The 72089-nt window shown below is 42.9% G+C and overlaps 1 protein-coding gene across 1 annotated transcript; it reads right to left on the bottom strand.

Annotated features, from left to right (window-relative positions):
• Nucleotides 1–13128: 13128 nt before the first annotated feature.
• On the bottom strand, nucleotides 13129–69679 carry LOC131223842 (uncharacterized). The gene is made up of 5 exons (XM_058219367.1): nucleotides 69145–69679; nucleotides 21784–22074; nucleotides 20401–20481; nucleotides 15981–16082; nucleotides 13129–13394 (listed from the first exon to the last, which is right to left on the bottom strand). Exons 1-5 carry the CDS (start codon nucleotides 69499–69501, stop codon nucleotides 13290–13292), a joined length of 936 nt encoding a protein of 311 aa, XP_058075350.1. The 5' UTR covers nucleotides 69502–69679; the 3' UTR covers nucleotides 13129–13289.
• Nucleotides 69680–72089: the final 2410 nt, after the last annotated feature.

Here is a 72089-nt window from a genome sequence, read left to right as displayed (position 1 = left end):
ATACGATCGTATTGGATAATGGGAAGCAGGTCGATAACGATTTATTCCAAGGCATGCGTGGGAATCTCATAATTCGAAACACTTATTCATCACCTCAGCATCCTCAAGCTAATGGCCACGTAGTGTCATGCCCCAAACTCAGAAACTGGGCTCACAAAATTCTCGATCACCGAATCCGTCTCCGATAGCCTCCGTAGTACCCCATTCTTGGCTCCCAGGACCCATATGCTAGATTCAAATCATGGGATCCTACAAGGAGAATTTTTAGTATGAGTTATTTTTTTGTAATGGAGCATAACCACAAGCATAACCAAGTCACAAAAACATCATCACCACATATCCACTAACAAAATCATTCGAGTACAATGTTAAAAGAGAAATACATATATAAAACAAGAACTCCAAGGCTCTAGCACATGCTCCTGCATCAATGCTGCTACGACCTATCGTCACCTGTATGCAACAGTCGTGTATAAGCTTACAAGAAGCTTAGAGGGTGGTGTATGTGTGTGCAATGCACATGCCAAGCATATAAATATCAGAGTAAGCGAAAAATATTGGCAAGTCCATAATCGTTTGAGTATAAGGACATAGTAAACCAAATGTCATATGCTGAGGATGCAATACAGTATGCAATGAAAAAGAAATGACAAAAATGGAGTGTGTAATCGGGATGATAGTACGTGGTATCGCAAGTTGTGGGGTTCATCACAAGGGACTTCTATCCAAACAAGTCTCATACCTAAATTTGGATAGCTATACTCAATGTGGTAAACTCCTGATCTCAGGTTTGTCGCGTACCCAACCGAAATCATGGCCATTGCAAAGGTACACATAATGATTTAGTTGCGCACCACCAGCCCAAGTGGATAGTGAATGAATGAATGAATGAGTCAAATGTTGATTACGCAACTCCTACTCAGTAAGTCCACATATCAGTACCGTACATCTTTGGGATATCACCGGGGTCTAGTACACTCCATACCAGATTGCCGCGCCATCGCACGTAACTAGGTAAATGGAAGAGACCTCACTACCCACCTGGCCAGTAGTCTATCAATATCTACCTGACACATCAATAGCAGACACATTTATGAGCTGGTCAAACTCAACCTAACCTTACCCCCTATCCTCAGGCGGATAAGGCCACACCCCCTTCCGACCGACCATGACACAGTGGGAGACGCGGTCTACTGGTATTCGGCACTTGGGCACTCATGTATCCACTCAGTCTAGACGTTGGAGCATTCCCTAGCCATGGGGGTTTAGGGACTTTCACCCATGGACATCCAAAAGTGCCCATATCCTGAGTCTCAAATATTTTCAGTGTCCCATTTGATCATCCACGATATGCCTGTGAAGGCCACAGCCCTGATGTCGCTATGGCTTACAGTGATCATGTGACACAAAATGTGAGATGCATGATTCATACCATCCAGTCATACATCAACCTGCGCATACCGCGTGATCATGTGGGGCAACTCCATCTCACAAGGAGTCTCACAAACATCTCAGCCCAATGGTGTATGCTATAATCAATCATTCCTCATAACAGGCATACAAATGATGCATATGGGCATATGCCATGACATTATACTAACCATGCTCTCAATGTGACCTACTAAACAAGGTATGCTAGCATGTTATCAAATATAAATAGCAGACAACAATGGACCACAATTGGCCTAAACTAATATATCACATATCAAGAGTAGGAGCTAAATGACATACTCCTTCTACAACTATAGGAGTACATGCGGTATGTCCCATGTTAGGCTAACGTTAGCTTCTCGAGACACTAATATAATGAATATCCCAAGGCGGGGTCCACTGGGGGAAAACGACGGATCTAACCCATACATCAAGATAGGCTCTATACAGTGGATATCACATATTCTTCCATCTACGGTGAGAGGTTATGACATATTCTCCTACAAACAACGGATGGCCTAGATGGCATACCTTCATCAAGGATGGGCCTCATGGGGTGAGTCTAATGGGTATACAATAGGGTGAGTTAAGAGGGTGAAACTACGTACAATGAGTGGCTTCCTCACCCTCTCTATCATGAAATAAACTTGGCTTTCTTATGGGGGCCCGGTATAAATACAAGGTGGCTTTGGTGGGGTCCATGTATCTAGGACTACGTGTCCTTACAAACGCATCGGGTAGTCCGCTCATCATTTAAGTGGACCTTGGGTTTAGTCACTAAGCTTGGGCAAACACATGTATCTAGATTGACCATATTTCCTATGGAAGGCTCGGTATGAACACAGGATGGGCTCCAAGGTTTGGGTGGTCCTACAGGGTATGGTGGAAAGCGTCATTATCAATGGGGGCCCAATGGTTTGGGTTAGCCCAATGGGTATCGCTATCATCAATGGGGGCCCAACAATTTGGGTTATCCTAATAAGGTAAGGGTGGAAGTGGGCTTGACAATGGGCCCTAGGGAAGCTTACAACGGTGGACATTTAACCACTATTGTCCTATGGTGCGGTCCATTTGGGATTGGAATCGGAATCATAACAGGGCCCTCGACCTTCAAAATATCTAGAAAATGGATGGTTAAAGTATGCACCTCACTCATACGTGGTGGGCCTACTTAAGGTGGTGGGGCCCATGGCCAAAAAATGGATAAACGGTGTTTATTAACACATACATCATGATGGGCCTCACACATCACAATGGGCCTCTCATATTAAATGGGCCTCATCACATGGGCCTTACACATCACAATGGGCCTCACATATCAAATGGGCCTCATCACATGGGCTTCATATAGCAAGTGGGCCTCATACCATCACAATGGGCCTCATACAATTACAATGGGCCTCATACAATCACAATGGGCCTCGTACAATCACAAAGGGCCTCGTCACATCACAGCAAGTGGGCCCTACGCATACAGCAGGTGGGCCCTGCACATACAGCAGGTGGGCCCTGCATACAGCAGGTGGGCCTCACTAGATGGGCAATGCAGATATAATACATACATCACGATTGGGCCAGTCGGGCGTCCAACCAATGGACGGTCTGGATCAAACATAGACGCTCGGTGGGTCCCACCGTCCCAGCTGGACGGTGAGGATAAAACATATACATTAGGTGGATCCCACCGTCCTCGTGCTAGACGGTGAGGATATAACACATCAAGTGGGTCCCACCGTCCCAGCTTGCTGAACGGTGATGGATTCAGCACATAGATCACGTGGGTCCCACCGTCCCAGCTAGACAGTGCTGGATATAGCACATACATCATGTGGGTCCCACCGTTCACTTGTTGGACAGTGTGGATATCACACATACACACGTGGGTCCCACATCCAGCTACTGGATGGTGTGGATATCACGCATACATCAAGTGGGTCTCACGTGGGTGGGCCACCCCACTTCTATATCTATATATATATATATATATATATATATATATATATATATATATATATATATATATATATATATATATCAGTGATGTCAGGCTATTTCTTCATCTTTGAAATACCGATGGCCGTCTGGACAGTCAGTCCAGCAACAAGTGGGCCCGGTTTGTTGGACGGACGGTGTGGATGGGGTACACGCACGGTGGGGTCCATGGATCAAGCTGATATTTGTGTTTTCCCCCTTCGTCCAAGTCTACTCAAAAATGGGCAGCAAGGTGGACCCCTTTAGGTGGACGGTGATGAAGATTGAAGGGTTAGATGGTGAGATTTGGGGTAGAGAAGTAGGTCTTGATCTTGGGCTCTTTTCTCTCCTTAGAATTTTCTCTCTTCGTTGCTTGGGATTTGGGTAGAGAAATGAGATGGGATTGAGTGAAATGAGAAAGGAGTGGTGTTGTGTAAGAGGGATGGGATAAGAGGAATGAGTGTGTAAGAGGAGTGACATGAGAGGTACAGGTTGTGTTGATTTTTGGGGGCATAAAGTGGCATGGGGTACGGGTTGCCTTGTCTTGTTGGTAAGAGAGGGATGGGTTAGGTATGGGCTGTGATAGCTTGTACTTGATTGATTAATGTGATAGGTTAGGTAGAGATTCCTCTCTCGGGTTAGGTAACGCGCGACATTTCCTCAAAATATACGCAAGCCCACAACTCCTAGCCTGGGTATCGCATTGGTGTGCAAGACATAGTGTTGGAACCGCGGCGACGGCGCGGTCACTAGGGTATAGGTTTCAAGTTGAGTCGACTCAGATCTTTGGAATGTGACATAAGGTCGCACACAATTGCTGATTACAGGTCGCGGGTTATCGAAATTCGACGAGGAGGATCGCGGGAGTCGGTGGAACGATACGGTACTAGGATACAGGCCTTACAAGTAGAGGTAGTCTACAAAATCATCAAAAACTGCTTCAAAACCAAGCTCGAGAAAGCCAAAGGGGCATGGATAAAGAAGCTCTCTTTCGTGCTCTAGGCATACCGAACTACCACTCGGACATCCAAAGGATAAACCCCTTTCTCCCTAGCTTTCGAAGCCGAGGCGGTCATTCCAATCGAAATAGGGCTCTCCATGGCACGTGTTCGATCTTACGACGAAGGTCAGAATGTTGAACAAATAGCTCTAGACCTCGACCTGCTCAAAGAGATGAGGGAGCAAGCTCTACTTAGGGTTGTGACTCGATAACAACAGGTCACCTAGTTCTACAATTCCCGAGTAAATGTGAGAAGGTTCTGAGCAGGAAATTTGGTCCTCCTCATAACTTTCTAAAACACCCGAGAGCCCAGTTCGAGCCGAATTGGGAAGGACCCTACAAGGTGAGGGGCACAACCTAACCTAGGACCTATCGAATCAAAGATATGGAGGGACAATCCTTGCTACATTCATGGAAGGCCAAACACCTGAAGATCTATTATCCGTGAAGACCGACCAAACCTTAGGTCGGAATTTACATATCTACTGCTCAAAATCAACATGTCTACAATGATTGACTTACTGGGTCATAGCCTACATATCTATTATTCAGAATCTATAATAAAAATCCCAAGGTTGGGAAATTTCAAATTCTATTAAGTTATCTACAATGTTCGGTCTACATAGTCTACCAAGGAATTCCCTTAAGTACAAGAGAAAACAGCCCTCTCACCAATCATCCGACCCTTAGAAAAGAGGTCGGATCATTAATCGATTCTACTACACGATCTACCGAAGACTTCTCTTAGTGCAAGGGAAAAACAGTCCTCACCAGTCATCCGACCCTTAAAGAAGAGGTCAGACCACTAATTAGTAACGTTACTTGAATTGTGCGATCCATAATGAGGATCTCTTAGTGCAAGGGAAAACAATCTTCTTAAGTAAACTGTTTGGCCCTTAATAAATGAGTCACTGTAGCTAATCTGCCCATTTTACAAGGATGAAATTCCCTTAAACCAAAGGAAGAGCTCAAGAGCTTGCCCCAACGCTCCTACATGACTAATATGTTCGGCCTACCACTGTAACCAATGTGCGATTATCCGACCTGCTAAATCTACTTAAACACTCCATGCACGACAATTACTGCAAAAAATAAATTAATAAATTATCTTTTCATTGATATAAGAAAGCAATACAAAAATATTTACACAAGTATAAGTGGGTGGCGAAGCTCTGCCGACTTAAGGAGGAGGGGGTGCTTGGCTTCGGCTAGCGCAGAGTGCGCTGAGACAGAGTCTGTAGGTACCTCGTCGTCGAGGCTATCGAGGTTCAACTCAGGGTATAATCCCTTGACATCCTTTATGCAACGTTCGTAGCCACAATTGTAGATCACCTCCACCTCATTGGCTCGCTTCTTCGAGGATTTGTACTCCTCTACAGCTACAGCCTTAATTACTGGGATGGCCGACGTAGCCTCGAACAACTGAGCAACTGAAGTCGCCTCGACTTCAGCCAACTTGGTTGTTTAACTCTCCCTCTCCCTTGTCAGCTCAGCCTTTAGTTCCGCGACCTAGGCCTTCAGCACCGCAGCCTTAACTGCCACTTAAGATAGCTCCTTCTCGGTTGAAGAAACGCGTGACTTCGTCCCCTCCAACTCGGCCAACACCGAGCTCTCTTTCTGCTAGGCTTCGTTCAACTGGATCTTCAGAGCAGCACACTCCTCCCCAGTCAGCTCTAGAGCCCGTCGAAGGGCCTCAACCTTAGCAGTCTTGCCCTAGAGCTCTGCTTCTGCCAACTCACACTCATACGCCACTTGCTTCATTTCCTGGCAAGTAGAAAGAAGAGCAGGGACGAGCTGCAGCAAAAGAAAGCACGTTAGCAATCAGACGTAAAACGGACAAGGACAATGATGAGGGAAAAATGTACCTTATAGCAGAACGTTGTTCCGCCCCTTAGAAGAACCTCTGGATGAGCATTGATTAGGTCGGATCTGATCCTTTGGAGCATATATTTGGTCGCCTAGTTGGTTAAGCCACTCATATGGCGGCCAGGAGGGAGGGGGCCTGACTCCTCGACTTCGGCTACTCGAAGGCCCGAGGTATCACCTTCTTCGGCCTAGGCCTGGTCAGCTGCGGGTTGGGGTTCCTCAGCTCTCTGAAGCTCCCTAACTGGAGAAGTCCCTTCCAGATCAACCACCGCCACAGTCGCCTAGTGTGGGGGGATATCTAGGGTAGGAGCGCCCCATGCCCCTTCACCTGATGTGGTCGGAAGCGACCGCTCTACCGAGAACCTCTCGACGTCAGACTCCAGCCTCACCTCCGCCACAGCAGAGGCCCTGGCCAATACGGTCAGAGGGACTATCACCTTCCTCCTCATGGTCAACTTCCGTCAGACCATTTCGATGATAGGAGGGCGGACCCTTTTTCCCGATCTTGATGGCTCGGCCATGTCTGCATAGTAAAACACCTAGAGTTAGTTAAAAAAATTAATCTACTTCACCAAAGCATGTCCACAATTCGCGACCTACCATAAGGAGCAGCGGAAGGAGCGGGTCGGAAGAGCCCAAACTAATAGAGGAGGTCTAGGGTGATCAGCGTGCTCCAAAGGCGAAGCTCCTCCTTCAACACCTTCCCCTTGTTCACCTACCTGAGTTGCAAGTTGGAAAGAAAAGGCGGAGCCTTGGACAAACCTGCGAAGGTAACCAATGATTAGTGAATGTAACTACAAAATATATGAAGAAAATTCCTAAGTTCAACGCCTTGGTAATGTCCGAACTGGAGTGCCAAACTTGGTAGGAACTTGAGCTCGCAGTGGGGTCAGTTCAGCAGCAGGTGCCTCCCACTCTCCAAACGTCCAAAACCACTTATTCTTCCAATTTTTATGAAAGTTAGGTTGCTACTGACGAGGGTCTTACCGTTTTTCGCCCATGCCAAGAAGTAGTACCAACTCAACTTCTTCGGATGAGCCTTAGGCTGGTACAGGTACATGAACATCTCCCTGTTCCCGAGCTAGAACTAGAGTACGTAGGTCCCCAACAACGCCCTCTAGGCGTTCGGAATAATCTGGCCGGGGGCCAGTCTCAAGCGCGAGCTATCTTCCCTCATGATCTGATGCAGGGGGAGGCGGAGCCCGCATTGCAAGGTGACTAAGAAGATAGCCACGTCGCCCTCACGCAGGTCACCAAGGACTTCGCCAGGCATGGGGACTCTGAGTCCTACTGAGTCTAGAATCCGGTACTCAGACCTGATTCGAACCAGATTGGCCACTGTCAACATCGACCCAACAGGACCAATGTAGACCGAGCAGAGGTCCAAGCAGCTGTCCTTTCCGATGGAATGGATTCCGCCACTCGGCCATGATCAAGAGATACTGGAGATGGCAGGCCTTTCGACCCCTTAGCCGCGAATCTACACTTTCAGGGTCTGAATCACCCCAAAAAGCCATCAGTTTAGCATCCTCACCCAAAATATCAAACATTTCGGACAATACAGAGAAATGAAAGAAGAAAAAAAGGATAGAGAAGGGTGGTCGAAGGAAGAACTCAAACGTATCGAAAATCGCTCGATCCAGGAAGTTAAGATAGCAGCGACAGGAGACGAAGCAAATGGCCAGAGCGGCTAGGGCTCTCTCCCTTTTTATAAAAGTCCCGACCGTAGGCCTTAAGAGCAGGCATTAAATATCACAACCAAAAGAGCACTGCGGCACTGGCACTTAGCCACATGGAGACCCCTCACTCGCCCGATGACCTGACTTCCCAAGCAGTGTCATGCGTCTATGCCCTATAATTCGGGAAGCAAAAAGGCACCTTGCCAGCACACTCCTCCTCGAGTGCGCCATACCATCATTGTGAATCTCCCTTGATCTCCTCACCCGCCGCTTATCTCCGCATTAACTCTGAATCGACCTGACTTCCTACACGCTCGAGCTCATTACACTGTCTTACTTCATGAGCTCACCATGGTCAGATCGGAAGTAGGGGGACTACTGTTATAGGTGAAAATGAGCTGGTCATAAGTATGAGGTCAGCTTGGACATTTGTGCTCGTCGTGTGGTCAACCAGCGCCAGTCACGACCAAGGAGCTTCTCAACGGCCAGAAAGCAGTAATCCATTGCTGAGGAAAGTGCCTACTCCTCTAGCTCGGCCCCCAAAAGATAACATATCTCCGCTTCCATCAGATATCGAGCTCCTCCACGGTCCCATCCATTTCCAAGCATGAGGCAAGGCTCCGAGCTACAACCCAGCATGATGCAAGGCTCCGAGGTGCTACACTAAAAGAACCCTTGCACCATACAATAAAGATGAAGAGGATGGTCATCCCGGATTTTCGTCTTATATTCTACTAAGGAAGCTCAGCCACAATACTCAGACATGATACCCAGAGGTAGGTCAACAGGCCGACAATCTATTCATCAAGCCTAACCACGACACATAAGAGAATCCAATACGGCGGATTACTCTTCGGAATGGTTACGTGGACCACCTCGGCCTCCTACTATAATGTAACGCCCTGAAATTCGGGGGTCGAGCATAACTCAGCTCCCGAGTTCCAAAACATCACTTATGCAACATATTTAATGATGAATGTATGTTGACTGTATTAGTGCATAAAACATGGAATAGATTAAGCCAAAACACAGATATGATTCAGGGACAAGTGAATAAAGCAAGCGGAAGACTTATAGTAAAATGTGTACAAGTGTAAATCCCTGAATAACATATACAACCAGATCGTGTAAAAGTGTTATTTATCAAGATTTAAGTATCAAGTTACATCATTTCAGTCCCCAAAATATATCCCAGAAATCCCGCGCATCAGACCGAGGCTCGCTAGAACCCGTCTGAAAACTGCATATAGGAGAAGGTAGCCTCGTCGTCATCCGCCTCGCTCGCCTCGACGCCGCATCCACATCTCGCAACATCGGGCCTAAGACACGTCCTGGTGGGTGTGAAACACCGCCATAAACGTGGGAGTGAGTGATCAACTCTGGAACAATAAGGCATGGTTAACATGTTATCGCTCAATCAAACAAGAATGATAAAGCAGATAAGTAATTAAATCCTAAGTACTCTTGTTAATGCAAGTATGAATGCAATATGATGCGTGCCCTCACGCGTACACCCTCGCCTTCATCTTACGTTACTCATGACATCGCCTCAAAGTGCGCCACATCTACAAAGCACATGCAAATGCGGTGCATGGATATGATTACCAAGTTGTTATTAGTCCATTTCACACAGCAGGATTGGGAAGCTAAGATACCTTCCTCATATCACCATCCAAACAGTGATCCATACTAGGGTCGCCAATCCTAGATATCTCATACGATCATATAGTTGAGGTCGAAGCAAGGCTCGCCACCAATCAATGCACGCCTTTCATGCCTTTACTACCACAGATCGGCTCCACCTCAATGCGGTATCCGGTATGCTCGAGGTCACTACAAAGGGCTCGCCACCAATCAATGTAGGCCGACAAAGACGAATATAGTGTCCCATACCACCATAATCCTCACGAGTTAAGTTGCTCACCGGTCACTACGGGAGGCTCGTCACCCCAACGTAGGCCGGCCATGACCACGGTTCCCATACCACCATGTCCGGCTCATGAGTCTTAGCGGATCGTACCATGGTTATTAGGATTTCACGGTAAGTTCGGTACCCTAGATTCAAGCAAACGCCCATACATGGTTAACATACATCGGACAATCGGGTTACTTGACGAACTCGACTAGCACGAGCGCACGCCGAATTGAGCGACATAGAGTGCGCAAACACTCCGCGTGGCCAAACCACCGCCGACAACTCTAATACGACTGGGTTCGTCTAATCAGTCCCACGTGGCGAAAGCAATCTCAACCACGATTCATAGGGTCAATTTCGATTTCTGGACTAAGGCATAGTCCCAAACACCTTACACAACTAATATTCATATGAAATGTAAAACAGTAATGGATCAACAAATCAAATCATGGTACATACACATCCAAGAATATCAACTTAACATAAATGTAAGCATAGGAGATGCTTGAATTTAAATAACTTGGAATGTAACTGCATAAAGGAAAACATGCGCATCCATAGGAGTATTGAGAATCACTTCTCAACGCCCGCAACTAGTGTAATAAGTTACACTTAGATCATTCATGCATTTCTACAAACACTTAGCATACATGGAACAACATACATGACGCATGTTGAAATACATGCACTTAGACAATTCCTTTTATCAAGGAGTCGTCATACATGCATCTAGCATACATACATGACAAATAATCATGGCAAACACAAGTGCGTATTTTATACGTATACGGTACTTTATAAATACACTTAGAATACACAAATCTCAATATAGCACATGCATATCAGGAAAGCAATGTAAACACAACATTTGGCATGTGAAATCTCATCCATAGCAAGAATAAATCACTAACTGGGATTGAAAGCCTTGAAAACCATAACCTATACACTTAAAGTCCGCACCTTAAGCCAGAAAAGAAACACCGACTGATTTAGACGAGTTGTCTTCGTCAACGGCGATAGAATACCCTAAAACAAAGATAGAAATGAGATACAACAACACCAAGACTAGTCTAAGCTCTATCACAGGTTAGGGTTAGGTTAACTTACCCCAAAGGAACTCAGAATCGTCAGAAGAACGATTCAAAGGGAAGGTTCGAAGATGAAGAAGAACAAGGAAGAAATTCAGATGATTCACCAACTTATCTCTCTCACTTTCTCTCTCTTTTCCACTCTCTTTCCAAGCTAGGGTTAGAGAAAAATTCGTATGGAAATGAGAGCTAGGGTTTAAGGACTATATATAGGCCTTAAAATGATGAAAATAACCCCAGGGTCAAGGTATACTTAGGTTATAACCAAAGTAAGCCTTTCTCGATCCAACGAAGCACTTCTGGTGGGCCTATAACCACGAAAGGTCGGACTTAAGCTCATTGACCATGGATCTAGGTCAAGCTGAGATTTCATACCGACCGGCTCTTCAGATTAGCCGTGGCGGACCACACTCAATTCAACGGTCACGGAAACTCGATCAGGTCCACAAGCACTAGGATATGCCTGGGCCAACCATCCTGATCAGAGGGTGAAATTGGGTCAGAATCCAACGGTCAGAATGCTTAAAATCGTCACGCAAGCGACACGACTCAGATTTCATAAAAAGCTTATTAAATTCCAACCGTTCTCACACTCTTCACTCCGAACTCAAGCAAATCGACCCAGAATATCAGATCGACTTGATTTTCGAGGTAAAGATCAAGCCCAACTCGGTGACCGCAACAGCCTAAGATCATCGCCATCGGACTTTCGACGCGCGGTCCAGGTCCGATCCAGATCTTCCAAAAAATTCCCAGAACAACTGGATTTAGCGATGGATCCCAGATTTCAGAGTAACGTAGCGCTCACTAATCTACACGTTTTGAGCCATGCAGATACAATTTAAAGTGATTGAAGCGGATTTCACAAGCAATCGAGTAAAGCGCTAATTACCCCAAAACAACTACTTAAGGAAAGATTAGCACAAAAATTCCAAGGTCGTTACATATAAGTTTCTCCTAATTCCGACCACTCCGATCTCGTCGAGGAAGATTTGCCCAGGATCTCCGCCGAAGATCCCGGAAGATAATCGTGATATGTTCGAGATACGATTTCCTCTACAAAATGCACCTACTAAATAGGGAGATCACCATTTACACTACCACCCCTCTTCAACTATAAATAGGAGCACTCCCAACGGTGAAAGGTATATACAACTCTACCCAGTAAAACCCTACACTTTACCAAACCTAGATTCACTTAGGCATCGGAGGATCCCCTATTGTAGCCAAGATCTCCTTTATCTTCACCCCCTGTAGGTACTCGAAGGTCTAATATCATATTTCTGCATCAACAGTTAATGTCCTACCTTTGTGGGAAACTTTAGCTTCATCCCCAAAGTTTTTAGACACCACATGTGATGGACGATCATCAATCAGGACGGTTAAATTAATAATACTATTGGGATCAAGCCATGGTGCATGAAGGACACCAATCCAATGATCCTAACCCTTTGAATGGACCCAATTTGTTACAACTATGAATCATAAATTATACAAAATGAGATCTATTGAACAGATTTTTTAATATGATGGTTGGACTTCTTCTTTTTTTTTTCTCGGCTCAATCTGGATGGTCCAGTTTTCATGCTATTGATCAGATGTTTAGGATCACCTGATTGATGTGCGCACATGCACACATACATATGTACACATATAAATATGTGTGTACATATACATTATAGACCCACCCACAATACACACAGGAGTTAAGGGGCACACCATATTCATGATTCGCTGGATCCAGCCTAGCAAATCATCTAACCCATTTAATTTCGGGTTGACAAAACACAATACAAATACATGCATGGATGAAGAGAAATGTACAGGAATGTGTCAAAATGTTTGCCAACTTAATTTATTTAAATTTTGGGTTGACTAAACACAACTTGAACCCCATCCATGTAGAAAATGGGTCGACCTGACCCCAACTTTTCCTGGTTGGATCCAGGTCAGGTTGCCAAGTCCGGTCGATTTTTACCACCCCCAACAGTACATTACTTCAACCTTGAGTACCATTTGCTCGGGGACATGGATGAAGGGGGACAAGGCATGCGTGTGCAAGAATGTTTGCCAGAAATCTGGTGGGGCCCATTGGTTTAGTCCCGAATATAAGGAGGTCAATCTACTTATCAGGTGGGCCACACAAATGAAAAATGGATGATTAGGGGAAAAGAAATATAGACCAACCAACAGGTATCATCACTATGATTTTTGTTAACAGTTAAAAAGAAATGACCAACAGGTCTCGTCACTTTGATTTTTGTACATAGTGCGCCGTACCTGATGAACGGCTTGGATCTTGTCACGTTTATACTGATGATCACGATTACATGGAAAACTCAAGTTGCTAAATATGGGGCCACCAAGTGGGCCATCTCTTTCACCAAGCAGTGTACCGAAGACATGAAGATTGCTAGTGTCTTGGGGTCCCTAGGGTTTTCAAGCTGCCACAAATGGACAGAAACGCTTAATACGACATGATAAAAACATGGAAAATGGTTTGAAAGACTTTTGCTAAACCCACTTGCATGACTCAAGCCACTCATCGGGTGGGCCCCGCAGACTGATGCCTTAGAACCAAAGCTTAGGTTGGTTCACTCATTAGGTCGGTCACGCATTACATGGGCTCACTCATTAGGTCATCCATTCATGGGCCGGAATGGTTTGCACACTACAGCACCTGTTGTACTCAGCTGCGTGGCCCACCATGTTCCATATGTAAAAATCCACTCTATCCATCAGGTGAGAAACATTATTTGAACCGTACATCCAAAAGATCATCCCGTTAAAAATCTCTGATGGAGCATACCAATGAGAACAATGTAATACTTCTAAAACCTTAAGCTCACATGGTGCGGCCTGGCTTATAATTGGGTTAGGCTGATTTTTGGTATTTCACTGCATCATGCTATGTTACGCCTAATTCATGGGTTTGATGAAAGATAAACACTAAACCACGGTAGCCCTACCCACAATCCTATGGTTGGCATACCATCCCCATTGTTCCCTGTGCTGTGGCCAACCTAATCTGTATATTTTGCAGATATTTTGTTTCAGGTCCTAGAATTGAGGATAGAACCTGATGCATGATCAGATTTTACATATACAACATGGTGGGCCCCACAAGCTTGGGTGGTTTTACACCCCGTTGAAGCAGGTGCTGTGGAGGATTCCTGTCCGGTCCTCCATTCATGTACACAAGTATGTTGACCAATGGAATTTCTTTTAAGGGAATTTTACCAGAAACTACCTGCTTAATATAGAATTTAAGCTACTTTTGCCTAATGGTTTCCAATGACCAAATCCATTACTTAAGTAATTATTACCGTACCTTCCGTCAGCTTTCTCAACGTATGGTAAGACAAGCATAGGGTGGTTAGTGACTTCGGGTGGGGCCACCATGATGTAGCAGGTGCTTCAACCATGTTATGTACCATGGTTAAAAATCAGTCCCATCCGCAATTCAGGTGGTCAACAAGATTGGAAACAATGTATAGGGCAATGCTCAGTATCCAAACTTTAGTGCAGCCCACGCAAATCACAGGTAGACCTATTATTGAGCCTAAAGGCATAAGTTTTGGTGTGGCATTTAATGATTGGAATGAATTTTATATAATTATCATGGCGGGCCCTGTATAAATCAAGGGTGGACATCTCTCTCCCAACTATATATAAGGTCGACATCTCTCTCCCACCTTATTACTTTGATGTTGTCCGCCAGCATCACAGGTCACTAACGGAATCATCTATCTAACAAGCACATGACTTAGGCTCCTTAAAAAACTCTCCTTCTCCCAACTGGTTGGAGCCCACCTCTAATGTTTTGGAGGGGGCACCATGATATGTAGTGAGATCCACCCTGACTCTTAGACTCCGAGATGTGTAATCACTAGTTAGGCCTAGGGCGCAAATCAGAATAAGGATGACGTGTGATTCCGGTGGGCCAAGAACTGGGAGAGACGTCAATGAGAAGTCAATTCTTGAATTTTTCAGAGCCCACCACCATAAATATATGAAATCTACTCTAACCATCACAATTTAGGGCTAGAACGGTGTCAAATGAAGCAATCTAAAAGGTGAGTGTTGCTTTGTACAATCATGCGGTCCATCAAAATCATGGATTCTTGTCCCCGTCGGTGGATGATGCTGATCAAAGTGAATTTCACATAATACACATCACGATTCGGCCATGCCATTACACACCCTTTGCTCACGGGAAGCGGACTGCGTACTGAGTAACTCAGTACGCGAGTAAAGCCACTGTGATTTATGTATTTTATCCACTCCATCCATCCATTTTAATAGATAATTTTATTGTATGAGATAAAAAATGAAGCATATATAAATGCTAAAGTGGACCACACCATAGGAAACAGTATGAATTGAACGTCAACCATTGAAAAAATTTTAAAGGCCACGGAAATTTTGGAACAAGCCGATATTTTTGTTTTCCTTCCATTCATGTATTTGTGATCTTATGAACAGGTTGGTTGACAAATAAACATCACTGTAAGCCATCGGAAGGTTTCAACAGTGGAAATTATTATTCTCACTATTTCCTGTGATATGGTATGCTTGAGCTGCTTCAATTTTGGGCTCAAGCACTAAAAAATCTGGAAAAAGGGATGAACAGCGTAGATAAATCAAATACATTCACGGTGGGCCAACTGAGTTGACTCAATACGATAAGAGCCTACTGAGTAACTCAGTACGCAATCCGAATCCTTGCTCACGATACAACAATGACAATTACTTAAATTAATTACGTATTTACTGAGAAGTATTATAAAAAAGAAACCAGAATGTAAAATCTATATTATGTAATTTTATTTTTTATTTTTGTAAAATTTCTTTTTAAAACCTTAACCATTCATCGTGTCCGTGCATTCTTGAACACCCGGTGAGTGGAGAGGCGTGATTTGTGTATGTTGGCCCCTTGTGGCGTATGTTGACATGTGGGCCTACGGTGCGTGTGGACTTAATAGTGAAGTTCTTTTAAAAAGAAATGGTCTGCAGTTTGCATGGCTCACCACATGAAAGAAGGTTTGGCACGCAATAAGTAGGTTTGCCGTCCACGTCGGTGCCGCCTCTATTGCATGATTCCTACCTTTGGATGGCCCACCCCAATCTGACTGCAAATTAAAAACACTGTAAGTTACAGATACATGCATTTTGTTTAGGGTTGTGCTACGGTGGTACCTGCTCAAGTGGGGCCCAAGTGATGTATGCACAACATCCAACCCCTCAATCAGATGTGTCACCTCACGTAAACCCCAGGCCCCAAAACTCAGCCTAAATGAAAACCCAGGTGGGCCACAAAAAATGGGACAAGTTGAGAGGGGACCACTCACTCTTGGTTTGTGTGGGGACCCATCATATTGTTTATACGGAATCCAGACCGTCCGGACCCTTCATCTGCCATGGATGAAGAGTTGAAAATCAACTGTGGGCTTCTCCCATCTTGTTCCCTGTGTCAGAGTTTTGGATGGAGTTTATTTTCACGCCCTAGTAATAACATGATGAGATGCATCCAATGGATGGATCGGACGATATACACACCTCTTGATTTTATACATGATTAGAAATGCCCAGGTGGTGGGAGAAATTGTAAATGTGGGTGATTAGGGACCACCTACCAGTGATTCAAACTTCTCCAGATTGATCCTAATAGTTACTACCCAGGTTGGCCCCAGGTCCACCACAAATGGCCTACATATACAGATGACTAGTTCACCAAAACGTGTGTCCCACCTGAACCAATGCTGGACTGTCCATCATATCAGGATGATAACTGCAACTAAATGTATCAGAACTTATTAAGAGTTTTTTTTGTTTTTTTTTTTTTTTTTTTTTTGCTATTTATTTATTTTTTGGGGGGTGTTCCTATCATTCAACCACCCTTTATTGACAATCTAAGTAGGGAATGGGCCAAAAACATTGATATGTGGATGAGAAAAAAGTCCACATTTGAAAAAACGATAAAGTAGGGAAAAGGAAGTTTCACCTAAAGTCCTTTCCACATATGCTTGTATCAGAATTTCCAATGAGAACAACATCCGCTCCTCTGGTATGGTTTGGAACGCTGAAAGCTTCTCTCATGCATTCATATCACAGTCAAGTACGAAAATTACAGGGCCCTCCACATCTACAACCATATTTAGATTGACGACGATCGGTGATCCAAACCGTTGATCTCAAAGAGCCCAGGCCCGATTGGGTGATCTACTGGAAATCTACGAAATTGGTGGTACCAATAGACAGGAATTGTGGCAGACCATGAGCTCATAGAAAAATTATAAATTTTCTTCTCAAGAAAAAAACTCAACTTGACCTCCAACTTAGCGTGGCTGGGAGATAATAGATGAAGCCCCCTATTCACGATTTGAATCGTATTCAATCCGTCGGATGAATCTACACTTGTCTATAATCATGTGTTGAATACTTTTATGTGGCCAAGATGATTAAAACGGTCGATCAGTTTAATAATGCCAGCTGTTGTTGAACATTTGGAGTGACTCAATATTTCAAAATAATATAAAATAAAATGTCAAAAACATCCCTCTAATTCTAAATTAGAGTAGGCCCTCTTCTAGTTAATATTCTAAAAGCTAATGTAACCTCTAGTGTTAAAATAGGCTTTTGCGGCGCCAACTTCATTCCACGGTGGATAATAAATACTGGCTAATATCAATTTATAATGATGAAGTTTTTGTATTCTAGTATTTTATTAAAAGAAAAAAAAGAGTCTTGAGTTCTCTGTTAATGACTAATAAGGAACTCATGAAGTTCTCATGTGGAGGGGCTGAAGTTGGCTTATCCAAGGCATTGATTGATGATGGCCGCATCCATGAATTGACCATACCCCCAAAATCTTCCAAATTTGAAGATCCTCGCCATCCAATCATTGGCCCTTTTTCTCTTGAAGGAGGATTGTTGCTTCTTAAACATGTTTGTTGCATACCAAGAAACTAAAGGCTATAGAGTTGTCTGATTGAGAGGAATTTTTGTGCATGATCCATTGATGATGAGAGACACGAGCTTAATAGTCTGGATCACCACACCATTGGTCCCACATGTACAAGCATAATAAGGAACTTCCTCACTAACAAGAACTGGGATTCTATTAAATATTAGAATGCAATTTGTATAATTACTTGTACATGAGATTTTATATGCAATCTCGGTTAGTTTTTAAAGTAGAGATATAGTATAAGTAGTAAACACTTTTGTTAAACAATGGGCACTCTCGTTAAAGAAATTAAAGCTTCCTAATCCATTAGGACAAGAACATGTCCCTGATTTGTTCATCTGATTAGTGACGAACATGGTCTGAATCACCAAACCATGGTCCCACGTATACAAATTCCCCAAACTGAAGGGAAGTTCCTTGCTAGTCACTGACAAAGAACTCAGACTCCAATATTAAAAAGTAATATAATATAATATAATTATATATGTAATCATTTGTACATGGGATTTAAGATACAACCTCAGTTAGTTGTAATTGTTTGTTAAAACAATGGACATTTTGTTGAAGAAATTATAAGTTCTAATGCATTAACACATGAACATTGTCCTCCATGGATTGTTGATCTAGAACCTTGAACTAATGGGAATATGAGTGAGGAATTCCAATGTATCTTCCAAATTGGAATATCTATGTATCTAATCTTGTCTCTTTTCTCCGGATAGCTATTGAAATTTATTCCTAACTCTCTAATTTTATGCCAATAATTGAATAGGGTTAAGATCCTTAGATTGGAAGAACTTTAGGGCATCCCCCATCTTCAGTGGGGCCCATCAAATCAATAACCTACTTTGCAAACCATGAGCTGATCATATAGTTTCTAGTGCAAAAGTCCATAGTTTCTCTTTTGGTCATCAATGGCCAAAATAGATCGTGCTCAAACATTCATTTTATAGGAATCATAAACTACAAAAGAACAAGGGTTTTTTTTTTTAAACTCTCTAAATGTAGTTGAAATGATTTTTATGCCCTAGCTTAAAAAGCTCAGAACATGAATTGAAAAGCTTTCACACAAGACATTACAATGACAAATGCTTTTATTTAAAAAAATAAAAAGAAAAAAGCTAATATCCAAAACTCTCTAATAACTTAAATTTCTCCCTAAAATGAGTATCAATTATTAGATGGCCCACTAGATCAATTATTTCGAATGAATAAGATTCTAGTTTATTCTCCAATGAAGACAAGTAGTTGTGCACTGGTTAATCTAGACACCTATTAACCCCCAGCTTAATAAGCTAAGAGTAACAGATATTAAGAAGCTTTTGCACAAAGAGATGCTTTTTCTAAGGGTTCCTTTCGTTACAACAAATATCATGAAATTCCAAAATATTTCATGATTAATTGGCCTAATTATATGACGAAATTCATGGAATTTGGTGCAGCCAAACACACCCTAAATAAACTGGAGAAAATTTAATATCCAGTATCAATTTTTAGAGAATCCACTTGACCCATTATTGTTATTATTGTTATTTTTATGAGGAAGTTTCAAGTTCCTTCTGCAATGCAATCATTGTTCCTTGCCTTGCAGTATAAGTCTTTGTACACTGGTTGATCTTTACACTTTTTAAGCTCTAGTTTAATAAGCTAAGAGAAACCAAAATGGGAAGTTTTTGTAATTACAAAGCTGAAAGTTTTATTTATTTATTTATTATTATTAAATAAAGAGAGAGATCTAATATCCAATACTCTCTAATACTTGTGGTTTCTCCCTACAATGAGTATCAATTATTGTGCTATGGAGTAAGTGTTCTGTTGCCTTGTAATAGTAGTCTAACACTGGTCATTATGTACCAATACTTTCCCACACTTGTAATTTCTCCCTTCAATGAGTAACAATTATTGTGCTATGGAGTCATATGTCTCTTGCCTTGTAATAAAAGTAGTCGTACACTGGTCATTATGGACCATCCATCTGGTGGGCCCTTCTGCTGACGGCCCTTGGTACAAAGATCAACACCCCATTTGAATATGATAAATAGATTTTTAGCTTTTCACTATGGTAAAGAAACCACTCTGACTTAAGAACACTAACCACTCCATACCTGCCATGATTCTTCCAACCGTAGGTCATGCACAGTGGGGACTCATCAGACGGACTGTCCATATTCGCCAACTGTACAACCATCTGTGTATTTAGAGTGGACACAAACCATAAATGGTTTTACACAGTCAAGCTCATTTCCAATGGCTATCGGCAAGTTCCTGACAACGGATACTTTTGGAAATTTGGCAACAAGCCCACCTTTCAGCAAATGGGTCATTGAAAGACATTGATCAAGGAGCTTAGAGCATCCATCATTGGGAATTTTGTCCATGAACCACCTATTCTGGGTCCCACCAGGTTGGGTGAGGTACCAATTTAAAGTAGTATGATACGATGGTAAATCCAAGCATTATATTTGAAGCAAAGGTCTTACCATATGCAGTAAAAAAGCCGAAATAACAAATCCAAGTAATTTGTTTCTTTCAATAGATAGTGAAATCCTTGAAATTATAACCTGAAAAAAAAAAAAAAACCATTATCACTTCTCCCATTAATCAATCAAAAGATGCCATACAAACATACAAACAGAAGATTTGGGAAATTCGTTTTCCAATTTGAGAAATCCACAAGATAGTGATTTCTCACTTTTCTTTACTGAAGTTATAATTGGCTTCATTTTCAAACATGGTGCAGAAGTCTACAACATCTAATTAAATCATCGGCAGGCTTTAACTTGGATGGGCCATGTCCTAAAAGTCACACAACCCAAAAAATCCTAAGTATTCCATTGGAGGACTTTGGGGAAATAATTTGTGGATGGTTACAAAAAGAATTTGTGGTGTGGCACATCCAAGGTAGGGCAAACCTGATTTCTGATTACAGTCACTTAAATTTTGGACACATTCATGAAAAGCAAATACTATCATTAGAATTTCTAGGTGACAAACATTAGCAAAATAATGAGCTAGACTAGTAAAGTAAAAACTACGTTTGGCATGATTCACTATGGGGGTCTTTGGTTTTCCAATTTCCCATGTAATGCAAAGTAAATGAGCCATCATTATAATTTCAAGGTGTTTGTTTAAACAACAATTACGGCTCATAAATCTAGAGTCAAATGCACTTGTAAAGTAAACAGATAAAGGAAATTGTAATCATTGATTTCTTCATTATAAACTAGCATTTTTACAGTGGTTTCTGAGTGAAAAACAATGGAAGCAAACTCATCATTGCAGTTAAATGTAGGTGATGTCACCATACAATTATAGAAGTAATCATTAAACAGGTAAAGGAAATTGTAATCATTGATTTTTTCATTATAAACTAGCATTTTTACAGTGGTTTCTGAGTGAAAAACAATGGAAGCAAACTCATCATTGCAGTTAAATGTAGGTGATGTCACCATACAATTATAGAAGTAATCATTACCCATTTCCACCCATTTACCATTGTAATTTGAAAACAAACACGCCCTAAGATTCTCTCAGCTCATCATGAGACATGGGGCATACATGCATACCAATCCAGGCTACCCAAATTGTGGGCCCACTATAGGGATCATACACCAAGAATGGAATCGGATGGAGTAACCCTAACCATGCAACTATTTGAAGACCCAAATTTGATATGGATGGTCAAATTATTCTAATTTTTGGGCTAATGCTCCGTCAACAATGTGCCCATCTAAGATTGAATTCGCATGCACATGCTACACGTGCTCCATTTTGATTAGTTGCAACATTTTAGTAAAATAGTGGTGAAGACACATTGTAGTATGTAGAGAACTTAAGTAATAGCAGAGTGGGAGATTACTAACCTGAGTAAGAACATATAAACACCCAAAAGAAATGAGTTGGTTCCATGCTTTCCAAACAGCCACTGAAACACGGCCTTTGTAATTCAAATAATTCAAAGAAAACCCGATTGATGAAGCGAAAGTTGCAAGCAAAGGCGCCAGAAAATGAATTTTTCTGGTTAAGAAGTTCTTGAATAATAAGATTAGGTACAGAAATATGGTAGAAGCATGGATGGTAATTCCTCCATAATTCATCTGGGACACTGAACTAGAAAGGAGGGCCAGATTTCCTGTTATCGCGGCCATCGGCTCCTGCAAACCATCCAATAGATTCTATTACAATAAGATAATTCTCCACAAATAACTAGAATGTGAATATTATCTATAAGTTAGTTATCAAGCATTGAATATCCATATGTGTGGTACACCAGTTGGATGAGATCTGGACCTTCCATCTCTGTTGGACCCTGTCATGGATAGGGGTAAAACCCTGTAATTTACTCCAGTTGGATGACCCTAGCTGATCATTGGTGGACTGCTGCAGATTAAGAAAAGCTAACCAGCTGTTGATGTAGAATGGGCAAAACTGGGGCGTTAAGGGTCCCTGGTTTAAGGTTTAGGGTTTATGGTCATTTGATTATTGTGATTTCTAAGTAAAATTGATCACCTGCAGCTAGATATATGCTAACTTAGCATGCAATGTCATCATTCTTGAAGATGTGTCACTTTTGCAGGACATCTGATCAATATAATGGTGGTTGTAACAAAGTAGATCGCCTCACAAAGAAAATCAGGCCAATCCAACCATCAGGCATATCAAACTGTCAAAATCATATGAATCGCTGATGGTTTGACTCAAAGTATAGTGGCCCAACTAGAGAGTGGAGCCCACTGCTTACGTGGCTCAAATGAAGGGAAAGGGCATGGTGATGCATGCTAAATTAAAATGCCAGCAAGCATACACAATTGAATCTCATTTCTGTGGTCAATCAATGCTGTGAAAATGGGTGGTTAAGAGAACAGTCTGACCAACAGTTGACTTTGAATGATAAAAAGGCTTCTAGACCTAGAAATCGACAGCTAGGATCATTGGACTGTTGTAATTTTAACATATGGCCTCTATGTCATGGGAATGGTCTACACGAACGAGGTCTGGCTATGAATTTGTCCTATCGGAAGTAGCCCAGATTGGTGGATAGAGGCCAGATTTGTAGGGAAAAACCCAAAATCCCTTGTGGTCATCCTGCACTTTTTGAAGTATGAAAATAAATAAATACAACGAAACTTTAGCATTTCTTTTTGTAAATAAACATTCTTTTAAACCGTGTTGAAAAAATAAAATAAAATTTGCTACATTAAGATATTAATGTTTTTTGCGATGGTTGAATGTGGCATGTTGTAGCCAACACCATGCTTTAAAAAAATATATATGTAAAAATAAAAATAATAAAAATAATAAATAAATAATATTAAATAAAACTCTCATTGGTCATGCCTGTGTAATAATGGTCCCAGAGGTGTCAATATGCAGTTGAATCACAAAGAGAGAAGAGAGACACTTTTAGCGAAATTGTGAATGTGTGATTAAATCAAAATTAGATGTCAATATTCAATATATTTTGAATTCATTTTTCTAAAAGGAAAAGCGTTCTTTCACTTAATAACAACAATTTTGGAAGTTCTGAGGAAAAAAAAAAAAAGAAGTAAACATTTGTCTAAAGTTGCGATTTAAATGTAAGAAAGCATCACTCTAGAGATGTGAATGGAGGATATGAGGCCCAAAATCGTTATTAGGCTTAAACCTAATTTTGCATAATCTCCCAGTAAATGGAGCCTTCATTATTGTTGGAGTATGAATCTCTTGTGAGGAACAAATTTCTTATTTTTTTCAGTAATTAGGAGTTTGTTTTGCATATCCCTTCTAGGAAGGGTTGCAAGCATTGGTGAGACTTCTAAAACACAAGTGAAATGGTGCCTTCTCGTTCAGGATGCGCTTGTTTGGGAAAGTGGATACTAACAATCTTTTGTCTATTTTTAAAAAACAATTTTGAAGTTAGTTATGTAATATATATATATATATATATATATATATATATATATATATATATATATATATATATATATATATATAGTTGAAGTTAGTTCTAGAGCTCCATTCTTAAGTCCAAATAAAAACTTGCCACACGTGTCAAATATAGTAGACAATTAGCATGTGGCCGCATGTTATGATGCAAAATTGGCTTGATATTTTTTTGTAAGTGTTTGTGGCAAAAAAAAAAAAAGCATGGTGCATGCTAATGTCAGCTTTGGCACATCTGATTTCGTTGTGATGGGATCACAACTGAGGAATGCTAATTCTAGAATCACATTCTATACGTGCCACTCAAAAACACTCCATACGTGCTGACATGTGGGACATCTAGGAAGTTCATAGGCAGTCTCAAAAATGCATGTCCTATTCCTGAACTTCAAGACAGCCCATTCATTAGGAGAGCAAACCATCTGCTTCCAAATGTAGATTGTTGGCTATCATTCTCCGTACATGTGTGACCTGAAATGTATGGAGAATTTATAGGCTAGGGAATGCTCACCACGGAGAGGGCATCTTAGGAACATTCACCAAATTTCGGATACTATGTCCTCCATGGAATACAGGAATTTGTCACCTGTGATTAGAAAAACACATGGAACTGAACAAATTTCCACTTTTAAGGGATTTTATTGATTTGTGGCAAATCACCACAAAATGTTATATTCATCTCCTGGGGGAAACCCTTGATTAAAAGGAAAACCCAAAGTAGATCCTATTTGTAAGAGGGTGTACAATGTCTAGTTGGCTAATGTATAATAACAAAAAATGTTACATATATCACACGGGAAAACCATTGATATTAAAATTAAAAACCAAAGTATTTACTATACTGGGAAGGTGAACAATGTGTAATCAGTTTAATTATGGTTGGATGAACAGATGATCATAGATGGATTAGAGCTCCTGCATGGGGCTTGTGTTCATGTTGTTGCATCACTGTGTGTTGGAACAGGTTGAGTGTAATGGATGGCACTCACAAAATTTACAAGTCTACGGGTGTGTAGGCTCAACAAACAAGAACAAAATGGCATTCCATCAAAGGGACATAAAATGTGAACAATGTGTAAATGTCTAAAGCTTTATGCATTTTGGTGTACTAGAAGAAAAATGTGTTGAGTGGGAATAGTGCATGATGAAGATTGTCCATACTGACACCATTAGAGTCTACAATCATGTAGAACTCAACAAGAACATGAAAGTACTTTGTAGTAGGCACGGGAGGAAGATTGGCCATATTGACACTCCGTTAGAGTCTACAAGCTTGTAGGACTCAAACAAAAACACAATAGTACTTTGTTGTAGGCATGGCCAGGGCTACTCAAACATCGACACAATAGTACTCTGTTGTAGGCATGGGCAAGGATACTTGGATCGTGGGTCACTTTGGCACATGGTATGGGAATGGGTACGCGGTATGCTACTTCCTCCAATACGCGGTATGCCTGGGGTAGCATTATGTGCATCACTCCAATACATACGCTCCAAATATGGTTTTTTCTTAAGCAAGCATATTACACCATATTGGACTTATATTAGTGCAATTTATACCAAAACATGTGAAAATATCAAAAGATGTAAAATGAGGAGCACAAGAATATATCATTTTTTGTACTTTTGACATTTGTTCGAAGGTGTATTGGTCCATTCTTTAGTAAGAATGTTGCTTATCACCCTGACCTTTATAAAGCTAAGTTTTTGGGTCTTTGGCCTCAAAATTTAGTATTAAACCATTCGGGGATTGAGCATTTATAATGCATAAACTATTATCTTCATGTATAAAGTTATGGACTCACTATTATGGTACTAAACACGTTGATTGAAATCAGCCTATGTTATAGACTACTAAATAGTGCTTGATTTAATCAACCTATGTAATATTCTATTATACTTCACATGTGTGAGCTTTTTTCTTTCATTCTCGGTCCCCAATTGGGATAAAGGAGCAGAGTTGCGTCAAGTTGGCAACTGTCTTATGCCACAACTTCCAATATGAAACCATACGGGGATTGAGCATTTATAATGCATAAACTATTATCTTCATATATAAAGTTATGGACTCACTATTATGGTACTAAACACGTTGATTGAAATCAGCCTATGTTATAGACTACTAAATAGTGCTTGATTTAATCAACCTATGTAATATTCTATTATACTTCACCTGTGTGAGCTTTTTTCTCTCATTCTCGGTCCCCAATTGGGATAAAGGAGCAGAGTTGCGTCAAGTTGGCAACTGTCTTATGCCACAACTTCCAATATGAAAGCAAACAATATGACTTTCCAAACTAATGCTAGGGCTTTCCCTGTAAGCAACGCACTGAATCAGAATCCGAGTGAAAAAATAAATGGGCAAGGGTTGGCTAGCGCATTCCCTACAAGCAACACGTCACAATAGCACCCCATTGTGAGAAGTAGGCAAGGTGTTCTTGTGCCAATCTGGAATATAGGAAAATTGACAGGTAAGAGTATGGAGTTCGTATATAAGATGAAACAACGGAGTGTTAACATAGCTAGCGTTAAGGAGACCAAGAGGAGAAGGGACAAAAGATTTTATTAATAAACCTTGTGTCAGGAAAGGAAACCAATGATCTTACTATAAACTCAAAACCAATGTTTGCAATATTGATAGTATCGACCGATACAGGTATTGCATGGGTCTTATATGAAATAAAGGGAGGAACTTTAAGATTCTCCTGTATGGAGCAGGCCGGATTAGTAGAGACACTTCTATAAAAACCCTAGCCTACCAAATCCTTAACCTTTTAGATAGGTTGCTAAATCGGGTGTTCTAAATGTTAAGGAATCAGGTGGCTAGGGTTTTTGTGAGAAGTCACCCTCCTAAATTTGTCATGATCGATTGCTCTACTGTTAGGTGGAGTGTACACAGTATTGTGTGATATATCATTGATAGCTCGATAGATCGCAAAATTTCTCATGACACGTTTATAAATATTCCTAATTTCATCAATACTTTGCTGACAGGGAGGCAACGCACCTATCTTTTTTGTGGATATTTGTGCCAAAAAATTTTTAAAATTCCAAAAACTCTACTCTTCTCCCCTTTATTTTTTAAAATCTCTTCATGGTAGGATCTAGATGACTCTTTTAAGTTGTTTAGAAAGAAATCAAGGCTTGGGTATTGCAATAGAAGAGCGAAAACAAGTTAGAACCATTTAGTAAGATTTTTTGTAACTTTTTTTTTTCCTTAATTCTTTTGCTTAGAATTGGTAGAAATTCATCACTATGCTCTTTTTTCATGCAAAGTCATGGATTTGAAGCTCCGATTTTCGAATTTGGGAAAATCTTCCATATTCGCCCATTTAATATGTAAGTGGAATGTCAAAAAATCAATGGACACTATATTGTATGCTGATTTATGAATTGCAAATGATTTCTTGAATGTAAAAAATATATATATTTTTTTAAATAAATTAATAGGGAAAAATTTAAAGATCATTGTTTTAAAAATAATCTACAAATTACCATACTCTTTTGTTTTTTCAAAATAAACTTTTTTATTAAAAATAAACTTATTTCTTTTTTAATTTTTTATTACAAAATGCAATCTTCTGTTTTGTTACTCGTACTATATAATTTATGAATCACATGAACTCCTTTTTGTTATAAGTGCGCTTTTGTCAAACAACATAGTTTAGAACTATATACAAGGGAAACTTATTATGCTTACTTGGTTTCTAATAATGTTTTAAGTGTGGAATCATGTCTCTTTTAATCTCTCATGAAGTTTCACTGAAAAATTCCATCATTTTCCCAACGTTTTCCCAAATTTTCCTTAAATAGTGATACTTTCCATGATACATGCGATATTTCCCTTATGATATGACTATGTTTCTATACCAGCAATACATGCATTGATAATGATACCACAGACATAACATAAGTTAACCTTAGCCTTAGAATTAAAAGACAATTGCATAAGTGAATCACTTTTTCATTACCTGTTAGTGGATTTTTGAAAGACAAAAGCATAAAAAAATTTTAAAAAATAATCCAGATTTAGAAATCTTACTATCACTGTCTAGATAATAACAAGTTCCAAAACTTAGGAAAAAACCAATGTTAGGATCTTACTCAGATTTGTAGCATGTGATTATTATTTTAGTTTGATGTTAATCTTCCAACTTTGGAAGTCTCTCCTCAATCTATCCCAGAAAAGAGATGCAAATGCCACATGCACACCTTCAGTAGGGCTCAGGACACACACTTGAGAGTAGTCCACTAGGTGGACCCCACATGTATGAAGTGTGTTAGAGGGAGATCTCATTTTCGCTTTTCTTCTTCTTTTCTTTCTTTCTCTGACACACAGACGTCCCTAGGGGATGGGGACATCTAGGCTCTCTCTAGCTCTAACCCCTTTAAGGTAGGATCTATTTATAAGGTGCTAGGGTTTCAAAGGGTGCACTTGTTATGATGCTCCTCACACCTACAAACTTTAGTGTGCCCTAAGTCATCAAAAGTCCATATACCGAAATTGACCAAAGCCCTCCACTATCTAGTGGCATCTACACTTAACCAAAATCTCATGCTAGCCTAAGAAGTGAACTATAAGATCTTAACCATCAGACATCCATTAAGCATGATAAAACACTTTTAATAGTTAGAAAGAAAATTTAAGCTTAAAAAACCTTCAATGAAACACGTAAAACTTTTAAGCGTTGTGTCCAATTAGAAAACCTCCGCCTGATGGATGATCCAATCACTAAGATCCAAGCCACAACTAAGTTCCTTGAGGTAACAATAGGATCCCTTGTTGGGACGTATGGACCATGACCACTCTTCATCTCTTCTCCTTTCTTCTTTTTGCCTTTCTTTCTCACACATCATATGTTCCTAGGGGGTGAGGACTTCTAAGGCTGTCTCTAGCTCTAAGCCCTTGAGATAGGATCAATTAATAAAAAGGAATAACATTTTAGAGGGTGCAACTGTTATGGCGCTCCTCACACCTATGGACTTTGGTAATGCCCTATCCCATCAGAAGTACATACAACCAAATTGACCTAATCTCTCTAGTATCCAGTGGCATCCACTCTCGACAAAAATCCCGTGCCGGCCTACAAGGTGGACTATATGATCTAAACCATTAGATGTCTAAAACTTTTAACGGTTAGAAAATATTAAGGTTTAGAAAACTTCAACGAAACATTTAAAAACTTTTAAGCGTTGGGTCCAATTAAAAAACCACCCAATGGACAGTCCAATCACTAAGATCTAAGCCACAAATAAGTTCCTTGAGAAACAATAAAATCCCATGTTGGAACATTCGGACCATGACTGCTCTTCTTCTCTTCTCCATTCTTCTTATTCTTTCTCTCTCACACATCAGGCGTCCTCTCTTCTTCTCCTTCTGTCTTCTTTTTTTCTCTCATACATCAGATGTTCCTAGGGGGTGTGAATAAGGTTTTAGAGGGTGCACCTATCATGGTGCTCCTCACACCTATAAGACATTGGTAATGCCCTATCCCATCAAAAGTACGTACACCCAAACTGACCCAATCTCTCCACTATCCAATGGCATCCACTCTTGAGCAAAATTCCATGCCAGCCTATAAGGTGGACTAACTATTAGATGTCTATCAATCACAGCAAAAAAGCTTTTAACAGTTGAAAGAAAGGGTCAATAGTTAAAAACCTTCTATTAAAAATTTAAACCTTTTAAGCACCGGGCCTAGCTAGAAAACCACTTGATGGATGCTTTGATCATTAAGATCTAAGCCACAAACTAACCTAATCTCTCCACTATCCAATGGCATCCATTCTTGATCAAAATTCCATGCCAACTTACAAGGTGGACTAACTATTAGATGTCTATCAATCACAACAAAAAAACTTTTAACAGTTGAAAGAAAGGATCAATAGTTAAAAACCTTCTATTAAAAATTTAAACCTTTTAAGCACTAGGCCTAGCTAGAAAACCACTTGATGTATGCTTTGATCATTAAGATCTAAGCCACAAATAAGTTCCTCAAGGTAGCAGTAAGATCTTATGTTGGAACATATGGACCATGACTGCATCCGTGTGCATGTGCCAAAACCACACTCATGTGTCCGCCACTAATGTAAACTTGCAAGGTGAGCCAAAGCACACACTAGGACCTCACATTCCGCATATGTCCTCAGGTCCAAGGACTAGTCAAAGTTAGTGCATGATCAAGTCAATCCAATTCGAGCATGATGGGTCTCCTAGATGAGAGACTTGATTTGATCCCTAAAGGCAAGTGCTCGGCTAGGCCTAAACACAAGAACCTAAATTTCGCAAACATTCACATTCCTATGTGTGGTAGGGCCATGGCACGGTTATCCCGACAGTGGAAACCTTCCATCCCAACATGCAGCTAGTTCCCTCAAAAGGATGAATAATTAACCTTTCACGGATTACTTAATCTCGTTACTATGGCCATTGAATTAGGGTATTGAGATCCATAAAACACAACTCTCCCTTGAAGGAGAAGAAGGAGAAATTGCTCATGACAGCTTAAAGCTAATTGCAATTACATGAAGATCCTTGCAGATGGATGAAGGTCCCTTGAAGTTGTATGAGGATCCTTATAGCTGGATAAAGGTCCTTTGAGATTGGATGAAGATTAGCAAGCCATTAAAGCTTAGCTTGTGGAAGATCAATTCATCTCAAATCAGTTTATTATAAGTTGGATTCTTGCAGATCTGCTTGTTGTAGATCTCATCAATGTTTTTGGTAGCGCTCATACGCTATGTAGTGTAGCGCGTAGCATACGCTATGTAGCGTGTAGAGTATACTTTAGAGCATGTAGCATAGAGTGTAGCGCAGGTAGCGTATACCACATCAAATTTCCTTTCTTCAAGTTTTTCTTTTAGTGCTAGCTCAACACCTATTATTAAAATGGTGGTGACTCATCCCCATCACACATGGCACTACATTAGATCAATCTAGACCATTCAAATTGTGGTCCATATCATGGATAGAGCACTTAGATCAATCCAGACCATCCAGATTGTGGTCCATTTTGTGAATTTATGATGTTTCAATAAATAAATAAATAAGAGGTCACACATAGAGAGAGATGTCTAAAGGCAAAGAGACGGAGAGATTTTGCATGGAAATATGTGGTCGATGATCCAAATTTGTAGTTAAGAACTCATAGAAATTATGCATTTTGCAAAGTGTATCATATTTTCTATTATTTTAATTAAAAAATATTAAGTATCTTGTAGATTACGCTACATGCTATAGAGGGCCATATGCAACGTTATACGCTACACGCTATTTAAAATGGATCTAATTATAAAAGTTCTAATTGTAGAATTGAAGTGGAAATCTCATATTTGAGATGGAAGAAGGGAAGGAAGAGGAAGAAAAGCAGGGGGGATCCCTATTTTTTGTAGCTTAAGTTGCACTCCATAAAGGGCCAAATGCTACGTTATATGCTACTCACTATTTAAAATGTTGGATCTGTTTATAAAAGTTCTTATTGTAGAATTGAAGTGGAAATCTCATATCTAAGATGGAAGAAGGTAGGGAAGAGGAAGAAAGGAGAGGGAGGGGGGAGGGGAGAAGAGGGGGAGAGAGAGAGAGAGAGAGAGAGAGAGAGAGAGAGAGAGAATCCCTGTTTTTTGTGTTGTTTAAAATGAAGATGTTGCTACTCCCCACGTGGCACAATTCAATTAGCTAAGTCAGATGGCCACTTGTTTCCAGCATCTTTTTTTGTTTTTCATTGAGCAACTCTAGGAAAAGTCATAACTCCCTGTTAGGTTCGTCGAACACTGCTTGGCCCTTCAAATGTGGCCCACAAGTTGATTGAGGCTCCTCAACTATCACCTACAGATCAACAACGTGTATCTTCAGTAATTGGGACTGATCTCTCTCAATACAGTTCGAAGCGAAGTGAAATAAATTTCAAATGAAAGCTTCTTCAATATACTTTTCAACGACTCAGGAATCACTTTGATCAGACATTGTTTACCCCTTCATATGTTGACTTGAAGTCAAACCAAGCAAGTTGTCTAGTTTTCAACAAAGTGCGCAATGTGTATCTTCAGTAATTGGGATGGATCTCTCTCAATATAGTTCGAAGCGAAGTGAAATAAATTTCAGATGAAAGCTTCTTCAATATACTTTTCAACGACTCAGGAATCACTTCAATCGAACATTGTTTACCCCTTCATATGTTGACTCGAAGTCAAACCAAGCAAGTTGTCTAGTTTTTAGCAAAGTGTGCAAAAGTAATTTTCCCAATGTTAGCAGATGGCCCCGTCTAGTCTCAATAGGCGATCACGGTAAGACCCAATTGCAACAAGCGATGCAATTGTCACTACTCCAAAAGCCCGCTATTTAGTGTAATGCACGAGGATTCGAACATATGTGATTATAGAACTCAAAGGAAACCAACGTGCATGCTCCATGCATGTCATATGATGTCTTCTATTAAACTGTAGTGCTATCAAGCCGAAGAGTCAGATCAACTATATTGGTGACCTAATATCAAATCATTTGTAATGATAAGAATGCGACGACAGTGTCAACTGTAGAAGTTCTTGTATAAATTCAAAGAGTCTCGGCCCGACTATAATGATAAGCATGCCCCATGCATGTCATATGAAGTCTTTTGTTAAACTGTACTACTATCAAGACAGAGAGTCAGGTCAAGTATACTGAGAGCGACCCAATATCAAACCATCTGTAATGATAAGAATGCGATAGCAGTGTCATCTATAGAAGTTCTTATATAAACTCAAAGAGTCAATGCATCTGAGTGATAATAATAATCATGACTTAGCCTTGTTGACTAGTCTTCAAATAAATAATAGTGATAAAGGAGAAATCTAATAAAATATTGTAGATAATGGCAATGAATGTCAACTGCGAAACGTTACAAATAACTAAAGAACCCGATCTAACACTTTCTTTGACAAAACCGGATGCGGAGGAGAGTAGTAGAATCTCTCAATTGTAGTTGTCGATCTGTCTTATGCAGTCGCACTTTTAACCAAATTAATATTTCATATGATGATGATAAGAAAGATGGCATTGCCCCTAGTAGATAGTCATATTGATAATATTTCTTCAACTGGTGTCAATCTAGAAGATAAAAAAGGCATACTTATAATCTCGGAAAGATGAAAATAAAGAGCTCATGACTTTGATCATAGAAGTCTCATGTATATACATATGTGTGTACATACATACATATATATAAATATATATAAATACATGTTTATATATATATATATGGGAAAAGGTACTATGCGCTCGACCTCACGATAAGCTCCCGTGAGGTCAAGCTGTGTGGGCCCCACCATGATGCGTGTCGACCATCAACACCATGCATTTGATGGGTCCCCTCTAAATTATGGGATATCCCAAAAATCAGCCGTATACAGAACTCAGGTGGACCATACCATCTAAAATCATGTGAAGACATGCCAAAAACATATAAAAGCACTTGGTGGGGCCCACATGAGTTTTGAATGCTGTTGAAACTTGGTCTGAACCCTCATCCAAGTGGGACACACATAATGGATGGGCTGGATTTGCAAACCACATCTCGGTGGGCCCAAAAAATGATTATGAATGTTTTAATGGTGCACGGCCCCTCCCCACTTCTATATGTGGTGTGGCCCACACAAGTCACAGATTGACTTGATTTTTGAGACCTAGGCTCACGATGGAATGGTGCATGTGACTGATGGGGTAGATGTTCGAAACGCATCACGGTGGGGCCCACACAGCTCGACCTCATGGGACAGTCCCATCAGCTCGAGCGCATAGTACCTTTTCCCTATATATATATATATATATATATATATATATATATATATATATCATACACGTGTGTGTGTGGGAAACGATACTATGAGGTCGATCTCACAAGAAGCTTCCCATGAGGTCGAGTTTTGTGGGCCCCACTGTGATGTGTGATGAACATCCACCCCATCAATCAGATGCACCCTTCCATGATGGGCCACATGTATAAAAATCAAGCCAATTCATGACTTAGGTGGGCCACACCATTGACAAAAGTCGAGAGTGGATATCCTACCCATTGAAATCTTCATGATCGTTTATAGGGCCCACTGAGATGTGGTTTAGAAATCCAACCCATCCATTGTGTGTGTCCCACTTGGATGAGGGGTCGAAAGAAGTTTCAGTTGTAGCCAAAACTCAGGTGGGCCCCAACAACTAATTTTAGATATTTTAGGCATGATTTCACAGTGCTTCAGATGGGGTGGCCTAGTTGAGTTTCGGATATGGCTGATTTTTGGGATATTCCACAACGTGGAGGGAGCCAGCAAATACAAGGTGTAGATATCCAGTACACATCATGGTGGGGCCCACACAACTCAACCTCATGGGAAGCTCCCATGAGGTTGACCTCATAGCACCATTTCCCTATATATGTATATATATACATATGTGTGTGTGTGTGTATGGGAAAAGGTACTATGCGCTCGAGCTGATGGTCCCATGAGGTCGAGCTGTGTGGGCCCCACCGTGATGCGTTTCAAACATCTACCCCATCAGTCAGATGCACCATTCCATCATGGGCCTAGGTCTCAAAAATCAAGTCAATCCGTGACTTGTGTGGGCCACACCACATACAGAAGTGGGGAGGGGCCATGCACCATTAAAACATTCATAATCATTTTTTGGGCCCACCAAGATGTGGTTTGCAAATCCAGCCCATCCATTATGTGTGTCCCACTTGGATGAGGGTTCAGACCAAGTTTCAGTAGCATTCAAAACTCAGGTGGGCCCCACCAAGTGCTTTTTTATGTTTTTGGCATGTTTTCACATGATTTTAGATGGTATGGCCCACCTGAGTTCCGTATACGGCTGATTTTTAGGATATCCCATAATTTAGAGGGGACCCATCAAATGCACAATGTTGATGGTCGACACGCATCACGGTGGGGCCCACACAGCTTGACCTCACGGGAGCTTATCGTGAGGTCAAGCGCATAGTACCTTTTCCCTATATATATATATATATGTATGTATGTATGTATGTACATATGTATATGTGTATATATGGTATTATGTATGTATATATGTATATATGTTCCAAAAAAATCACAAAAAATTTCAAGAGTCTATTTGTTCTCCATAGTTAAAGTCTAAAGTCTTTCTTCATAATAAAAAAATGGCAACAAAACATTTCGATGCTCTCTACTTCCATATCACCCAAGGTGAGTCTAGAGACACTGTGTCAAAGATTTCCACGACCATGACTTCTTTGGCCTAACCTTCTCTCGAATCCCTCAGTTTAGGTCGAAAGAAACATATGAAAAATAATAAGTAGAAGAAGCATTTCCAATGGAGTATTTCTTAAAATGGGGAGCCCGTTATATGAGTGTGGATTGTAGCGATCTATGTGTGTTATCTGAGCTTGCCTTCCAAGAAGACGGGAAAGTGAAAGCTTCCTTCTAAAAGATAAAAGAAACAAATGCTTAGTTTACTCGCTGGGAAATCCACAAAAAATTAAAGCAAGAAATCTTCCAAACATTCCCCAAATACGATGCACCAGATGAATTTCTTCCTTCAAAACTGAAAACATCTCTCTTCATAAACACCACCAAGAAAGCACAACATAAATCCAACCCTAAAGACAAGCAAGCTCCAACAAATGCTTCAAAAATAGTTGTGCATCTAGAACAAGAAAACTCTCTAGCTAAGGAACCATTGCCAATCATAAAGATGATGTAATCGGTACTCAGCAATGATGAGGAAGACAATCAATCCAAATGCGAAGCTAGTGAATGTCATCAACCTCCTCATCAAAAGCATCAGATAGCGGAGAAATCTTTTCTGATGAAGAATTGCCTCAAAACTGGCAATACCAACATTTAAAGGAGATTACAAAGTAGACTTCAAAAACATCTTTCAATCCATTTTGCAAATTAATCCTTCTCCTCCATAAATATCTTATTCACCCAATAAAGACTCTGCTCAAGTATGTATGATGTGTGCATATGATGGGAAAACCTATGTCATAGACAGAGATTGGCCACCGAAAGCAACATGCAACACAACAACACCAAAACAGTTGGAAGGTTACCCAGAAGGACCTCAGAAGAGAGAAGATGTGAGCTATTTATTAATTCACGATGCTAAGTCTCAATAACAGCAAAAGGATGTGATAAGATAGCTAACTCATCTTATCCATTGGACAACTTTTGTTGAACAACATATTTTAAGTATTAAAAGATATTTGAGGCAAATGCAGCACGGCCTCAACAAATTTACAGAAGTTCAAGAAAGCGAAAGAAAAGGATTGTCAAGTCTTTAGTCTTGATGAGTGTTGTTCTTGTGTGTGTAGAGTGGGTGGCAAGGTAGTCCTGAAGAGAGGGAATGAGGTGTCACGCCCCAGACTCAGTAATCGGACTCACAAGGAAGCCGATAGCCGGTTCTGGCCGCAACAGCCTCCGTAGTACCCCATTCTCGGCTCTTGAGGTAGGTTCCGATCCTGGGATCCCACAAGGAGGATTTCTATAACCGTATAGCCATTTCCAATACGAGCATACCCAAGATCACAGCAAGTAAATTTCAAAAATAACAAAGGGACACATCACAAAAATCCACTATAAATTTGAACTTTTACAAGTACATAGCAGAAAAGAAATACATCTGATAACGAAAGAAGTAGGAAGAAGATCTGCAACATTTGGGGAGGAGTCGGCTCAACTATAATCCAAGCTCTGCTGCTACGATGTCAGCCTAGGATCTAGCATCAATCATGCATAAGCTTATAAAAGCTTAGAGGGTCGTGAAGGTGTATGACAATGGTGCGCAGAAGAATAATAGGAGATATAGGAAGCGAAACATGATCAATGACGATATCACTAGCCTTACCGAGGCTTGTCATGAATCTCCTGCATGCATCAATCGTGCATAAGCTTATAAAAGCTTAGAGGGTGGTGAAGGTGTATGACAATGGTGCACAGAAGAATAATAGGAGATATAGGAAGGGAAACATTATCAATGACGATATCAATAGCCTTACCAAGGCTTGTCATGAATACAACGCAATGAGTACAGGGCGCCATACCAAGGTGATGCATAAGGGGGCTTATACAGCCGATGCGAATGTGATGCGAATGTAATGCGAAGTGATGCCAGTGCTCATATCCAAATCCACATATCAAGTACATTTCCAATCACAAGGAAATCACTGGGGTTCTAGTAACTGCTGGATGACTGCCTCTCTCCAGACCCGCATAGTCAAACGAGCGTAAGATACCTCACTACCCGCCTGTGGACAGCCAATCACCAATAAGGCTCGACGGCAATGGACCCATTTACGAGCTGGTCAGACTCAGCCTAGTAAAGCCTTCTTACACTAGGCGGGTAAGGCCATACCCCTACCCAACCGACTACATGACAATGGGAGTCGCGGCCTAATGGTATAAGGCACTCGTGCGCTCATAGTTTCCACTTGGTCACGGCGTTGGGGCAGACCCTTGGTACCATGAAAGTTTTATGAATTTCACTCATGGGCATCCTATGTACCCTGTATGCTCAAGTAATATTTCTGGTGTCCACAAACAGCCATCCACAATACCTTTGTGGAGGCAAGGCCCTGATGAAGCAAGGGCAACAATATCCATGAGATGCGATGCCATGAATCACGCATACCAATCATGCACTGGCTCCAAGCACACAATGTGCACAAGAGGGGAAAACTCCATCCCTCAATCATGTTAACCCAATGACCACACCCAAATGCAATCTAAACACTCCATGACGCATATGGGTCATGAGGGTGTGCCATATGGCGGTGATGACTTAGAACATACCCCTCCTTCCCAAGGAGGGAATAAGTTTAGGTACTTAGACAATTAAACCTTAGGAATAGACCTCTAGTGGGGGCCCAATACTTTGGGGTAGCCCACAAGCTAAGAAGGGCCATATATACACCTAAGGGAATAAGTGATCCTATCAAGGGTCCAAGGTGGGCCTTTGACCATCTATAACAACCCTATGGGCCTAACTTAGGGCCACCAAGGAGGACATCTAACCTCAACTAGGTCCCAAAAGGTTTGGCCCAATACATATGACCCAAGGCCCAAGGCCCAAACAACCCGTGGGCCTAGTGGGCAATACACATGGCCCAATACATAGGTAATATGGTGGGCCCTCAAGCAAGGTTTGGACCCAACCATAAAAGTCACAAATCCACATATTGTGGTGGGCTAATGGGTAGCCCGGTAACCCAATCATATGGGCAAGTTCTTATGTTTAAGACAAGTGAATTGGGCCTTACCTCTTAGCCCAAGTATGTAGTTAATTTAGTGGGCAATCAAGGGCCCAACCACTTGTGTATTTTAGCCCATCTACCCATCACAATGGTATGGTGAAAATGTAAGCCCAAAGGCCCAAAGGAAGCTAACTTGGAAGATCCAAGACGAGTGGGCCTACCAAGGCCAATCAATACTATACATATAGGTCCAAATAAGTTCTAATGGGGATGAGCCTCCAAGCATATATAAATGAGGCCCAAGGACATCTTAGAAGAAGGCAATCTCAAGTGCATAATCCACCCTTAATCTGGTAGACAATGCTACCCAAAACAAACCATTAGGGGCAGCCAGTTTGGGCCTTTTGCTGAAATTTCAGCCTACCCATAATCTGGGCTTGTTGGGGCCCAACGAAAATCATAAGGGGGTAAGTATAAATCCCCTGGTGGCCCACATGTGCCTCTATGGGTCCCACCTGATGAAGGCACTAAATTAAACACATAAATAGGTGGACCATGCTGTTGGGATGAAAGTCCAGCAGTGGTCCAATGGGCCTGGACGTCCCAAGGGTAGACAGTCCTATAAGCCTGGGTAATTGGCCCATAACTCATCCAATTGGGACCCCAAATGGATGCCACTGGGGGTGGGTAGGGGATGATCATGCTCCACATGGACCCCACTTGGATGAATGGTGAGACACAAAATACATCAAGGTGGGCCCACAAGGTGGCCTAGACGGCCAGCAAAGGCTGGATGCCCCAGCCTGGTGGACCACTCTAGGCCGCACCACGGATGGTACAGGGGCCCGTTGGCCCTGAAAATTTGCAGGATGGTCCCTCCATGGGTGGGTGACACCTCTACAAAATTTCATGAGTTTTGGATGATCAAAAGTATTTTAATTAAATTTAGGAATACAATCTGTCCAGAAATTCTGCTAAGTGCAGAATTCTGGATAGACCATGATTGAACACCCAATAGGGTGGGCCCTGGATGTCTAAAAATTGGGAAAATTAAATTTAAACCTTTCTACATATATGTAGTACAAGGTGGGGTCCACAAAGGTGGCCCACCTGATCAGAAACTATTTTATAATTTTAATTTTCCAAATTGCAACCTTGCTGGAATTACAGCAGAAAACTCAGCAAGTACCCATCTTGGCCCACCCTTTTGGGGACCCAAATGAGATCAATTGGGGCTGGAATTTTCCATGCTTATAGGTGGGATATACATCTTCAAAAATCATATTTCACTTGGTATAAAATTCCCCACAAAAGCCCCAAATCTTGGCATCAAGTTGGCCCAAAATCTATTCACACAGATTTGGACAGCAACATGTAATTGAAAGAAATTAAATATAGACATCATTTAAGATGGGATTCAACCCTCAAAAATTGTGTTGTGGACCACCCCAGTGAGCCCCACAAATATCCAGACCTTCCCCATCATCAAAAACCCCTTGCATGTGCCCCATTTAGGTGAATTTTGGGGCCACATGTCTAAGGATGGACCGCCATGGATGTCCAATCTCCATGGATGGTCTGGATCTTTGTTGGTCCACAAGGTGGACCACACATGCATGATCAGAATGATAACATAAAAAAAAAAAAAGGATCAGCCACAAGAGGAGGGGCTACGCCACATTGAGGCCCTCCCCTTCATCAATCACACCACACATTTCATTGATTTACATGATACAACATATATCAAACACATGCATGGCCTATAATCACAATGGATGGTTGGGATGCCATCCCAACGTGATGTTAAGGTCTAGATGACCTTAGAATGGTGTAGATCAAGAGATACATCATGATGGTGGTCCATGGAGAATGGTCCGATCATGGAACAATGCATGCATGTAAGATGGGCCAAAGGGCCACATCCATGAGATCAAATGGGATCCCCACCATGGGGTCCCATATGATCCATTCGTGAAGAAATAAAAAGATTAAGGGATAGAAAAGAAATCAGCAAAAATATAGTCACCCACTAGCAAACCAAGCTCTCAAACTTCCACACCATGTAGATCTTGGACCAATGAAGAGGTTTTGGTGGTTGAGATGTGTTTTTAATGGTGGGATTAGAGGGATTTTGGAGCTTTGAGGGCTGGAGAGATGGGGGATTTTGGGATGTTGGGAGAGGGATTTTTGCTAGCATGGAGAGAATAAGGAGGGCGAGAGATAAAAAGAGAGAAAGAGCAATGATTTCTTTATAAGAAGGAGTAATGATGCCTATGGGAGGAGAAACCAAAGTGATAGGGTTAGTGTGGGGTTGGGTGGTGTTTGCTATGGAATTTTTTTGGTGGTGTGTGTAGTGTTGCATTAGAACTTGTGCCAAGGGTGGGGGGTCCACATGCATTACACCTAAGTGGGCTACATGATTAAGGGTCATTCAATGAAATGTTCATAACTTTTGATCTATATATCGGATGAACACACAAGATACGTCGTCGGAACCGCAACGACGATGCGAACAAGATGGCATAGGTCTCGGGCCGATCCGAGTCGGGTCAACGTGACCAGACTTAAGGATGACCACAAACACTATCCGAGGGTTACAGGTTGCCGGGATTCAACCGGTAAGACCATGGGGGCAAAAGAAACGAAATGCATACCTACATACACACATACACACATAAGAACTCAGGTCGGGTCTTACAATCCTCCCCACCAACAAAGAAATTTTATCAAGGACAAAAGAAAAGCAAAACACTAATCAATCATCATATATATCTCAATCATCAATCACAAGAGAAGACAATACAAGCAATGCAAGTAATCAATCATCGAACAAATGGGGATAACGCTCTTTAATCTCGGCCTTGCGTTCCCAAGACGCCTCGGTCTCCGAATGATGACCCCATTGTACTCACCAAGGGAATGACCTTGGTCCAAAGGACCTACTCCTTTCGATCAAGAATATGAATCAGCTGCTCAATCTAGGAAGCATCCTCGCAGACCTTGAGTGGCTGCCAATCAATCACAGGGATAGTGTCCGACCCACACTTCCGCAACATAGAAACATGGAACACGTTGTAGATCGCAGACAACTTAAGAGGTAAGGCAAGCCTATAGGCCACAGCGCCCACGTGCTCGGTAATCTCAAAAGATCCAATGAATCCTAGGGCAAGCTTGCCCTTCACACCAAATCGCACCACGCCTTTCAAGGCGAGACCTTGAGATATACCATGTCCCCAACTGCAAACTCGAGGGGTCGATGCCAACGATCAGTAAAATTCTTCTGTGGGCTCGGCGACGAAGTGGAACACTGGCAAGCCGGGAATGTGAAACGTGACGGTTCTTGTGGCACAGTCCAAGATAGCACAATACTTCATAAGCCAGTCCATACCCAAAATAACATCAAAACCTGTCATCGACATCACGAACAGATCGGCAGGAAGGAATATCTCACCCACTAACACCGGGCAAGAAGGGCAACAATGGCTCAACATGACAGACTTCCCCATGGGAGTTAAAACGGCCAAGGCCTCAGGCACGGAGTCCGTCGGAATACCGGTCGATCGGCAAAATTGCTCGGCCACGAAAGAATGGGAGGCACCATAATCAAACAAAACATGGGCAATGCAAGCAGAAATAAGAAGAATACCCTCGACGACTTCGCCGGTCGATGACTACTGGTCCTGGCCTGGCGCCTGCTGCGAGAAATAAAATCAGCCCTGACCTGGTAAGGGGAGCAAACCGGAAGACTGCGGATCCTGAGTCTGCACCTGTTGAGCTGCGATACATACTCGACCCAGGGACTGAACATACGGATATCCACTCTACTGCTGCTATGGTCGCTAGGGAGGTCTACCTGGATACCTCTGCTGCTGAGGAGGAGCCCTAGGAGCCTTGGCTGGAAGCTGCGCTTGCTGCTGCTGAGGAGGACGTGGAGGAGGATACTACGGTGGCCTCTACTGCTGCAAGGGGAGAGAGCAATCCCGCCTCTGATGCCCGACTTGTCCACAACTGAAGCAAACACCGGAAAAGGGGCCGGAAGACGAAGCGGCTGGCTGTACCAATGATGACGATGAAGCTGCTGACTGAACCGCAGGCTGTCTAAACTCTGATCTGCCCTCCTTTACTGACGGTCCTGCCTGGAACTGTCGGCTGGTGCTCTCCTCTTCCGGTCTCCACCGGAACTCTGTTCTCGCGATCTCTGGGTCATAGCCTAGTCCTCCTCATAAACCAATGCTCGATGGACAACCTGATTGAACGTCTCCAAGCAATGTCCCACCACACGACTACGAAGAGCAGGAAGCAAACCAGTCACAAAACGGTGAGCCTTCATCTTCTCATCACTGGTGAGATGAGGAGCAAGCCTAGACAAGGCCAAGAAATGGGCCTCATACTGTGACACCGATAGATCACCCTAAATTAAGGTCTCAAACTCAATCACCCTCTGAATCTGAACATGCTCGAGGAAGAATTTCTGGTTAAAGTGGACCATGAATTCCTCCCACGTCCAGACAAAATTTGGCCTGACCATCCTGGATACGGACGACCACCAATGATGGGCCTCACCCTGAAGAAGAAAGGTCGCAAGGGAAACCCTCTGATCAGCTGGACACTGCATTGTGTCAACAATTCTTGTGATCTCAGTGCGCCATGCCTCAGCGGCAGAAGGGTCTGGCTCACCCCTAAATCTCGGGGGGTCATGCTACCTAAACTCTTTTAAAATAGTGCTAGCGTGCGGCAAATCACTCTGCTCAGAAACTGAAGCGGCTGTAGGCTGACGAGTCTGCAACACGGTAGCAACAAGCCGCATCAGCTGTTGGAAATGCTCGACACCTACTGGCACTGTCGGGAAAACAAGAGCGGCACTCGCCTCGGGCGGGGGCACGGGTGTGGCTGACGAAGCGGGAGCCTCTGTAACCGGAACTGCAAGCTGAGAAGGGGGAATCGGTGGGAGAATTGGAGCAACTGAAGGAATAGGTGCTAAAGGCTCAACAGGAGGTTGAATCAGGACCTCGGGAACTGGATCCTCTAAGACGGGAGCGAGATGCACTCAAGTAAAACGGATATCACGGGCGCCTCGTCTACAGGCATCACGTCTAGGCGACATCGTCTATAAAATAAGGACAATTACAGGCCCAATACGGAGTGAAAGGAAGGATCTCGAGACACTACTTGTCCTATGCTCTCAACAGACATACGATGTTATCCCGAGTTATTCCATAATTACTTGTTATGCTTTAATACCAACTCCTAAAGTGACTCATCCGACTGCTGAGCCTCGATCACTCTAGCCACCAGAGAGGGTTGAATTGACAAGCTCGAAAGCTAAACAATAGAAGAATACAGACCGAACTCAAAATCAAACTCTAAAACATCCTCGAGCATCTGCCACTGTCGAACCATCATTTGAGCCACCAGGCCTCGTGGCTGATGGCTGAGTGCGTCCGCCACCATGTTTGCCTTACCCAGGTGGTACTGAAGGTCAAAATCATAATCTTTCAACAGCTCCATCCATCGCCCTGATGTAGGTTCAACTCAGACTGCGAAAATAGATACTTTAAGCTCTTGTGATCCGAGAAGAGCTCAAACCTGACCCCATATATATAGTGCCTCCACACCTTCAGTGCAAAGACAACTGTTGCAAGCTCCAAGTCATGGGTGGGGTAATTCAGCTCATTGACCTTGAGCTGGCGTGTGAGGCATACGCCACTGGCTTCCTGTGCTGCATCAGTACATCACCCAAACCAATTATGGAGGCATCGATAAATACAACAAAACCCTCACTCTCATCAGGAAGAGTGAGAACAGGAGTGGACGTGAGGCGGTCCTTCAACTCCGTAAATGCCTCCTCACAAGCGTCACTCTAGACGAACTCGACGCCCTTCCGTGTCAACCGTGTCAACGGTGTAACAATACGGGAGAAACCCTCGATAAACTGACGATAATATCCCACTAAACGAAGGAAGCTACGGATCTCGGACGCATTCGTGGGTTGGCCCTACTGACGCACTGCATCAACCTTCGAGGGGTCCACAACGACACCCTCCCTCGTCACCATGTGACCGAGGAACTTCACCTCCTCCCTCCTGCCAAAAATCGTACTTCTCCAGCTTCGCATACAGCTGGTGGGCACAGAGGGTCTCTAGCACAATCTGCAAGTGCTCAACATGGTCCTCCTGGGTCCTCGAATATACAAGAATATCATCAATGAATACCACCACGAACTAATCAAGGAACGGCCGGAAGACCTCGTTCATCAGCTGCATAAATACAGCGGGTGCATTGGTCAGCCCAAACGACATGATCAGGAACTCAAAGTGACCATAGCATGTCCGAAAAGCTGTCTTCAGAATGTCCTCCTCTCGGACCCGAATCTGATGGTAACCGGAGCGCAAGTCTATCTTGGAAAAATACTGTGCACCTTGTAACTGGTTGAACAGATCATCAATATGGGGAAGCGGGTATCGGTTCTTGATGGTGACTCGGTTGAGCTTACGATAGTCCACACAGAGCCGCAACGAGCCATCCTTCTTCTTCACAAACAATACTGGGGCTCCCCAAGGCGGACTGCTGGGACGAATGAAACCTAACTCCCGGAGCTCATCTAACTGCCCGTAAAGTCGATCACATAAGCTCGTAAGATTCCACCCGAGTTCTTGTGTGTGCTTGTGTATACGTAGGTATGCATTTCGTTTCTTTTAGTCCCACGGTCTTACCGGTTGAATTCTGGTGACCCTTGACCTTCAGATAGTGTTTGCGGTCATCCTTAAGTTCGGTCATGTTGACCCGACTCAGATCAGCAGGAGACCTATGCCATCTTGTTCGCATCGTCGTTGCAGTTCTGATGACGTGCCTTGTGCGTTCATTCGATATATAGATCAAAAGTTATGAACATTTCATTAAATGACCCTTAATCATGTAGCCCACTTAGGTGTAATGCATGTGGACCCCCACCCTTGGCAGAAGTTCCAATGCAACACTACATAAACCACCAAAAAAATTCCATAGCAAACACCACCCAACCCCACACACCACTAAAAAAATTCCATAGCAAACACCACCCAACCCCACACACCACCAAAGCCTACCCTAACCCTATCACTTTCGTTTCTCCTCCCATAGGCAATCATTACTCCTTCTTACAAAGAAATCATTGCTCTTTCTCTCTCTTTATCTCTCTCCCTCCTTCTCATTCTCTCCATGCTAGCAAAAATCCCTCTCCCAACATCCCAAAATCCCCCATCTCTTCAGCCCTCAAAGCTCCAAAATCCCTCCAATCCTACCATTAAAAACACATCTCAACCATCAAAACCTCTTCATTGGTCCAAGATCTACATGGTGTGGAAGTTTGAGAGCTTGGTTTGCTAGTGGGTGACTATATTTTTGTTGATTTCTTTTCTATCCCTTAATCTTTTTATTTCTTCATGAATGGATCATATGGGACCCCATGGTGGGGATCCCATTTGATCCCATGGATGTGGCCCTTTCGCCCATCCTACATGCATGCACTGTTCCATGATGGGGCCATTCTCCATGGACCTCATCATGATGTATCTCTTGATCTACACCATTCTAAGGTCATCTAGACCTTAACATCACGTTGGGATGGCATCCCAACCATCCATTGTGATTATAGGCCATGCATGTGTTTGATCTATGTTGTATCATGTAAATCAATGAATTGTGTGGTGTGATTGATGAAGGGGAGGGCCTCAATGTGGCGAAGCCCTCCTCTTGTGGTCGATCCTTTTTTTTTTATGTTAGCATTCTGATCATGCATGTGTGGTCCACCTTGTAGACTAACAAAGATCCAGACCATCCATGGAGGTTGGACGTCCATGATGGTCCATCCTTAGACATGTGGCCTCAAAATCCACCTAAATGGGGCACATGCAAGGGGTTTTTGATGATGGGGAAGGTCTGGATATTTGTGAGGCCCACTGGGGTGGTCCATGACATGATTTTTGGGGGTTAAATCCCATCTTAAATGATGTCTATATTTAATTTCTTTCAATTACATATTGCTGTCCAAATCTGTCTGAACAGATTTTGGGCCAACTTGAGGCCACGTTTGGGGCATTTGGTGGGGAATTGTATACCAAGTGAAATATAATTTTTGAAGATGTATATCTCACCTATAAGCATGTCAAATTCCAGCCCCATCATTTGGGTCCCCAAAAGGGTGGGCCAATATGGGTACTTGCTGAGTTTTCTGCTGTAATTCCAGCAAGGTTGCAATTTAAAAAATTAAAATTATAAAATAGTTTCTGATCAGGTGGGCCACTTTGGTGGACCCCCCACCTTATACTACATATATGTGGGAAGGTTTAAATTCAATTTCCCCAATATTTGGACATCTAGGGCCCACCCCATTGGGTGCTCAATCATGGTCTATCCAAAATTCTGCACTTAGTAGAATTTCTGGACAGATCGTATTCCTAAATTTAATTAGAATACTTCTGATCATCCAAAAATCATGAAATTTTGTAGAGGTGTGGCCCATCCATGGAAGGACCATCCTACAAATTTTCAGGGCCAACGGGCCCTTGTACCATCTGTGGTGCGGCCTGGAGTGGCCCACCAGGCTGGGACGCCCAGGCTGTCTAGGCCACCTTGTGGGCCCACCTCGATGTATTTTGTGTCCCACCGCTCATCCAAGTGGGATCCATGTGGGGCATGATCACCCCCCCCCCCCCCCGAAAATTTTGTAGAGGTGTGGCCCACCCATGGAGGGACCATCCTACAAATTTTCAGGGCCAACGGGCCCTTGTATCATCCGTGGTGCAGCTTGGAGTGGCCCACCAGGCTGTCTAGGCCACCTTGTGGGCCCACCTCGATGTATTTTGTGTCCCACCACTCATCCAAGTGGGGTCATGTGGGGCATGATCATCCCCAGAAAATTTTGTAGAGGTGTGGCCCACCCATGGAGGGACCATCCTGCAAATTTTCAGGGCCAACGGGCCCTTGTACCATCCGTAGTGCGGCCTGGAGTGGCTCACCAGGCTGGGACGCCCAGGATATCTAGGCCACCTTGTATTAAGGGTGGATTATGCACTTGAGATTGCTTTCTTCTAAGATGTCCTTGGGCCTCATTTATGTATGCTTGGAGGCCCACCCCATTAGACCTTATTTTGGACCTATATGTATAGTATTGATTGGCCTTGGTAGGCCCACTCGTCTTGGATCTTCTAAGTTAGCCTCCTTTGGGCCTATGTTTTCACCATACCATTGTGATGGGTAGATGGGCTAAAATACACAAGTTGTTGGGCCCTTAATTGCCCACTAAATTAACTACATACTTGGGCTAAGAGGGAAGGCCCAATTCACTTGTCTCAAACATAAAATTTTGCCCATATGATTGGGTTACCGGGCTGCCCATTAGGCCCGCCACAATATGTAGATTTGTGACTTTTATGGTTGGGCCCAAACCTTGCTTAAGGGCCGACCATATTGCCATTGTATTGGGCCATGTGCATTGCCCACTAGGCCCACGGGTTGTTTGGGCCTTGGGCCTTGATTCCCTTGAGTAGTAGCGGGCTACCTTTTGGGACCCAGTTGAGGTTAGATGTCCTCCTTGGTGGCCCTAAGGTAGGCCCATAAGATTGTTATAGGTGGTTGAAGGCCCACCTTGGACCCTTGATAAGACGGCTTATTCCCTTAGGCGTATATATGGCCCTTCTTAGCTTGTGGGCTACCCCAAAGTATTAGGCCCCCACTAGAGGTATATTCCTAAGGTTTAATTGTCTAAGTACCTAGACCTATTCCCTCCTTGGGAAGGAGGGGTATGCTCTAAGCCATCATCGCCATATGGCACACCCTCATGACCCATATGCATCATGGAGTGTTTGGATTGCATTTGTGTGTGGTCATTGGGTTAACATGATTGAGGGATGGAGTTTTCCCTTCTTGTGCATATTGTGTGCTTGGAGCCAGTGCATGATTGGTATGCATGATTCATGGCATCACATCTCATGGATATTATTGCCCTTACTTCATCAGGGCCCTGCCTTCACAGGGGTATTCGTGGATGGCTGTTTGTGGGCACCGGAAATATTACTTGAGCATATAAGGTGCATAGGATGCCCATGGGTGAAATTTCCAAAACATCCATGGTACCAAGGATCTGCCCCAACGCCGTGACCGAGTGGAAACTATGAGCGTATGAGTGCCTTTGTAACGTCTCGAAAAAATCCGTACAAGGACCCGAGTACCACCTCTGACAGAAATCACATAGGACCAAAAGCTTTAGAAATTAGGTTAATGTTAGTAAGTGTTGAACTAGAGTGCTTATGAAATTAGCACTAATCACTTTAAATATGATCTGCAAGACCCAAACTGTGCAGTATCATTGACGCTACATTACCCTGAAATCTAGAATCCATCCCTAAACCCGGTTGCTCTCGGGAGCACACCGAAACTCCGTATCGGACCTGAACTGCACGTCGAAAGTCCGATAACCGCAAAACTATACAGTTATGATCGCATTACTGGACTTGACAACGCTTCAGAAATCAAGTCTTAATTGTGTCTAGAAATGCACAACTTGAGCCCGGAGCGAAGTGTGTGAGAAATGTGAAAATATTTAGAAATAAAATCCGAATTTAAGTAATCTGAGTCGTGTCGGTTGCAGGTCAAATATAAGGATTCAGACCATCAGAATCTAACCCAAATACACCCTCGAAACAGGAGAAATGTCCCACACATGTCGGTGAACTTGTGACCCTGATCGAGTGACCGTGACCGTTAAACTGAAACTGGTCCGCCACGGCTGATCTACCAACCCGATCGGAACGAAAACTCAGCCTGACCTAGATCCATGGTCAGGGAGCTTAAGTCCGACTACACGTGGAAAAGGGGCCACCAGAAGTGCTCCGTTGGGCTGAAACAGACGCCCTTTGGATATAACCTAAGTATACCTTGGCCCTGGGGCCATTTCCATCAGTCCTGGGCCTATATAAGGACCTTAAACCCTCTCTCTCTCACCTCATACGAATTTGAGAAACCCTAGGGGAGAGAGGAGAGAAAAGAGAAGGGAAAAGAGAGAAAGTGAGAGTGAGAGTTGGAGATTCTTCCTGGGATTCGATCCCGCTACTCCACGCACTCAACCGTCATTCCTGTATTGCTATACAGGCGATTCTGACTTCGTACTTAGGTAAGAAAACCTAACCCTAACTTGTCTTAGGGTTTTCGACTAGCGTATTAGATGAATTAGCTAACCTATTCCCTGTTATAGGTTATTGTGGTGCCGTAGACAAGACTTAACTTTTAAAACTGAGTTCGCGAAAGGTGCGGACTATAAATGTTTAGGTTATGGTTTTTCAAGGCTTTCAATGTCAGTTTATGATTTATGACTGACTTGAATTGCTATCACATGCTTAGACACGTTGTTCCCGCACTTTACACATATATATGAACTATGTTGAATATTGTGCATTCTTGTGTTTGTTGAAATGTTTGTATATGTATGGATTCTGAGTATGGATTTGCCATGATTAACTATTGTAGACATATAGTTGTGGTATACGCGACAATTCCTTGGTGAAAGGATTTGCCCTAATACGTGCTATCACCAACATACGCCATGTATGTTGGAATATGTAGTCTAAGTGTTTGTAGAAATGTCTAAATGAACAAGTGTAATAAATTGTACTTTATATGGGCATTGAGAAGAGATTCTCAACTACCTTAACGGTGTGTATGATTTTCTCCATGCAACTTATATTCTTTGTCTGTTTTACCTAGGGACTGCATATGTGTGAATTCATGTTTAAGTTGAAATCAATCAAATGCTCACATGCTTGTATAATTGGAATTGTTGATCCATTACTGTTCTGATTAGCTTGTATGATTATCTGATATAATTGAATGTGTTTGGGACTACGTTATAGTCCAGGCAATCGGTAACAGGCATTGAATAGGTGGCTAAGGTTGTTTTCGCCCCACAGGATGTGTTCGATGAGTCCGAGCTGTATTTCAGTTGTCGACAGTGGTTAGACCACGGAGTGCTCATGCACTTCATGTCGATCAATTCGATGTGTGCTCATACCAATCGAGCTCGTCAAGTAACCCGATTGACCCGATGTATGTTCACCACGTATGGACGCTACTGCTTGAATCTAAGGTACCAAACTCACCAGTGAAAACCCCTTTAAACCTTGGTATCTCGATCCGCTAAGACTCATGAGCCGGGCATGGTGATATGGGACACTGTGGTCAAGCTGTCGACCTACGCTGGGGTGACGAGCCTCCCCGTAGTGACCGGTGAGCAACCCAGACTCGTGAGCCGAATACGGTAGTATGGGACACTGTATTTGAGCTGTCGGCCTACACTGATAAGGTGACGAGCCCTTTGTAGTGACCTCGAGCGTACGCTAAGACTGTGTAGAGTCGACGAGCCCTTAGGTAGCAAAAGGAGTACACTATGCCTGCACTGATAAGGTGACGATCCCTTTGCAGCGACCTAGAACCGTATCATCGTATGAGATTTACTAAGATTGACGACCCTAGATTGGATCATCGTTTGGGAATTGATATAAGGGAGGTACCTTAGCTTCCCAATCCTACTGTATGAAAAGGACTAATAAGAACTTGGTAATCACGTTCATACACCGCACTGCATGTGCCGTTTGGTGTTGGGCAAAGCACTAAGGAAGTGACTGACATGCGCGACCGTTAGATGCAGATCGCAGAGGGAGTGCAGGCGAGGGCATGCATCATTTATTCATACCATTCTTGCATTAATCAAAGTACTTAGGAATGTTTGATTGTATTGTTTTATCATTACTGCTTGACTGAATTGAGAACATGTTAACCTTTGCTTATTGTTCCACTGAGTTGATCACTCACTCCCACGTTACGGGACAGTGTTGTACACACCAACCAGACTCTGTCTTAGCTGCAGATGGAGACCCGACTGATGAGGTAAAGGCGGACTTCGTAGACGATGAGGATGCCTTCTCATATATGTAGTATTCAAGCGGGTTTGCGTAGATCGTTGTGATCGGCGAGGCTTCAGGGTTATACTTGTAGTGGACTATTACATTTTGACATTTTGTAATTTGAAACAATGCATGTAATTATTGACCTGGCAATGCATACATACTTTGGGGACCTATACTGAATTATAACGCTATACATATTTGAGTAAGTCTTCCGCTTGCGTATTACAACTGTCCCTAGATTATGTATTGCTGATTTGGCTTAGTCTTATTCATGTTTTATGCACTAATACAGACAACATTTAATCATCATTGAATATATTGCATAAGTAATGCGTTGGAACTCAGGAGTTGGACTTCTACTCGACCCCCGATTTTCAGGGCGTTATAAGTTAGTATCAGAGCATGATTTGGATTAAACCGGACCTGAGTTATGGTCACATGACGCGCGTTGACACGTTTAGACCTATGTGGGTGCAAGAAAAATGTAGAGACAAACTTAGGTTTCCCAGTTTCGCCAATTGGCGAAAGGTACCGAAAACGATCGCGGAGATCAGGTTTGTACACATCCGTGATCGCTTAAGACGACCTCGGACCACTTCTAGACCGCCAATCGATGGGTTTAGACCATGATTTACCCAATCCCAGCCTTCAACAATTGAGAAAATACGTAGTTACACCAGAAATTACACGAAATGACCTGAAACGACTCAAAACGGAGTCGGGGCCCAAACGAAACAATTCCTGGGGGACCCAAGGTGGGTCGCACATGTTTTTGGAGTCCAGGGGGCAGGAGGACCTCGCCCCATCGGCGAGCCATCGTCGGATGGTCCAGAGGTCTACGAGGACCTTGCTGGTTCCGCGAGGCCTTGCCGGCTGGCGGGCCTGGCAGGGCGGACCGGTTCGGGTTGACGCCCCTAGGGTGTTGTGTGGCCCACTGATGGGTGTTGGGTCAATTTAAAACCCTCCAAACACACCTCCCCTTCATAACCTACCCCTCCAAGCTTTCCTTTTTCTTCAAAAACCTTTGTTTCTCTCTCAAATCTCCCTTCCATCCACCCATTTCATCATTTTCCTTCAACACACACACACCTCCACCTTTTACATCAAAACCCACCTTCCGTCTTCTTATTTTTCCCATTTTTGAGCTTATAAATCCTCTTTGTAGCTCAACATTCCAAAGCCCAATAACTCCTCTTCTACTTTCTTCATTCCTTCTCATTTTGAACACACAAATACCATTGTGTGCTTCAACAAGCCGTGGGAACCCATTCAACCATCCCATTTTCCTAATTTCTTCCCTTTTCTATGGCCTTATTCGAGCTTGTTACGGCCATTTTCTCGATTTCCATGCTTCTTTCTCTCATGGGGAAGAAGAGGACTCCTACAGATGAGGCCGGGCCTAGTCGCCCTACTCGTTCAAGGAGGCCTAGAGGTGCCGCTACTAGTGCTAATGTCAATCAGGACATACGGACTAAGTGGGAGCTTGATCCTCAGGCTCCCCTCAAAAGGATCCTCCTAACAGATATGTCTCATGGGAGATTTCAGGGTCGCAGTGTCCTCTTTGAGGCTCATGTGGATGAGAGGCTCTTTGGGTAGTACCTGGTGATGGACCGCTTGGTTGAAGCCGGGTGGGGTCCTGTGTTCGAGGGTGAGTACCATGCAAATGTGGGCACAGCCTGAGCCTTCTACGCCCACATTCGAGAGCCTACGTTGGAGCCCTTGCAGTTTAAAATCCCCGTTGGTAGAGATCGGGAGGCCACAATTGATGCTGGGTTGATAACTCGGCTTATGAAGATGCCGCTTGGCGAAGTGCATGCAAGCGAGAAGAATTTAAAGAGTGTACGTGAAAGGGATTGCTGCACGCACTTCCTTTGTGGACAACTGGCTCGCTGGAATCCAAACAACAGTCTCCTAGCAACTAATATGGCTAATGACTTCCGCCTTCTCCACCACATCTTCACGTACAATGTTTACCCTAGGTGGAGCAACCGCAGCAAGTGCACCCGTCTGATGGTAGATTTCCTGTACCAAGTAGGGCAGAGAGAGAAGTTATGCGTGCCTATGCACGTTCTGCGGCAGATAGTTTTTACCACACGCTTCACTAGAGCGTCTGATTCGTTCCTATTCGGCCGACTCATATGCAAGATTGCACGTGAGTTTGGCTATAGACTTGGGGCGGAAGTGCCAGTGCCGACCCATTACATCAACGAAACTACTCTCAACCAGATGGAATTTGGGCCACGGTAGTGACAAGCCCGCCTCGATGAGAGTGAGGACGAGATGACTAGTGAAGAGTATGAAAGCGAGGAGGAAAGCAGAGAGGAGATAGAAGAAGAACAGGAGGAAGAAGTGGAGGCTCGGGACACGGATGAGAGCTCCCCACCTATTGCAATGGGGCATGACCCTGATCGGGCTGCTAGGGAAGCCCGCTTAGCTCGACTTGAGGAGGGACAAGTTGCCTTGGGACAGGAGATTATCGATGTCCGGGCCCTTGTGAAGCACAAGTTTAAGAAGGTGACCCGCACCTTGAAAACTATTCTGTGTTGCCTGCAGGATAAGGGCGCCCCTCCTCCGTCGCCAGACTTGGATGTCTAGTCATCCATGCCGTTACCCAATAGTTTTTTTTGTTGTTGTCTTAGAATGTTTGCGTCTTAATGTTGATGGACCTAGTAGTATAGTAGGTAGGAAGTGTGTTTGTGTTTGGCAGTTGCTCTACGTTTGCAGTCTTGCTTTGTAATAGCTTATATGTGTTTCCTGTCATGATTCATGTAATATGTATTTCATGTATTGTGACAATTTTGGTAAATGAAATGCATGAAGTTTTTTTAAGCTGTGTAAATGCTGTGTGGTTAAGGTTGTGGGCATGCTGAATCTGACCTGGGTTGCACCCTATGTTGTATATAGGGAATGCCACCTAAGGCCACACGGAGTATGGAACGGCTCACTCTTGGCGATCCGTTTGATGGGGCACCTCCCCTGAGCGATAGCCATACGGACCCTAGTTCGGGCCCGTCTCCCTCTGACACCATGCCGAACTCTCAGCCGGCCATTGGCCCCACCAATGGGCCTACACCTGTTGTGCCACCGATTCTAGAGCAGAACTGTGCGTCCTCCTCGACGCCATCTGTACCTCAGTTGGCTCCCCCTACTGATAGGTTGGAGCAAATGATGTTGTTGATGCAGCAGCAGTAGGTACAGCAGTAAGCACAGCAGCAGCAGCAGTTTTTGGCCACCATGGCAGGGATCTTTGCCCAGAGCATGGGTGTGGCTTCGCCTGCTCCATTTACACCCCCTGCTGGGAATGCAGGTGCCAGCGGCCACTTCGAGCGATTCCAGCGCTTATGGCCCCCTACCTTTGCGGGTACTCACAGACCCGAGGAGGTCGAGTATTAGCTTAACCGCATCTCTAAGATGTTAAAGTCGCTGCACTGCACAGAGCCCGAGCAGGTGGAGTTGGTCACCTTCATATTCGAGAAGGAGGCCAGCTTATGGTGGGATAGTGTCCTCCGTACTGTTGCGGTCGGACACGTATGGACGTGGGCAGATTTTGAGACCCGTTTCCACAAGAAATACTATCCCATCACCTATCGCCACGAGAAGGAAAGTGAGTTCCTTCGCCTTCGACAGGGAGGGATGTCAGTGGCAGAGTACGAGAACAGGTTTACAGAGTTGGGCAGGTATGCCCCGTTGATTCTGGCAGATGAGCCGATGCGTATGCGGCATTTTTCTGAGGGCCTGCGATCAGATATTCACTCGAAGATGTGTTGCGCTAGCATACCTAGCTATTCTGAGCTAGTGAGCATGTCCATGAGAGCTGAGCAAGATGGGGACAGGCAGTCCCGTATGCGAGTACCGATGGCTCCTAGGCCATGACCAGAGGTTCAGAGAAGACCATTCCTTGGGAAGAGGCCACGGGCAGATTCACCGCCGAGGCTGACAGCTTCACCTGCCCTTGTGAGGTGACCTGATGTGTGGTATGCCTATTGCAAGAGGCCAGGCCACACAGAGGTGAACTGCTTCACCAGGATGAGGGATAACGGTTTCTCACCGCTTTAGAGGGTCAACCGTCTGCTTCCCCAGGTTATATCGGCACCACCTCTACGCACAGCACCGGCTCATCCATCATTCCGGCCACCTGCACCTCGATCTAGGCCCCCTCAACGGCCTATGGTACCTCAGCCTAACCGTTTTCAGCATGCTCGAGTGCACTTGCTTACAGCTGAAGCATCAGAGGCAGCACCTACGCCACCTATGGCTTTTGATGTTACGGCACACATCCAAAGTACTTCAATCTTTTTATTAGTGGACACCGGGTCCACTGTCTCTATCATATCGTGCGCAGCAGTCAAGCGGCTAGGGTTGGAAACTAGTCCTATGGTTGGGGTGAGAATCCTTACCGCCACAGGGACTTTCTTGGATGCTACCAAGATTTGTAAGGGATGTTCGATAGATGTAGGGAGTGGGACAGCGCTCCTCGACTTGATTGTCACCCCATTACATCATTACGATGTCATTCTCGGTATGGATTGGCTCACAGAGATGAAGGTAGAGATCGACTGCAATTGTAGAGTGGTGACAGCTTATAGACCAGAGGGCACAACCTTTACTTTCCCGGTGCAGGTCAGTTGGCCCTATTGCATTGATTGTTATGCTTCCATGCTAGAGGACGCTCATGGTCTAGCGCTTGAGGACACTCCTATGGTCCAAGAGTTCTCAGATGTGTTCAAGAAGATACCTGGACTACCCCCTCAGCGCGAAATTGATTTTACCATCGACCTAGTGCCTGGTACGACACATGTATCTCTTCCGACCTATCGCATGGCTCCGTGCGAGATGGAGGAGCTGAGGAAACAGATCGATGATTTGTTGGATGTGGGCTTTATACGACCCAGCGTGTCTCCATGGGGAGCGCCCGTGTTGTTTGTAAAGAAGAAGGATGGATCTCTGCGATTATGTATTGATTATCGCAGATTGAACCAAGTGACGGTAAAGAACAAGTATCCTTTGCCCAGGATAGATGACCTGTTTGATCAGTTGAAGGGGGCAAAGTATTTCTCGAAGATTGACTTGCAGTCGGGGTATCACCAGTTGCGCGTCAGGGATGAGGACGTGCAGAAGACGGCCTTCAGGACCAATTTTGGACACTATGAGTTTCTCATAATGTCGTTCGGCCTTACGAATGCACCGGCCGTGTTCATGGACCTGATGAACAGGGTATTTCGGCCATTTCTATTCCGATTCGTCATCGTGTTTATTGATGATATCCTGATATACTCTAAGAGTCGGGAAGAGCACGAGGAACACCTGCGAGCAGTCTTGGATACTCTGAGGAAGAACCAGTTGTTCGCCCAGTACAAGAAGTGCGACTTCTGGAAAGAGGAAGTCAAGTTTCTGGGACACGTGGTGTCCAGAGAAGGGATAGCTATGGACCTTGCCAAGGTAGCCGCAGTTCAGGACTGGAAGCAGCCCGGTTCGGTTACTGAGGTGAGGAGTTTCCTTGGTCTGGCAGGTTACTATCGACGATTCATTCGGGATTTCTTGAAGATAGCTAGACCTTTGTCTCAGTTGACACGGAAGGATCTGAAGTTCGCCTGGAATGAAAAGGCGGAAGCAGCCTTTTAGGAGTTGAAAGACAAGTTGACGTCTGCCCCTGTGCTCCAGAGCAAGGGGTCAAGTATACAATATACACGAACTCGCGTCGGTTTGGACGGTGTTTTGATGCAGAAGGACAGGGCTATTGCTTACCTGTCGCGACAGTTGAGGAAACACGAGGAAAACTACCCTACGCACAACCTGGAGTTAGCTGCCGTCATCTTTGCCTTAAAGATCTAGAGGCATTACCTCTACGGAGAGGAGTTCGAGCTCTTTTGCGACCACAAGAGCCTCAGATACATATTCACTTAGCGGGACCTGAATATAAGGCAGCAACGATGGATGAAAACCTTGAAGGACTTCAAGTTTGAGGTCTCTTACCATCCCGGTAAGGCCAACCTTGTGGCATATGCACTGGGCCGCGAGAAGGCATTGGTATTTGAGGCTCCATTGATGATAGCAGAGTGGGACATGGTATAGTTCGTGTGAGACTTTGAGCAGAAACTCACGGTGGAGGAGCCTTATGAGGGCATCGCACATTTTCGAGTGCAGCCCCTCATTGATGACAGGATCATCGCAGCTCAGACAGACGATGAGCTATTGGCGAAGATGAGAGAATAGGCTAGCAGCAATGAGGACTCAGAGTAAAGAGTTGGCACGGATGGGGGCTTACGTTACAGTGGCCGCCTATGAGTCCCGAACCTCCTTGACTTGAGGAAAGAAGTTCTTGAGGCTGCTCACGATTCAAGGATGGCTATGCATCCAGGCAGTACGAAGATGTATCGTGACATGAAGAGGTCGTACTGGTGGGACAATATGAAGGCTCACATAGCAGATTATGTGTCCCGTTGTCTCACGTGCCAGCAGGTCAAGGCAGAGCATCGCCGACCTCCTGGACTACTTCAGCTCATGCCCATAGCAGAATGGAAATGGGATTTCATCTCTATGGATTTCATCTCAGGGCTACCGAAGACGAGGAAGGGGCATGATTCCATTTGGGTGATCATGAACCGGTTGACGAAATCAGCTCATTTCCTCCCTATCAGAGTTTCGAACTCTGCAGACGGGTTGGCCAGGTTATACATCAAGGAGATTGTATGTCTGCATGGAGTTTCTTTGGAGATTGTGTCGACCGAGACACGCGATTTACATCCATTTTCTGGACTCGCATCCAGGAAGCGATGGGTGTAAAGTTGAAGTTCAGTACCGCGTTCCACCCACAGACTGACGGGCAGACGGAACGGGTGAATCAGATTTTGGAAGATATGTTGTGGGCCTGTGTGCTGGATTTCAAGGACAGTTGGGATAACTGTCTTCCTTATGAAGAGTTCGCCTATAACAACAGCTTCCAGGCAAGTATTGGCATGGCTCCTTACGAGGTACTGTATGGGCGTCCGTGTAGGGCACCGCATTGCTGGGCAGATGTTAGCGAGAAGAGTTTGATTGGCCCGGAGTTAGTTTAGGCAACTTCAGAGAAAGTCGACATTATCAGGCGCCGACTTCTAATAGCGCAGAGTAAACAGAAGAGCTACGCCGATACGAGGCGGTGACCGCTAGAGTTCGAGGTCGGGGACCATGTGTTCCTCAAGGTTTCCCCTTATGAAGGGAGTTCTTCGGTTTGGCAAGAAGGGGAAGCTTACGCCTCGATTCATTGGCCCATTCCAGATACTTGATAGAGTGGGGGCAGTGGCGTACCGCCTTGCTTTGCCCACACCACTTGCGGCGTGCATAACGTGTTTCATGTTTCTATGCTGAAGAAATACATTCCTGATCCTTCCCACATTATCAAATGGGAGCAGGTCCAGTTGAGCGAGGACGCTACTTATGTACTGCGACCGACGCGTATCCTAGACAGGAAGGAGTAGGTGTTACGCAGCAAAGTTATTCCACTTGTGAAAGTGCTGTGGACGCATCACACGGAAGAAGAGGCTACTTGGGAGACAGAAGCCGAGGTTCGAAAGAACTACCCTCAGATTCTCGAGGAGTACGAAAAGGTACTAATTTCGAGGATGAAATTTTTCTTTAAGGGGGGTAGATTGTAACGTCTCGAAAAAATCTGTATAAGGACCCGAGTACCACCTCTAACAGAAATCACATAGGACCAAAACCTTTAGAAATTAGGTTAATGTTAGCAAGTGTTGAACTAGAGTGCTTATGAAATTAGCACCAATCACTTTAAATATGATCTGCAACACCCAAACTATGCAGTATCATTGACGCTACATTACCCTGAAATCTAGAATCCATCCCTAAACCCGGTTGCTCTAGGGAGCACACCGAAACTCCGTATCTAACCTGGACCGCACGTCAAAAGTCCTATAACCGCAAAACTATACAGTTATGACCGCATTACTGGACTTGACAACCCCTTCGGAAATCAAGTCTTAATTGCGTCTAGAAATGCACAACTTGAGCCCGGAGCGAAGTGTGTGAGAAACGTGAAAATATTTAGAAATAAAATTCGAATTTAAGTAATCTGAGTCATGTCGCTTGCAGGTCAAATATAAGGATTCAGACCATCAGAATCTGACCCAAATACACCCTCGGATTAGGAGAAATATCCCACACATGTCGGTGTACTTGTGACCCTGATCAAGTGACCGTGACAGTTAAACTGAACTGGTCCGCCACGGCTGATCTACAAACCCGATCGGAACGAAAACTCAGCCTGATCTAGATCTATGGTCAGGGAGCTTAAGTCCGACTGCGCGTGGAAAAGGGGCCACCAGAAGTGCTCCGTTGGACCGGAACAGTCCGTATTTGGATATAACCTAAGTATACCTTGGCCCTGGGGCCATTCCCATCAAACTTGGGCCTATATAAGGACCTTAAACCCTCTCTCTCTCACCTCATACGAATTTGAGAAACCCCAGGGGAGAGAGGAGAGAAAAGAGAAGGGAAAAGAGAGAAAGTGAGAGTGAGAGTTGGAGATTCTTCCTGGGATTCGATCCCGCTACTCCACGCACTCAACCGCCATTCCTATATCGCTATACAGGCGATTCTGACTTCGTACTTAGGTAAGAAAACCTAACCCTAACTTGTCATAGGGTTTTCGATTAGCGTGTTGGATGAATTAGCTAACCTATTCCCTGTTATAGGTTATTGTAGTGCCGTAGACAAGACTTAACTTTTAAAATTGAGTTCGCTACGAGTCTACTGGCGAAAGGTACGGACTATAAATGTTTAGGTTATGGTTTTTAAGGCTTTCAATGTCAGTTTATGATTTATGACTGACTTGCATTGCTATCACATGCTTAGACACGTTGTTCCCGCACTTTACACATATATATGAACTATGTTGAATATTGTGCATTCTTGTGTTTGTTGAAATGTTTGTATATGTATGGATTCTGAGTATGGATTTGCCATGATTAACTATTGTAGACATATGGTTGAGGTATACGTGACAATTCCTTAGTGAAAGGATTTGCCCTAATACGTGCTATCACCAACATACGTCATGTATGTTGGAATATGTAGTCCAAGTATTTGTAAAAATGCCTGAATGAACAAGTGTCTAATAAATTGTACTTTATATGGGCATTGAGAAGAGACTCTCAACTACCTTAACGATGTGTATGATTTCCTCCATGCAACTTATATTCTTTGTCTGTTTTACCTAGGGACTGCATATGTGTGAATTCATGTTTAAGTTGAAATCCATCAAATGCTCACATGCTTGTGTAATTGGAATTGTTGATCCATTACTGTTCTGATTAGCTTGTATGATTATCTGATATAATTGAATGTGTTTGGGACTATGTTATAGTCCAGGCAATCGGTAACAGGCATTGAATAGGTGGCTAAGGTTGTTTTCGCCCTACAGGACGTGTTCGATGAGTCTGAGCTGTATTTCAGTTGTCGACAGTGGTTAGGCCACACGGAGTGCTCATACACTTCATGTCGATCAATTCGATGTGCGCTCGTACCAATCAAGCTCATCAAGTAACCCGATTGACCCGATGTATGTTCACCATGTATGGACACTACTGCTTGAATCTAAGGTACCAAACTCACTAGTGAAAACCCCTTTAAACCTTGGTACCTCGATCCGCTAAGACTCATGAGCCGGGCATGGTGGTATGGGACACCGTGGTCGAGTTGTCGGCCTACGCTGGGGTGACGAGCCTCCCCGTAGTGACCAGTGAGCAACCCAGACTCGTGAGCCAAATACGGTGGTATGGGACACTGTATTTGAGCTGTCGGCCTACCCTGATAAGGTGACGAGCCCTTTGTAGTGACCTCGAGCATACGCTAAGACTGCGTAGAGGCAACGAGCCCTTACGTAGCAACAGGAGTACACTAGGCCTGCATTGATAAGGTGACGAGCCCTTTGCAGCGACCTAGAACCGTATCATTGTATGAGATTTACTAGGATGGACGACCCTAGATTGGATCATTGTTTGGGAATTGATATAAGGGAGGTACCTTAGCTTCCCAATCTTGCTGTATGAAAAGGACTAATAAGAACTTGGTAATCATGTTCATGCATCGCACTGCATGTGCCATTTGGCGTTGGGCAGAGCACTGAGGAAGTGACTGACATGCGCGACCGTTAGATGAAGATCGCAGAGGGAGTGCAGGCGAGGGCATGCATCATTTATTCATACCATTCTTGCATTAATCAGAGTACTTAGGAATATTTGATTATATTGTTTTATTATTACTGCTTGACTGAATTGAGAATATGTTAACCTTTGCTTTATTGTTCCACTGAGTTGATCACTCACTCCCACGTTATGGGACGGTGTTGTACACACCAACCAGACTTTGTCTTAGCTGCAGATGGAGACCCGACTGATGAGGCGGAGGCGGACTTCGTAGATGATGAGGATGCCTTCTCATATATGCAGTATTCAGGCGGGTTTGCATAGATCGTTCTGATCGGCGGGGCTTCAGGGTTATACGTGTAGTGGACTATTACATTTTGACATTTTATAATTTGAAACAATGCATGTAATTATTGACCTGGCAATGCATATATACTTTGGGGATCTATACTGAGTTATAACGCTATACATATTTGAGTAAGTCTTCCGCTTGCGTATTACAACTATCCTTGGATTATGTATTGCTGATTTGGCTTAATCTTATTCATGTTTTATGCACTAATACAGACAACATTTAATCATCATTGAATATGTTGCATAAGTGATGCGTTGAAACTCTGGAGTTGGACTTCTACTCGACCCCCGATTTTCAGGGCGTTATAGCCTTATACCATTAGGCCGCGACTCCCACTATCGTGTAGTAGGTTGGGTAGGGGTGTGGCCTTACCCACCGCCTAGTGTAAGAAGGTTTTACTAGGCTGAGTCTGACCAGCTCGTAATGGGTCCGCTGCCGTTGAGTCTTGTTGGTGATTGGCTATCCACAGGCGGGTAGTGAGGTCTCTTACACTCGTTTGACTGTGAGGGTCTGGAGAGCGGCAGTCATCCAGCAGTGTACTGGAACCCCGGTGATTTCCTTATGATTGGAAATGTACTTGATATGTGGATTCGGATATGAGCACTGGCATCACTTCGTATTGCATTCGCATCGGCTGTATAAGCCTCTTTATGCATCGCCTTGGTATGACGCCCTGCACTCATTGCATTGTATTCATGACAAGGCTCAATAAGGCTAGTGATATCGTCATTGATCATGTTTCCCTTCCTGTATCTCCTATTATTCTTCTGCGCACCAAAAGTTTAAAAGGCAAAAAATGGAATATGCCAAATCGCTCTTCCTAAACCCAAAAGAGAATCATTGTTTAGGGAAGAAATCAAAGATAACACAGCTTCTCAAGTGAAATTATGCGATCCCTCACAAAGGCTGATGTTATAAAAGGAGGCATTATATCCACTAGTATAGACATTCTGATCATCAACCTCGACGACACTCAAAATCGTGATCTTGAAGATGTTATAGTTATCTAGGTAAAATGACTTTACATGCTGCATTCCCTGAAACAAGTGGACAATCAAATGTTCTTTGAACATATTGATGCATGTATGGTTGGAAAAGTGCGATATTGGTGGAGTTGTTTGACACTTGAGCAAAAGGAAGCCATAGTTGCTGCCGAAGTTTTCGAACTCATAAACAAATTACTCTAAGAATTCAACACATCCAAGTTTCATCTATAGACCACTGATCTACTTCTACTATACAAAAGAAAACTGAACAATCTTGAATTTTTTGAAGAACACGCCAAAAGCTACCCTAAAAAAGTATATTATCTTGGTCTGCATTGGACACTGACGATAAACATGACATTTTTTCCTCATTACTAGAGGGAATAAGTTAGTTGGTAATAGAGACTTTACCTTCAAAAAGATATTTCAGCAGACACTCTTATTTTCTTAGATGTTGTGGAATATGTTCAGCAATAAATCAAAAAGTTATGCTATATGCATGCTAAAAAAAGAAATTCCACAAATTGGCCCAAAAGTCTGCAACAACATCCCTAGAGAAAAATGTCATCAAGTTCCCAAAAAGTTAAAATTTCGCAAAACTCATCAGAGATGAAGGTTTCAACCTTACAAGTTCTATCGGAAAAGCAAACTCCAAATAATTCAGTCAAGTAAGAAGCATGTTTCTCTTGCAGCAAATAAGGGAATTAAGCAGATGAATGCCCCACCAAAGCTCCCAAACAAGTCCGAATGATGTTCCAAAATCGACAAGTCCCAGAGTAATGGGAGTTGATCGCTTATGAAGAAAGTATGATGCAAGCATATGACAAGCATGACGACAGCTTTTGCTCTGGATGAAGATTAAGAAGAGCCCATAATTGAAGAAGTGAAAGGAAATAATAGTTTGTCCCTTTCTATGAGGTGCCATAAGAATCATGAGTCACTTTTATGTGTGAGTCATGCCCTTTAAGGTATAAGTAATGCCCTTTAAAGAATGAGTTGTGTCCTTAAAAATATGACTCATGTCCTTTTTAAGTGAAGTGTTAAAAGTTGTTATGGGAAAAACGAACTGACCAATAATAAGAAGTCAGGTCAGAACTTCGTGCATTCCACTAGGTCGGATAGCGACATACATGACTAAAAATCCGCCCCTTGATCCTGGACCAAGGGGGAAATGAGGTCGAGCTCGGTCTGTCGTCAGCAAGTTAAAAGATCCGCTAATCAGCCCGATGCCAAAAGAGGCTCAACTATTCATCGAAGAAGTCAGGTCGGTATAACTCCAAGTCGGCATATTATCTCCAAGTCAGGTTGGCATAACCTCACCTCGGACTTCTATTGCACGCCCCTGCTGACTCCGGATAATCGGATACTATCCAAGGGAGATCCTCCCGAAATCCTCTCCAAAGATCCCGTAGGACATCCACAACACGATTGGGATCCCAAGATCTTCGCCGAGGATCTTGAGAAATTCCCCTACGTGTTCGGGACACGAATCCTACTACAGCACGTCCTTACTAAGCAGGGAGATCTCCTCTACACCACGGTCTCTCCTCATCTATAAAGGGGAGCACCTCCAATGGTGAAAGGTACACACAATCTCTAGCCTAAAACCTCGTTTATGATCAGACTTAGATTCCCTACCTGACTTAGGCATCGGAGGGTCCCCTGTACTGGCCAGGGTCTCCTTTGTCCGTTCCTTGTGCAGGGACACGAAGGTCTAGGGAAGGCTGACCAGAGTTCTGTATCAATAAAAGTCATCATGTCATGCGAATGAGTCATGTATTTTTAAAGTCATCTGAGTCGTTATGTAGCAAGGAGAGGCAAATCAAGGGAGGAAACTGTTTCCTTTCGCTATGGCCCACCAAAGTTTTAGATCAGTGTAAAAGTTGGGCCCAAGGGTTTCATGGGGTGTTGCATCATGTGGACCATTCATATTTTGGGCACATATCACGAGAGATGAGTTCTTAAAAAGTTCACGAGTTCTCATGAGAACTGGTGCTCAGGTGAGCATTCCATTATATATATATATATATAGCCCCTAAAACTTATAGTCGGGTGATGAGCTCGGGACTTGGTATATGGGCATCAGGTGTCGAACTTGGAGTTCGACAAGTCGTGCTCCAGGTTCAGGACTATGTAGTGGCAATACATAATGCTGGATTTGGGGCGCAACATAAAGATTGGTCAAATAACGACTTGGATTTTGTATTTAGTTGAGAAATCTATTGTTGTTGGGTTGATTCGACATTGCATGGCTAAGGCTATGTGGGATTACAGATGATATAGCAACAGAGCAATGAGGCATGTCTCTATCATTTAGAGCAGGATTTGGTTAGTCTTTTCTAAGGTAATAAAAGTATTATGGCCAAATGGCAATGATGAATCTGTAGTTTCTCAATGATTTTCAGATTTATCAGGATTTGTCGGAGTAGACACGTGTTTGGTAATTTCTAATGAAATTGCACCTAGAGTATGAGCATTATCGGGCTACTCTCTTGAACCACAGTCCTCTTCCATCCATGAATGTTGTGATCAATGATTTGTTGGAGGAAGAACAATTTCTTAAGGTTCTTTCCTCGATTCCTCTTATACAACTTTGGTGTCTTCAACTGGTAGCATTATACTCGCATTGTGACGTGCTTTGGCTGCAACAAGGTGGGACATCTGGTCTCACAGTGCAAGGAGTATGGTGCGCTCTCGCCAGATTGGTCATGGCATTTATGAATGTAAAGCAAAGGAATTTACTGCTATTTCCCGAGGCCGAGGATGTGGTGATCGTGGCCATGGATGCAGTTGTGGTCGTGCCTTTGTTGCTGCCCCTCCCTACTCCTCCCTACTAACCTTGTCTTTGTCTCTCCTCTAACTCTTGAGATAATTTAGCAGATCGTACAAGTCCTTTCTGTTGCAGGCCTATCATGTATATCCTTGTCATATCCTTGGTATATTGATTTTGGTGCATCAAATCATATGATCAATAGTTCTTCTCACCTTCGTGATATTAGTCCTTATACTGGTCATCAAGTTATTTATACAACTGATGGTGCATTACTGCCCATTATGTCGATTGGTACTTTATAGTAGTCCCCTACTGATAATCGGTCCTTTATTTTGAAAAATGTGTTTGTTTCATGTTCCTAATTTGTCTTCTAATTTGATTTTTGTGGGTCAGATTACTTAAAATAACTGTTTGGTTCTTTTCCTTAGTGATTTTTTTGTTGTGCAGGGCAACGGGGAAAGTAGTTAGGAGGGGTAGGAGGAATGGTCACCTCTTCATGCTGAAGTTCCCTTCTAATGTCACTTCAGCCTCTTATTTTTTTTTGTCCCATCTGCTTTGGATATTGTTATGATAATAAATCGTGTCGACTTTGGCATTGTCACCTTGGTCATCCACATTGTGATAGGCTTTACACCATTTATTTTCCTTTGATTTATTAAATAAATTGAACATTAATAAATATGCTTTGAATTTGCCTTGTTCTGCATATTGTTTATCAAAGGGAAAAGCCGCTTCTTTTTCTTTGAGTACTTCTCGTACTTCTACTATATTTGATTTGGTGCATATTGTTGTCTAGGTTCCTTCCCCCATTTTATCTAAATCTGGATTGCAATATTATGTTATATTCATAGATGATTTTACTGAGTTTACGTGGATTTATTTCATGCATTCCAAGTTGCAAGTTTTTTACATTTACTAGCAGTTTTCCTCCATGGTGGATACTCAGTTTGGTAAGAAAATTAAAGTGTTGGGTTCTAATTCCGAGAGGGGGGGGGGGGGTTGATGGATTGGAATTTGCTGCATATTTACATGATCGTGGGGTTATTCAACACAAGACCTGTTCTGACACTCTTGACCAAAATAGGGTGGCTAAACGGAAGAACCATCAGATTGTGGAGACTGCAAATACATTGATGTCTGATATGTTGGCTCTTAATGCATTATGTTGCATTTGGTATATCTTGTTAATCATATGCCAACACCCCTTCTTCGTAATGTCTTTTCCTATTTTATTCTCTTTGGCTCTTTACCTAATTATTCATCATTTTATGTGTTTGGGTGTGTTTGTTATGTTCACATTCCTGCTCAAGAACGTAACAAACTATCCCCCAAGTCCACTTGGAGTATGTATTTAGGCTTTGGCAATACCCTAAAAGGGTTTTATTGGTATGATGCTACTTGCAAACGGGTACGTATTTCTTGTAATGTAGTTTTTTTTCTAGAGCATGTACCTTTTTATTCTCAGTCATTTACTACTATTGCTCCATCGGGTTTTTCTTCCTCTGAGCTAATTGATTTTTTAGATATTCTAGTTGCTTCTTTTGTTCCTCATCCCTTGTAAATTTATTAGCGTCGGCCCAAAGCACCACCTCTGCCTCCTCCTCTGGCTACTTCACTTGCTGCAGATCCTCACTCCCCTTACTACTGATTCAGTTCCCTCTCCGGTACGTCGCTCTAATCGGCCCCATAATTCTTCGGATCATTTGATTTACTCCATGTCTACTATGTGTTCCACGTTGGATTTTGTTTTTGTCCCTACCTCCTACTCACTGGCATGCTTATCAGAGTTGTTGGTGATAGTAGATGAGCTTAAAGCATTGGCTAAGAACCACGCATTTGTTCCACGTCCTCTAGGGCAACAAGTTATCTGCAGCAAATGGGTTTATTCCACGAAGTTGAAATCTAATGGATCTCTTGATCGATACAAAGCACAACTAATTGCTCAAGTATACAAGCAGGATTATGTGACCGATTATGATGAGATATTTTTTCCAGTAGCAAAAATAAAGACTATATAGACTTAACTATAATCCATTTTAGACATACACACAAAACAAGTTTCTCTCTCTCTCCGCCTCTTGAAAAGTCTCTTGTTCATTGTTTTTTCTGCAACTAAGTTCATCGTCGAGTCAATTCATTTCAGGTTTGAGTTCTTCATGTTGGTTCAAGCCCATGTACAATGAGTGTACTACTAGGACTGGGTCATAGTCGTTGTATTTTGGGGACCAATTGCCCATGACTCTCATTGCACTTGGAACACGGTTCAAGGAGGACAAATTTGGTTTCAAGCCAAGTGACTCAGTCACACCTCAACTCAAAACAAATAAATCTTTCTTTACTACCTTTTCTTTTGTTTCATTTCAGTTTTCTATTTTTCAGAAAATCTGTCTACTGTTTTCAACACTAATATCCGACAGTTCTAAGGGTGTATGGGACAGTCTAGAGCCAAAATAATTCGAACTCCAATAGAAGACGTTTGGACCTCATAATTTGTCCCAAAATAAACAAGGCACAATTGGTCCATTATGGGCCGAAACTAAAGCCCAATTGAGAGGCCTCCTTCACGTTAACCATGTTGTACAAGCGTGAGGTGAGCAGATCTCGTTACTACGAAACGTCTTGCACTCTACAAATTAGGGTGAAGTGTTTGGACGAATTACACAACCTATTCATGCACAGTACTTTAACAAAGAGCAAGTAACAAGAGCTCTCTCCACCTTCAAACTTCCAAATTGTCTCTTTCTTTCTTTCTTTCCTTCTTTTCTTTCTTTTCGTTTTTTATATGGACAAATTCATTTTATTTGCACATCTGTTTTGACAGTTTCCCTGTCGATATAACATTACAGAGTTGTGTAACACCTATAGCTTTGTTGTATTCTGGAGAAAGAATCATTGCAAACCTTCCCCAATGTACATATTCAAATGTAGAACCACTAGTGAGTTAACGAAAGCAATTGATCCATGATTCAAAGCCTAATTATTTATTTTACTCACCTATCTCCTAGTGTCTTTTCCTAATAAAGGACCAGATTCACACATCCAAAGGCAAGGTAGTTTTGTGCCTCCACATCATTTCCACACGTGACACACATGGACTAGTTCAAAATTATTCATTCAGAATTTTATATAGTGCTTGGACCATGGTCCAAAATTTTCAATTTTTAGAATATCCTAGCCTTTTAATTGGTGGCATCCAAATGAATAATAAAAGACAAAAATAACCACCAAAGTTTTGTTGGCAAAGGGTCATTTAGCAAGATGATTAAGATAGACCAATCAAATGAATTCATGGTCATGGGCTAACCAAAGGCTGTACAGATATATCAATCCATTATCATGTGAGATTGTAATTGGGCCCACTTATCATCCTAAATGGAGAATTGGATAGGAGGGATTCACAGTGGATTGCTTCTGTTAATCGATGACGTTCATATAAGACCTGTAAAATGGATGGCATGACCACTTTCAATCTTACTATCCATCTTGCTTGCCGTTGATTATATGGATGTGATTGTCCAATATTATCATTTTTGCATCATGTGAAATCCCTAGTGGTTCCTCTATCGGGTGATGGTTGTTGATTATGGGTGGGGTTTTGATACATTATTGTGCCCACAGTACCATACAGGTGGGTTTTCACACCAGATTTCATCTTAGATAATTATTCGAACCATAAATTTTCTAAATTCTGAGCTACACAGGCCATCGCAAGAAACATTTGATGAATGGATGATTGTGTATGAAGATGAATTTGGAATATTAAAATGTATATTTAAAATATCATAGCTTCTATGTAGTAGTAATGCCAACATGAACACTTCGGATATCATATAAGATGCAATTGGGGGGTGTAAGCCCCCCTACGGTACTATATGGTCGTAATCATCAATCTGCTGCTGGCACTCACCTCAGAAAGAAGTCCACCATGTTGTTGCTTCGGAGGAAAATTGACTTTGGGACGCTGAATATTTGATCTCCTCTTGGCGACGAGGATCTTACTACCAATCCGCCATGGAACCAAGCTTTTCAAAATCCGAAGAAATCTTGATTTGGATCTCTCCCTCTTGCATTTCTCTACCAAACTTCCGGTCTGAAATACCATTTTCAAGAAAAGCTGGCGAATCTTAATGAGAACGGAGAATTGGGCCCCGCGGATACTCCAGTTAGGGAGGATTTTCAAGCACTGGAACTTGAGGTCGAAGTTCTTGGCCTTGGCATGAACATAAATTCTCCATGACTGATGCTTGGTTGCTTGCATATACATATGTGAGAGAGAGAGGGGGGGGGGGGGGGGGGGAGATTTGAGTGTGTGGTGTACTCCCTTCGAGTAGCCGTTACAAATAGGAGTCTGTAAATTTTCAAATTTGAATAAGGAAACCGTTACAATGCACTGAACCCATATGCGACGCGGTAGCCGTTTGCCTTTGCCCCTGTTCTAGGAAGCTGTGTGGGGCCTACAGAGATGTCAATGAAAAAATCCACTCCGTCCATCAGTTTTGCAAGACCAAAATAGGACATGTATGTAAAAATCAGGCAGATACCAAACTCATGTGGCCCATACTGCAGGAAAAAGCGGGGATTGAACGCCTACCATTGGAAACTATGGGGGCCACGAAAGTTTTGAATCAGGGCGATATTTATTTTTACATATTATATGAGTGGTATTAAGCCTATTAACGGCTTGGATTGTATATAAAAAATCTTGGTCAGCTCCAGCAAGATTTCAACGGTGAACGTTTCTGAGTTTTTTATCTTTCTGAAATTTTGGCTCCTCTCCTACTGTGGTCTTTTAAAACTAATGGACGGAGTAGATTTGTCACGGGAATATCTTTGGGCCCCACACAGCTTCCGACAGCCGGGGGCACAAGGTTATCGGGGAACAGGCAATCCGCGTTCATTTTACGCATCCCTGGTCTTCTCTTCCGTCGAGATTTTAAATTTGAACATATGACGACAGGGTAACGGCTAAAATGCGCTTTAGGCGTATTACGCACCCTCATTTCTTCTTCCCTTGCAAAGCGATAGTTGGGCCCACTATGAGGTGACGTTCCTTCTAAACACGCGGTTAGTCGAAGAACCACGAACAGCAACCCGACGCCGCTGGATTGCTAAACCATACTTCACAAGTACCCAGACTTCTACAAAAATTAATGAACATGCCCCCGACCCTTACCGTAGGGCCCACCCTTATTATACGTTGTATATCCACTCCGTCCATCTATTTTTCCAACCCATTTTACGATACCGTCTCAAATACTAAGCATATCTAAATCTCATGTGGACCACACCATAAGAAATAATGATGATCAAATGCTTACTATTAAAAAATTTCCTAAGACCTACCTTGAGTAGATCTGTAATATTTATTTGTCATCTAACCCTTGATAAGGTCAAATACAGCTGGATGAAGGCAAATTACAAAGATTAGCTTGATCTAAAAACTTTTGTGGAATACAAAATTTTTTTAACGATCATTCACCACCTTTTCCAGTGGTGTGCTCCACCGTAGATTTGAATCTGCTTAATTTTCGAGATAACATCCTTTGTTTAAGATGAAAAAACGGAAAAGGCGGTGTGGATACCAAAAACATTAATCAAGGTAAGCCCCGAAGGGTAGGGTGTAGGCCAGCTGCCTAACCCCGTATGGACGGGTGTCAGATCTGCCAAACAGCGCGGCTTGGCTGCGGCAATGGAACCAGCGATGTAGGTGTACTGTAGGGCCCACCTCGATGCCTGCATTGTATATACATGCGGTCCGTATGTTTTTATTAGATTATTTCATTGCGTCGTCATGTGGACATTGGAAGGAAGATTTTTCGGAATGGGACATCTACTCTTTTTCCATTGGTTATCTCGTTTCATAGCTTTTGTTTGGGATAAAAGTATATTATATTTGGCCAAAGTCATCGTATTTTACCAAATATAACATTGATCAATTATTATGATCGTACAATTTATTAGACCTTATTGAAACGCTTTAGATTGAAAACCTAAAGATCATTAATTCTAAGAGGACTCGTGAGTTTGTGTCGAAGAGATTTTTAGTAAGGGACCGCAATTATAAAAAGAGAAAGTATTAGGCATCTACTTTGACCGCATAAATGTACAGTCTTCGTTTCACAAAATTTGACTAATTTTCGACGAATAAGATTAGTTCTTGTGTGCAGAAAATGTAATGCAATGCAATGACAGTGATGATTAGTCGATCTGAATTTCTGATGGACAATATCAAATTATATCGGCAAGCCACAGAGCATACATTTGAAATGATCAAGTGTATGGTGCAAACTATGTAGAAATGTGATGTATGAAATACTTGATGTTGTATTGATACTTATGATACAATGACAGTTAACTGGCTAAAGTTTTTGGTGGGCTAGTTTCGATTATATCGGCAAGCCGCAGAGCATATGTTTGCCAGTCAAATATGAGAAAACAATGGAATGCAATGTATATCACAAAACGATGGTTAACTGGCTAAGGCTTCTGGTGGGCCAATTCTGATTATATCGACAAGTCTCAGAGCATACGCTCGCTAGCTAGATGCAGAAAATGATGGGATGTAATGTAATGATTATATATATGAGGAGAAATGGGGTTAAGAAGGGAATGAGTGTTGCATGATGCTAATGCTTTGATTGATGAAATTAATTGAAGCTTAAATAGTTGGATGAACGGTAGTATAAAATGGCTAGATTGAGTGGCTCATATTTGAACTTAGGTGGCTCAGGAAGCTTAGACTCTGGCTAGGCTAGGCTAAACCAAGGCTGGGCTCTCTCTCTCTCTCTCTCTCTCTCTCTCTCTCTCTCTCTCTCTCTCTCACTCTTACTCTTCTTGGTGGAGGGATGGAAG

The sequence above is a fragment of the Magnolia sinica genome, chromosome 13 (assembly GCF_029962835.1).
Source record: "Magnolia sinica isolate HGM2019 chromosome 13, MsV1, whole genome shotgun sequence".
In the NCBI taxonomy this organism is placed as follows: Eukaryota; Viridiplantae; Streptophyta; class Magnoliopsida; order Magnoliales; family Magnoliaceae; genus Magnolia; species Magnolia sinica.
Note: the sequence above shows the minus strand (reverse complement) of the source record. Positions and strands in the feature narration are given on the sequence as shown.

Excerpts from the sequence above, each read along its gene's own strand:
- LOC131223842 (XM_058219367.1), bottom strand. The coding sequence starts at position 69,501 with ATGTATATGCAAGCAACCAAGCATCAGTCATGGAGAATTTATGTTCAT. Across the intron at positions 22,075-69,144 it reads ATGGTGGACTTCTTTCTGAG|GAGCCGATGGCCGCGATAAC; the intron begins GTGAGTGCCAGC and ends GATGGTTTGCAG. Across the intron at positions 13,395-15,980 it reads GCCAAACCTTCTTTCATGTG|CTTGAAAACCCTAGGGACCC; the intron begins GTGAGCCATGCA and ends CATTTGTGGCAG.